Genomic DNA, 71,282 nt, shown 5'->3' with positions numbered 1-71,282 from the left:
CCCATAGCTCTGGCGACCATCTTCGGCGATGGTTCATGCCCCAATGAGCATGATGGCTTGAGACATTTCTCGTCCGATCAGAGCCGACTTTGCAAGAGTGTCGTTGTTGCGCAGCGCCGGTGCTTAGAGGTATTGATGGAGTAAAGCCACCAGGTTTTTGCAGCATTGGAGAGAAAGAACTCGTGAATTACTTAAAAAGACGTCACTGGTGAAAGATCCCACGCCCATATTGTGGGGATTGGAAAAGTGAATTTCTAGTCAGCCTTATCTTGTTTTTTTAGAAGCATCTGAGCTGATCTGGGACCTCAGGCCCTACCCTTCACGTCGAGTACTCCCTTATAATTTCTTCTCAAAACGTTGTGGAAATTTCTAACATTTCTTTCTTTACATTATTGCTGGAAAGTTCTTTTAGTGAGAAATGCTTTTTTTACCCTTGGTTCAGTTAAAAAAACACTGTACATGCAGGATGACGATGGGCTTTGGGAAGTTGGATGGAAGCCCAGAGATCACGTGCGTGCAGAGTTTGCTTATTCTAATTTCTTATCTTTCCCTAAAATAGATTCTATTTTCTATAAATGTTTTTATTTATTAATGTCACCAAAGTGTTATATGAAGAAGAGGCTCCTGCGCCTCATGAAATGGCGATAAAAGCCTGTCATCCTTTCATATGGAGATTTATGTAAAAGTCGTCCAACGAGAGGGTGATGAGCCTCTATCCCGATCCAACGAAATGTTGCCAAAGTATTTAGCATCTTTTATATTACTATGGCGTTATTGATTAATTAATTATTAATTAATGGGTTGCTGGACCTTTTTGTGACGAGAAATTGCTTACTTGCTTTACATGGATTCAGTTGAAATTGCTTACGTTTGCTTACTCTCCAGCTTGAACAATTTCGATTGGGTTCTCTCGAGTTTTTATATATATATTTTTAGTTAAAATTTAAATAAATAGATTCCCAGCGAAAATATTTGTAAAACTAGGCGCCTGCAACTCTCTCAGGGGGCGGTAAGGGCTCCTCCCCACCCGCCGCGCCGCACCGCCCGCCCGCGCCCTGCTGCTATAAAAAGGCCAAAAATTGGCCAAAAAACCATAAAAATCCGAAAAAAAGAAAAGTTGAGAAGAGAGAGGAGAAGAGAGGAGAGGAGAGGGGAGGAAGAGAGGTCGGTGAAGCCCTGCTGCATTTGGGCCGCGGATTTGAAGTAAAATTTTGGGTAAATTTTTTTTCCTTTTTACTGTTGTTAATTAATGCAGTAGTAGTATATGACATAGATTTTAGATATTTATGACCTACGGTTTAGAAAATTATCAAATTTAGTTAGAAAATGGTACGATAGCAGTTCAATATAGAATATTATTTTTAGTATATTATTTTCAGTATGTTATCTGTAGTATATTATTTTTAGTATATTATTTTCAGTATGTTATCTGTAGTATATTATTTTTAGTATATTATTTTCAGTATGTTATCTGTAGTATATTATTTTTAGTATATTATTTTCAGTATGTTATTTGTAGTATATTATTTTTAGTATATTATTTGTACCTGCGGACGTATGAGGTAACAGTAGATGATAATTTGCGAACCTAGGGTAGCATTTAAAAACTATTTTATCCGATAATCAGAAATATAGTTTGTTGTCTTAACATGGGTTATGTTTGCGGGTGTTTTCAGGGATGGCAGATAAATTAATTTTTCAGATATATTATGGTGAGGATGAAATTAGGTACGGTCCCAACGGTGTAGATCTGTCTGGATTTCGTCATATCATGAAGGGGCTTAGTAAAGCTAATGAGAGGACTATTGTGGGTGTGTGCAAATGGCTCATGCAGTTTTTCCAACTGGATCCGCAGCAATATGAGCTGAAGTTGAAAGCTATCCTGAGCCGTGCTAGTCATGGATACTTTGGTGAGCTTGTTCCCATCGAAGCCACATCAACTTGGAGGCAGTATGTAGATATATGCTGTGAACGTGGCCTGCCGCTTATTTTGTTAGCTGAGGCATACCTGAAAAATCAAAATGAGGTGAACTCTGCAGAAGCAGTAGCAGGACCAAGTGAGGCAGTGGAAGACGAGTCAGAGGCGGCTAATGTAGGGTCCAGGAAGGAGGTTGGTGATGTTCCAGAGCTGCAGCCGATGGGTGTAGTTGATGAAGGGGAGCACATCCCTAGCATCATTGAAGATATGGATTTGGAGGATGAAGAGTTGGAGGAAGGCCTTGCCGATGGGGATTCTTCTGATCAGGAGGGTAATGCTCCAATTCCTGCAGAGTGACGGGACCAAGAATTTTCGAAGTTGACCAGACACCGTGGCAGTACCATGAGAATGAGGTGTCACAGGGTGCTATGTACCCTACAAAAGAGGCAGTTATTGATGCAGTGAAATTCTGATCGTTGTCTCTTCGTAGGCAATTCAAGGTTGTTAAATCAAGTAAAAGAGAGTATGATGTGAAGTGCTTGGTATCTCAGTGCCCTTGGCGGGTGCACGCATTCAGATGGAAATGGGTAGACTACTGGCAATGCTCAATAGTTAAGGAACATAATTGTCACATTGAGGAAATAGAGTTCGCCCACCAGAACCTGTCTTCTGCTTTCATTGCAAATGTTATGTACGGAGAGATTGTGAACAACCTAAGGTATGAGCCACGATCAATAATCCGTGCTATTGAGCAAAGGTTCCATTATACAATAAACTATGCGAAGGCATAGAGGGCGAAACAAAAGGCTATTGAGATGAGGTTCGGTACATATGAAGATTCGTATCACAATCTACCTTGTCAATTAGCCACAATTTGTGCAAGAAATTCAGACAGCTACTATGATATCAAGCATTACCCCTCTACTGATGTGGAGTACAGCAGAAAAAGAGTGTTGCAGCGTGCTTTCTTTGCATTCGCTGCAATTATCAAAGCATTTAGATATTGCCGACCCATCATATGCCTAGATAGAATATTCCTGACTGGGAAGTACAAAGGGCAGATTTTGTCTGCAATAGGGGTCGACGGTAACAACCAAGTCCTGCCACTAGGGTTTGCGTTCGTGGAGAGTGAGAACGGGGACAGCTGGTATTGGTTCCTAGAGCGGGTTAAGCATGCAATTGTTCTTGGCCAACCAGATGTGTCTCATTCATGATAGACATGCAGGATTATTGCAGGCTTTGCTGGATATGCAACATGGTAGCGTGCGACGGGGTGTACCAGTACAGTGGCCAGATCTCAAAAGCAGGTGGTGCATGCGCCATATGGGTGCGAACTTCTACAGACAGTTTAAAAACAAAGAGGAACTTGCCTCAAGCGAGAGGAAGAAGAGCGCATGAGGAAGGCGGCGCACGACCGTACCGTGGCTCAGGCTCGAGAGGCTGAGAGGGAAAGGAAGCGGGAGAGAGCCTGCCGTGCTAAGGCGGCAGGTCCCGATGCCCTCCGAAAGGGAAAGTATCCTAGATGCACGCAGTAGAGAGTACCTAATGTAACCCGACATACTTTCCCTCCCTAAGGCATATTATGATTAGGATCGGCGCACTAATAAGTAGGTCTTAGTTTTCTCATCGTGTCATCACGGTTACAGTGTATTGTAATGTTTTCACCCTATGTTTAATACTATGTTTATCCTCGTTCACACCCCATACCCACGTAAAATGCTGCAACTACTATTAATGATTTTTTTTCTCCCGTTATTACATAACCTACTCCAAATTTAATTTCTTAATTTCCTTACACCCCTTCCTTTTTTATTTCTTTAATTACAAAAATAATACATTTTTAGAGGATAAAATGGAAAAAAAAAATATTTTTAGAGGAAAAAATGCCCCTAACCGCCCCCTCAGAGCCTAACCGCCCCATGAGAGGGCGGTTAGCCCTCTTGCCACCCTCTGAGAGGCGGTTAGGAACCGTAACCGCCCTCCCAGAGGGCTGTAGCCCCCTGAGAGGGCTGCAGGCGCCTAGTTTTGCAAATATCTTCATCGGGAATCTATTTATTTAAATTTTAACTCAGAAAAATATAAAAATAAAAAAACTCGGGTTCTCTCAAATGACTTGGGCCATGATTAGCTTGCTGGGGGCGTGGGCTTGCATCTTTTTTGTGTACGGGGGCGGGTAGGGGGCGTGTCACATGCGTAGGAGTGGCTCGAGGCTAACGGATGTGGTACGACATCAGCAAGAGCAAGCCAGACTTGTTGTACTAATATCTACGGTATAAAATATGAGTTATTCTTATATCATCTCTTTCTCTATTTTACTCTCATCTAATTTAAATTTTTTATTTTAAATAATTTATCTATTTTTATTATCTATCCTCGTTGTTCAACCTCTTTGCCTTGGTACCGTGTAGAGAAAATGATCCTATTAGATTATGATTGTGATTTTGGTAATTAATAACAACATAGTCATTGGAATTAATATTTTTGTCAAGAATATACGTTAGTAGGTCTCATAGATACAAAACATCAAAAAGCCACCATAGCTAAAACAAAATTTGATTGAATTAAAAAAGTTTCAGAAAGATTTGCATCACCAGATGGTCCGATATAAAGGAGTTTGTGTTCATTGGAGCATTGTATCCAGAGGCTGATAGCCTCATTGGATGGTCTGCTGAATAGGACATGAGACCACCTGAGTGTTTTTGATAAAGTTGGAGAAAGCTGAGGACCTCACCGGATAGTTCGGTGATCTACACTGTGTAACACCGTAGTATTTTCTGCAGAGAAAAATACAAATACATAAGACTGAAGGTCAACCCACCAGATGGTCTGGTGCTTCGTTTGTGCACATTGGATCACAGCACTGGAGCATTTTTTGCAGAGGTGGCTGTAAGTGGTGAAGAATGAAGAACAACCCATTGGAAAGTCTGGTGCTCTAAAGATGAATGTGTAGGATCAAGAGTGGCGATTATAGGGGGTGAATAAGCACCTTAATAAATTTACTACGAAATTGATGGCCTTATCCTATTTGATCACCCAACGTACCTCAAAAAGAGAATCACAACAGAACACAATACAAATACGCAGCGGAAAAACTGCACCTACCCAGAAAGTCCGAAGACTCTAGAGATGGGATCGGGGAGTCCGGAGTTTCCAGAGAGTCCGAAGATGGGATCGGAGAGTCCGGAGTTTCCGAGAAAAATCAAAACCAAACTTGAGGATTCAATAAAAGGTGGGTCTCATGGTTGGAATCGAACACTAGATTTCATAGTCTAAAGGTAAGGGAATTTAAGACCCTATCACATATGGGTGGCATAAGTGGCTCAAATGGCTAGTTTCAGCCTCTCTCTAGCCCTAACCCTTTATTTATAGGCCTAAAAAACTTAACCCCTAAGTTTCTTACTTTTTTCAAAAATACCTCTCTCATGTAGTACACTTCTACCTACCACCGAGGATATTTTAGTCAATTTTCTTCTTCATTCATCGGACGGCCGGGGCACCTTCACGACTTAGCTTCACCTTGACACAAGCTTCACGATGGTGCCACGTGCTCTTCTAGTCCTCCCATGATTTTGACACCAAATCGCGAAACCCTTCTGCACGCTTCTCAAAGCATGATACGTCACTTGCTTACACATTAAGCAAGTGCTCTGCCGTCGACGTGTGCACTTCGTCTTGCGATCCTGACCGCCTGCAAGTCTCTCTCTCCCGATCCCTCATGCCATCTTGTCACTTCCACGGTATCCATTTCGCTTTACTTTGTCAACACATCGTCTTCATCTATCTTTCATGCTTTGCTTGACCTCCACATGTACCACTAAGATCACCCTTGACTCCGCCCGGCCTCCTTGATCGTCCAGCACCAAGCACCCCACTTGGCCCTGATCACCAGCCGTCGACTGTTAAGTTACATCCATCATCTGCACACCATGATATAAGCAAACACATATCTCCAACTCCATCTACAGTTAGTCCATAATCAAAATTCTCAATCAAAAACTCAAATCAACTCAGAGCACATTCCAACTGAAATTCAAATTCTGCTCAACTGCAGACTCTTTGAAGAAAAGAGCGGACACTCTGCAAAAATGCGAACTCTCTGACTAAATGTGTGGACTCTCTATACATCCCAGTTCACTTCAAAACTGCAGACTATCTGAAGAATTTTGCGGACTCTCCATAAAAGTGCGGACTCTCTGCACAATCCAGGCAATCTGAAACTCAGCAAACCAAATCGATAACCTTGTCAATCATCCATTACATATAAATCAAGATACAATTTAACTTGGTTTCTCAATCTCCCCATTAATGAGTGCATTGACAACACCTCGAAGCACAAAGATTTGGGTTTGAAGAGATGACGCACATCCAAGTGACCAAAACTCGAAAAAGAGCAAAACATGTCACTTGGCATAAGAATGACTGCAAAAGACCGAAGAGAGGCAAAGACAAGCCAAAACCTCAAAAGAGCAAGAAAAACTCAAAAACAAATGCTCCCTCTTGGTGAATGCATATTTTTCATTTTTCTTTAAGGTTTGTTGTAAATATTGTCATTTCTCTTCCTTTGAAGCATATTTATTCATATTCTCATCTTTATGCATATGCTCTCCCCTTTGGCAATACAAATATCAAGGATAAAATATTATAAATATGCAATCATAAATGAGCTTTTACAAGTATACCACAAAGCATTTACTAGAGCTAGAAATGTCAAAGGGCTCCAGAAAGTAGAGCGTAGAGCTCACAATCCCATAGAGGCTAAAAAGAGACAGTGACACAAGAACATAAAGCTTGACAAGCTAAACCTAATGAATTTGTTGGCGCATTTAATTTTACATAGCCGAATCATTTTCAAAGTGACCACCACATAAGCATCCACTCATGTTGAGGGAATCCAAGCATTAGGAACTAGCTAATTTCAACCTCAAACTAGGCAAACAAGTATTTATGATAGTAGGCTTTGCAAATACTCACACATGAAACCAAGACTTAGATTGATCAAGTGATTAAAAAGAATTAAACAATTAGGCATATTTGTTTGAATTTTATTTTATCCTCAAGTTTCCTATTATCCAAGCAAAATTTCGCACGACTGGCTACGTAAACACCTTGAGGCTTCAAGACAACCGTATTGGACCCTATTTTAGCACAAGAGACTTGATTTTTCATGATTATTCAATTCGCACAAATTATAAAGATAGTCACAAGATCAAGTGAAGTAGTACCTTTATGATACAAGAAACACATGTTCCTCTAAGGTTCTATCATGAGCTAAATATTTAACAAAGACAAAAAATATAGCGCAATGTTCCTCAATCCACTGTCTTGAACCAAGATGGCATAGAGCAAGATATTCATAAAACTAGCCTTAACACAAACATTGAGTAAGCCTAAACAATTATGAACATGGTAATCAAGAATGTAGCATTTCATAGCCTACATGATTCATAAAATTATCAAATTTTATCTTAAAGAAAGCAAGCTTGCTTGAAATATATTATGTCAAAACATCAAAAAGAGCCTAAGATTAAAGTATTGCTCCACACGACTACTCAACTTAGTCCAAATTCAAGTCTAGCAATCGAAAATGCTAAAGATATACAAATCAAAATTCAACTAGTATGATTATCTTATATAATGAAATGTAATGCAAATACAACAAAAGTAAGATATAATATGTACAAAGGACAACTCTTCCTCACATAATGCCATAGGGATGGCACATACCAAGCACTCTCTCTCAAATAGACAAATATTGTAGCATCAGAGGCTTGGTGAATATATCAGTTAGCTGGCATTGGGTATCTATATAGCTCAACTCAATGTTTCCCTTCTCATTGTAGTCTCTTAGAAAGTGGAATCTTACATCTATGTGTTTGGTTCTGAAGTGTTAAACTTGGTAATTGGTTAAGCTTATGGCACTGGTGTTGTCACACAAAAGTAGCACACTCCTAAGATTCAACTCAAAATCCCTCAAAGTAGCAATCATCCACAAAATCTGTGAGCAACAGCTAGCAGCAGCTACATATTTAGCTTCAGCATTAGACTGTGCAATGCTAGAATACTTGCGAGAAGACCAATACAAGAAAAGTACCCAAGAAATGCCAAGTACTAGCGGTACTTTTCCTATCAATTCTACAACTAGCAAAATCCGCATCCGAAAACCCTCAAAAAGAAAGTGAAGAGGAAGTAAAAAACCAAAGCCCATGCTTGAGAGTGTTCTTGAGATACCTCAGAATGTGTTTCACCTCTTGGCGGAGAGACGTCCTCAGTGAAGCCTGCAAGCGAGCACACAAGCAAACAGCAAAATGGATGTCAGGTCTTATCGCTGTCAAGTATAAAAGAGAGCCAATCATACTCCTGTACTCCCGCTGGTCCACCTCCTCGCTATTTTCATTTGGATCAAGCACGATTGAGATAGCCATCGGTGTCACCAAGGGCTTCGCATCACTCATGTCGAATTTCTTCAGCAAATCCTTGGTGTACTTCGTCTGGTGGACGAATGTACCTTGCTTGCATTGCTTGATTTGCGGCCCAAGGAAGAAGTTGAGCTTGCCCATCATCAACATCTCGAACTCACTGCTCATAGTTTCTGCAAACTTGGCCATAAGTGTATGAGAAGAGTCACCAAAAATGATATCATCCACATATATATGAACAAGTAAGAAATCAATGTCATGCCTAAGAGTGAACAAAATTTTATCAGCTGACCCCATCATATACCTATGCTCTAGCAAGAAAGACCTAAGCATATCATACCAAGCTCCACATACCTGCTTAAGCCTATACAAAGTCTTTCTAAGCTTGTAAACTCTATATGGGTATTTAGGGTGCTCAAAGCCTAGGGGTTGCCTAACATATATCGCTTCCTGAATAAAACTATTTAGGAAAGCACTCTTGACATCCATTTGATATAACTTGAAATCTTTGGATGTCGCGAATGCAAGAAGAATCCTAATGGCTTCTTTCCTAGCTACGGATGCAAAGGTCTCTCCAAAGTCTATCCCCTCAACCTGAGTGAAACCCTGAGCCATTAGTCTAGCCTTGTTTCTCATTACAGATCCATCCTCCCACTGTTTGTTTTTGAAACCCATTTGGTTCCTATGGTGTGAACATTAGAGGTGGCTCTGCAAGGACCTAAACTTGGTTTCTCACAAAGTTTTCAAGCTCTTCATGCATGGTATTGACCCAACTCGAATCACTTAAAGCATGTCTAACATCATGTGGTTCAAAAGAAGCAACGAGTGCAGAATTAATAAAATGAGCATGAGAAATAGTCTTGGACCTCGTTACCCTCTCATCATGATCTTCGATCATCATATGTGGATGGTGTCGCCACTGAATGTATTGAGCGGCCTCGCTCCTAGAGGTCAACTCCCCCTCAACCTGTGCTGGTGCAGGCTCGAGAGCAACTAAAGTGGAAGTAGACGCTGCAGGACCCTCTGCTAGAGTAGAAGAAGTAGATACCAGCTCTAAAGTAGGTGTGGTCGAGCGAAGTAGTGGATCATCCTTGTCCTCACCGATAGCTAGAAGGTCGCCATCTACAAAGATGCTCTCGCTCATCTCCTGATCATCTGCACACTCAAAGACAGAACTAGCACAGGGGGATTGATTCATCAAAGGTCACATCACAGGACTCCATGATAGTGTTAGTATCAAGATTAAGGACCCTGTAAGAATGACCATGAAGATAATACCCCAATAAAATACCATCGAAAGAACGCGACTCAAACTTGTCAATATTGCCACGCTTTAGGATGCAACGATAACCGAAACTCTCAAATGTGAAACCTTCGGCTTCCTCCAAAAGCGCAATTTATAAGAAGTCAAATTTAAGATCGAGCGTAAGAAAATCCGATTGGAGATGTAGCATGCTGTGCTAATGGCCTCAGCCTAAAACCTCCTAGGAGTCCAATGCTCATCGAGCATCGTCCAAGCCATCTCCACCAAAGTGCGATTTTTCCTCTAAACAACTCCATTCTACTGAGGAACGTGTGGGGCAGAAAATTAATGCCCAATGCCATAATCAAGATAGAAAGCATTAAAGAGATAGTTCTTGAACTCGGTGTCATTATCATTGCGAATTGCTTTCATGCACTAGGGAGTTCCTTGAATAATCTTAAGCTAAGCTCCGAAAGTGTGAAAATATTTCATCCTTGCTCACAAGAAAGAAGACCCAAAAGTGGCGAGAGAAATCATCAATAATAACAATAACATACCACTTCCCACCCGCCGAACGAACCCGAGAAAGACCAACAGTATCCATATATAGAAGTTCTTCCAGCCGTTCAGTCATCACCAGATTGATTGGTGGGTGGGAGGCAACAACCATCTTTCCATACCGACAATGAGAACAAATAAGATTCTTTTTAAACTTGATCTTGGGCAATCCTCGGATCAAGCCTAGGGAACTCAAACGAGTAAGCAAATCAAAGCTTATGTACCCTGGTCTCCTATGCCACATCCAAAGCTCAGAAGAAGGTTGAGCAATCAAAAAAATGAAAAACCAAGAGACTTAGAAAAATCAGCTTCAAAAACTCTCCCAACTCTAGAAATCTTGCAAATCAAGGCACCAAAAGAATCAAGAACTCGAGAAATATCACGTTTGAAACGCACTTCCAAGTCCTCATCTAGCAACTGATATACGGAGAAAAGATTGTATCCTAAATGCTCTACCAAATCCATATCCTTGAGAGTGAAACTCTCATTCACCCTTATCATACATTTGGCTTTTACCCTTCCTTTCCGATCATCCTCGAAAGTGATGTATCAGGGTGAGGCTGGAGAACCATGATGCATCTCCGGTCATATGGCACGAACAACCGGAGTTGAGAAGCCACTTATTCTCCAGGCCTCGACCTACCACACATATATGAGAATAGTAGTAGGTGGATGGCTTAGTACTAGGATTAGATATAAATCTCTTGGGAATCCAATACTGGGTCATCCGTCCTGAAGTAGTGAAAGTAGTTGAATACAGATCAATACTAGCACACTGGGGGTGAGAACCACGACGAGGAAAATGTGGTTTGCCAAAGCGTTGTGACTCAAAGCCTCTCACATGTGAACCAAAACCATATGAGTCATGGTAAAATCCACGCCGGGCAACACCTCAAGGAAGAGACTGAAAAGCGCAAGGGACTCATGAGTGGAAGCAAAGAAAAAGCACATGTACACTAATAGAGGGGCAGTACATGTCCCAGGTGCTCCATTCCCATTCACGTCGCTCATCTCTCCTATAGCGAAAGCAAAACCCAACCAAGTGACCCTCTCTCTGGTAGTAGGTGCAGTAGTAACATCTCTCAGGAACTCGACTGTTGGTCAGTCGGAACTCTCTCACAGGCTCTCTCATCTTAGGTTGTGGTGTGGGTTTCTTCTTGCGAAATTGATGGCCTTCTCATATTCGATCACCCAATGCAACTCTAAAAGAGAAGCACAACATAACGCAATACAAATATGCAGCAAAAAAACTGTACCTACCTAGAAAGTCCGGAGACTTCGGAGATGGGACCGGAGAGTCTGGAGTTTCCGAGAAAAATCAAAAACCACTTGAAGATTCAACATAAGATGGGTCTCATGGTTGGAATCGAACACTAGGTTTCACAGCAAACCAATTCATAACTCATCCCCACACAAAGGTTGAATCTTGAGAAAAGATCATTCAAGGATCAAGAGATGAACACCAGGTGAAGAAGATCTTCAAGATGATGGTCTAAATGTAAGGAAATTTAAGATTCTATCACATATGTATGTGTAGGTGAATTTTATGCCTTTAGTATCATGAAGAACAACCTCCCAAGGTGTTAAAATTTTAGCTCAAAAAGAAAAATGAAAATCAACACCGAAAAGGAAAAACTTGCACACAAGGCAAGGGAACCAAGAGAGGGAAACTAGAAGGAGGAGAATTTAAACATATGTAACAAAATAAACTTTATTACTCATAAAGTTCAGTCCTATTTTAGGTGGATTATAAAGATTTTCCTCTCAAAACTCTCATCTGTCACATAGGCTAAGCATTCATCTTCCTATCCTCTAAAACCCTAGCACAATACTCTCATATGGGTAGCATAAGGGACTCAAATGACTGGTTCCAGGCTCTCTCTAGCCCTAACCCTCTATTTATAGGCCTAGAAAACTCGACCCCTAAGTTTTCTAGCTTTTTTCCAAAAGACCCCTCTCATGTAGTACACTCTTACCTACCAACGAGGATATTTTGATCGATTTTTTTCATCATTCATCAGACGACCACAGTGTCTTCACGACTTAGCTTCGCCTTGATGCAAGCTTCGTGATGGTGCTACGTACTCCTCCAGTCCTCCCACTATTTTGAGGCCAAACCGAGAAACCCTCTGCATGTTTCTCAAAACGTGATACGCCACTTGCTTACACATTAAGCAAGTGCTCTGATATCGATGCATGTACTCTGTCTTGTGATCCTGACCGCCAGCAAGTCTCTCCCGCTCCTGATCCCTCAGGCCACCTTGTCACTTGGAACGGCATCCCTTTCGCTTGACTTTGTCAACATGCTATCTTCATTCATCTTACATGCTTTGGTTGACCTCTACATGTACCGCTAGGATCACCCTTGACTCCATCTCACCCTGATCATCCGGCACCAAGCACCCCATTTGGCCCTGATCACCTGCTGTCGACCGCCAAGTTGCATCTATCACATGCACACCATGAGACAAGCAAACCCATATCTCCAACTCCATATGCGGACTCTTTGAAGAAAAGAGCGGATACTTCGTAAAAATACGGACTCTCCGAGAAAATGTGCGAACTCTCCGCACATCCCAGTTCACTTCAAAACTTCATATTATCCGATGAATTTTGTGGACTCTCCACAAAATTGCGGACTCTCCGCACAACCCTCGCAATCCGAAACTCGACAAACCAAACCGACAACTTTGTCAATCACTCATTACATATAAACTAAGGCACATTTCAATTTGATTTCTCAGAATGCACTGGAGCATTTTACATATAGAGGTTGCTAAGGCTTGAATGACTTAAGATAACTCACCGAAAGGTCCGGTGACAGATTTGAAAGTACAACAGAGTGTCCGATGTTTACAGAGGCATTGAGTGGAGTTCCAACGACTAGTTTATGAGGTTATACTCACCGAACGATCTGTGTTAGTACTACTGTTCTCACCGGATCATCCGGTGTTAACAGCTTTTTTGAGTCAGTGGGAAAATAGCTAGTTGACGGGTTTGAGGCTATAAATACCCCTCTACTCAGTCAATTGAAGGTGTGGCATGCTTCTAGAGTCTAGAGGAAGCTTATACACACTTGAGAAGACATCCAAGCCACTAAAGTGCTTAAAGTGATCATTCAAGACAATTAAGTATAAGATTAATGTGTGATTAGTGCATATAGGCCTAGAGAGAGTGTTGCTAGGTGATGGCTGCCTAGAGAGTGGATCAAGGAGTGATCATAGCTTGTACCGAGATGTACATCGACACCTTAGAGTCTTGGTGACTCGTCGACATCTTGAGCCATGGTGCCTCAAGTTTGTTGACCCTCCGATTTGGAGTGGAGCGATGGTAAGATATGTGTACGGGGACGTGGAGACTCATACTTTGGTGGCTCAAGCTCCGAAGTGATCATAGCGGCAAGTGACAGGAAGAGAGGCTAGTGGCGAGATCTTGCTTCGGTGGCTCGGTCGCTCATCCGGCTCAAGAGTATTGATCGGCCGACTAGGAGCATATCCTTAGTAGAGCTCCAATGTGAAATAAGGGTGGTATTCATACCATCGATACCACAGGATAAAAATTTATTGTGTCGAGTTTGTCTCTCTACCTTATTTACGTTTCTGAATTTACTTTCTTACAATTTACCTTGCTAGAGTAGGTTGCAATCCTCTTAAATGGTAGAGTAGGCACACTAGATAAATCTAGAGCACATTTAGATAGAAATTGAGATTGATTTATTTTGTGAAGTTTTTGGAGCTCTTAGTTTCTAAGTGTCATAATCCACCCCTCTCTTATGATATCACCGTTCCTCACAATTGGTATCAGAATCTCGTGCTCTTGATAGGCTTAACATCCTAGAGTTATGATGTCTGGGGTTGGGATGGATACCCATAGCACTCCTCATTTCGACGACACTAATTTCCCCCATTGAAAAATTCTAATGACTTGTTATTTGCAAGCTAAAAGTTTAGATGTTTGGAGGGTCACCGAGGAAGGGATGTGATCTCACATCACCAACAAGGAGAGGCAATTAGATGCATTGGCAAAGATTATTCTTTTATCATTTTTAAATGTTGATGTATTTAATCGTGTTTATTATCTTACCAATGCACTTTATATTTGGAATAGTCTAGTTGAAATACATGAAGTCACAAAGGATATGCATAATAAGAAATATCATATGCTTATTACTAAGCTCAATAGCATCAAACAATTTGCCCATTAAATTGCTAATAATATGTACTCATGTTTGAATATTCTTATCAATAAGATCAATGGATTAGGTTTGATGCAAATTGATGATGATTAAGTGGTGAGAAGAATACTTCAAGCTCTTTTCCGAAGTATAAGTTGATAGTCTCCATCATCTACGACAACAACGACATCAAGAAGACTCCAAGTAAAGTGTTCGGAAAGATCACCGCCCATGAGATGACCATGAACATGGGGTGAAAGCCTCTTCCTCATCCGACACTAAGAATCTTACTCTCACAAACAAGCAAGCACCATGCCCACACATAAAGGCAAAGATGAGGAGGCAAGAGCAAGAGTTAAGCTCAAACGAAAATGATGGAGATGAAGATGAAGAAGAAGAGAGTAATGAAGATGATGAGCAAAGCATATCAAGTGATGAAGAAATAGACCCTGAAGTCACCAAGCTCATCTCTCAAGTGGAGAAAAACATCAAGAAGATCAATGCAAAGATTGATCATCAAATCTCCGTGAAAGATTTGGTCAAAACTATTGATCACATCAAAGACAAGAAAACCAAGAGCAAGAGGGAGACAAGAGGAAGCATTTGCAAGCATGGGAAGATAGGTGAGTGAAGATGAAGATTCAATCTCAAGTGATTAGAGCTTTGCCACCCACTCCTTCAAGAGAAGCTCTTCCTCAAGGTCATCATCACACAAGTTGTCATCATCACATAAGTGTTTTATAGCCAAAGGTATGGATAGCGATGTAAGTGATAATGAATCCGATGGGGATTCTCACTCCTATGATGAACTCCGTCATTTGATCAATGAGCAACAAAGGGCTCTTAAGAAATAATCTAAGTAACTTAAGAAAGTCAATACCCTCGATGTCATTCATGCTACCTTTGTTTCTAATTATGAATAATTATTGAGCAAATTCAATTTGCTAGACAAAGAGCATGAAGAGTTTAAAGCAAAATTTGAGTGTATTAAATCTCAATCTAAGACCCATTTGGAGTAATCTACCTCTATATTTAATTTCAATTCTAAGGTAGATGCTTGCACTTCTTGTGATGATTAAATTGATCTATCTAGCTCACATCTTTGTAATGAGATATGCGTTAACAATATTGTTGTAGAAACATGTGATGATCTCATTGCATAAGAAAATGATGAGCTTAAGCAAGAAGTGGCAAAAACTCAAAAAGGACTTGACAAGATTAAAGAGCAAGAACCATATCCAACCTTCTCAATATAACCATGCTATCATGGTGAAGAAGCTTGCGGAGGGATCCACCGTGATATGCTTCAAATATCATCAAGAAGGTTACAAGTTTTTCCAATTCAAGCAAGTCAAGAAGGAGATCAAAAAGAAGAAAAAGATCATGAACCTCTCCAACAAGACCTCTAATATCTACACAAAGCCCAACTACAAGATCAAGATCAAAAGTAACCATGAAAAGCGTAAGAAGAAGAACAATGATAAGATAGTTGCACATATGATTGGGAGAAAAAATTGGAGGTGGAACCAACTCATTTGGGTATCTAAGGAAGTCATCATCAATATGAAGAGGTCCCAATCAGTTTGGGTTTTAAAGAAGACCTAAAGCCCCAATGCGGCTATAGAGATTTGGAGACTTGGCTCACAAGATGAAGTGAAGATTCAATAAAAGAAGCCAAGTACACAAGATTGAGCGCATTAATGAAGATCATAATCATCATATACCTAAATCTCCATCCAAAGGTAAATAAGGTAAATGTACTTAGATGCTAAATCCTCGAAATTGATGAATTCATTTGCCTTGTTTAGGATTGCATCTGCTTATTTCAATTTATTGCAATACCTAGTGTAGTTTTTCATATGGAATGTTTCTTATATTTTTCTCTTTCTTATGAGCAACCTACATGTTTTATTTGTTGTAAATTTCTTTCATGACACTAGTTTCACAATTGGTATATTTTATATATCATGAACCAATCTATAGGGTATCCTTCCTATTGTTATTAATAACAAGTGTATATATTTCGCAAGTATTCAACACTTGTATATACACATTTAGGATGAGTATATCATATGGGTTGTGATTTTAAGACTAACATATTTTTCTATATATATCTTTTGTAGTCTTATGGAGAAATCAACACGTCCCCGAAGGCATGCAATGCTTAAAGACTTCATTTCGTATCATTGTCAATTCATTTCTACATTTAAGCTACCTTCATGCATGATATAACTTAAACTTCATACATCTACTTATTGTCTAGATGTGCATATAACTTAAACTTCATCCAGCACTTGCAGAAGAAACGCCGAGAACGGCGGCACCAGGCCGGCGATGACGAAGGAGACGAAGATCACGATCCGCCTGGGCCTGCACGTGGAGGGCGGATAGCTGGCCGGTGTCACCACAGATGCTCCCCGCTGGCCAGTGGGGACCATCAACTTTCGAACCTTCTCTGTCCCCTCCTCGTTCATGAGGCGGGACCTCGACAAGACGCTGTTGGCGCTCGACGCATCCCGACGGCCGCTTCCTGCCCTTGGCATTTTTGGGGGTGGGGAGTGCGCTGGAGGAGACTAGAAGCAAGGCGCGCCGCGGGCTGGAGAGAAGCTCCCGGTGCGCAAGGAAGACGAAGGCAAAAGACGGCAACTGCAGGAATGGCGTGGGGGGTAACGGTTCGTTGCCCCTCTCCTTTTTCTATCATGGGGAATTCAAATGCCTCATTCCTCGACGCAATTCGCGAGGCGCATCTCCCTCAATCTGCGGGGTTGCCAGGCGCGTCTCCCTCGATCCGAGCAGTTGCCAAGCGCGCCTCCCACCTTATCATCACTCCCCTCGAAAGTCAGAAGGGCACGCGCCCTTTCAGTTTCCCATTTGGGCTGTACCAGGAGCCTGGGCCAAAAAGCTGCAAGGCCCGTAAGATTTTGGCACCTGACGACAAGCCACGTGGCAACAAAGCTGTGATTGGCCTAGAAAGAAATAGGGCCCCATCCGCAGTCTCTGGGTCATTGCTTGCCGATGGCCCTAGGGGCTGCTGTCGGTGACATAGGAACCAGGGGTCCCCGAGTCCCGAGGCCAGGACAGCAGAATGCCACGTGGCGTCTTCCCTCGGGGACTATCTCCCCGAGGGCCGAGAAGAGCCAATTCCGGGAGGGATGCTCGGGGCCATGAACAGTGGTCCCTGAGTACCCAGAGTTCCCCGAGGACCCGAAAAGAGGTAGTTCCGGGAGGGGTGCTCGGGGCCATGAATAGTGGTCCCCGAGTACCCTGAGTTCCCCGAGGACCCGAGAAGAGCTAGTTCCGGGAGGGGTGCTTGGGGCCATGAACAGTTGTCCCCGAGTACCCAGAGTTCCCCGAGGACCTGAGAAGCTCCTTGCCGGTGGACCCCACAAAGGCTCCACGGTGAGGTGTCAATCGGTAGGAGGCCCGATACTGCATTTAAGAGGGAGCGTGGTCGGTCACATCCAACCACTCCCCCCCCCCAAACGCCTGTTGTACTGAGTACGTCAGTCTCTACCATCGCTTGGCAGGAAGGCGTGGGGACATTTAATGCAATGGGTCACATCACACGTCATCCTGCGGGACCCATAAGGGAAACGGCTTGGAAATATCGTCACTGGGCTCGAGGCGTATCGCCTGCCCCCCTGCTGTGTCAGATCTGCTCTGACCAAGCGAGCATGCGGGGCAGTTCGGTGGCTGCCCGGTGGGCCCCCCTGCACCTGCTAAAAGTTGGGCGTAATGGGCGACGGGACTGGCCAAAGGCGCATTTTCAACCCCTGTAACATCAAATTGTAGCCCCATGACGGTTGCTTTCCATTTATGGCTCATGGGAACTCGTGCCCCCGTTCTGGGCACGCCGAGCCTCCCCCGACAGGATAAAAGGGGGGGGTGCACTTCGTAGAAAGGCAGGCTTTGAAGAGCAAGACGACTGATAGAGATCAAGTTTGAGACAGGGCAACTCGAAGCAAGACCGAAGCTCAAGACTTAGACAAAAACCTTGTAACAGAGAAATCCAGAGAAAGGCATTCCAAGAGTATTAATAGCACATCATACACATAGGAGTAGGGTATTACGCTCCGTGCGGCTCGAACCTGTCTAAAATCTCTTGAGCATTTACTCTCACTAGCCGACGATCACCCGTCCCGTCTAGATCTCATATATTCGCATTAAATCCACGTACGAGGTAGATCCAGAATCAGCCCCCTGGCCGAATCTCAAAGGGGATTCCTCGGGATCCCCGCTTGCGGTGTTCATCCACCGACATGGGGGCCACAACAATAGGGGGACTAAATGGTAAGAACATGCATCCAAGCAATATGGTAAGGCTTTGTGCTCTTTACAATCGATATCACTTATTATTTTCCACTTGTTTTAGTTGTGTTATCATCAATCACTAAAAAGTGGGAGATTGTAGCGAAAATGACCCTATTAGATCATGGTTATGATTTTGATGATTAATGACAATATAGTCATTGGGACTAACATGTTTGTCAAGAATTATGTCAGTAGGTCTCATGGATGCAATACATCAAGAAGCCACCGCAGTCGGGACAAAGTTTGATTGAATTAAAAAAGTCCCAGGAAGATTGGTCTCACCAGATGGTCCGGTGCAAAGAAGTTTTCACTCATTAGAGCATTGTGTCTAGATGCTGATAGCCTCACCAGATAGTCCAGTGAATATGATATGAGAACATCAGAGTGTTTCTGACAAAAGGGGAGAATGTTGAGGACCTCACCGGATAGTCTGGTGATCTGCACTGGGTAATACCAGAGTATTTCTTGCAAAAAAGAATACAAGTGCATAAGACTGAAGATCAACTCACCGGATAGTCCGATGGTTGGTTTGTGCACACCGGATTATAGCACCGGAGTATTTCTTGCAGATACGACTGCAAATGTTGAAGAATAAAGAACAACCCACTGGAAGGTCCGGTGCTCTGAAGATGAATGCACCGGAGCATTTTACACAAAGAGGCTGCAAAGGCTCAAATGACTTAAGATAACTCACCAAAAGGTCCGGTGATATATTTGAAGGTACGTCGGAGTGTTCGGTATTCACAGAGGTATTGAGTGGAGTTCCAATGGTTAGTTTTTGAGGTTGTACTCATTGGATGATCCGATGTTAGTACTACTGTTCTCACTAGATCATCCGATGTTAACAGCTTTTCTAAGCCGTTGGGAAAACAGCTAGTTGGTGGGTTTAAAGCTATAAATACTCCTCCACTCAGTCATTTGAAGGTGTGGCATGCTGGTAGACTCTAGAGGAATCTCATACACACTTGAGAAGACATCCAAGTCACCAAAGTGCTTAAAGTGATCATCCAAGGCAATTAAGCATAAGATTAGTGTGTGATTAGTGCTTATAGGCCTCGAGAGAGTGTTGCTAGGTGATGACTGCCTAGAGAGTGAATCAAGGAGTGATCTTAGCTTATACCAAGAGGTACGCCAACACTTTGGAGTCTTGATGACTCGCTGATATCTTGGGACTTGGTGGCTCAAACTTGTTGACTCTCCGATTTGGTGTGGAGCAGCGGTAATACACGTGTACAAGGATGCAGAGACCCTTATCTTGGTGTCTCAAGCTCCGAAGTGATCACAGCAACAAGTGATTGGAATAGAGGTTAGTGATGAGACTTTGCCTTGGTGGTTTGGTAGCTCATCCGTCTTGAGGCATTACCTTGATGGCTTAGTGGCTCAAGAGTCATGACCGGTGCCAACCGGGAGCATATCATTGGTGGAGCTCCAATGTGGACTAGGAGTGGCATTCATGCCATTAATATCACGGGATAAAAATCTCTTATGCCGAGTTTGTCTATCTACCTTATTTACTTTCTTGCGATTTTCCTTGTTAGAGTAGGTTGCAATCTTCTTGAGTGATAGAGTAGACATACTAGATAAATCTAGAACACATTTAGATATAAATTGAGATATATTTGTCTTGTGAAGTTTTTGGAGCTATTAGTTTCTAAATGTCGTAATTTAACTCCTTTTAAGACGCCACCGTTTCTCACAACCGGCTACAAATACGAGACCCCTTTTTTACCAATAAAAATAAATTAAGAAATTAAGAGAAAAATTAGCGGATAGTCTTTTTTTTTATCACATCTAAAATCAAACTACGGTATCGCTCTTAACGTATTCGTTCGGTGGTGCTCCTATGATGCATTCATATTTCCATACTACCACATCCAATATTTATATTTTTTTGCAACACACGGACACTTAGTTAATCTATTCAATTACTTTGAAGATCATGTCTCTCACATCCAATGTCCATTTTCAATTTTGTTTGCAAATATACCTGAAAATACAATGCCATTTCAACAGTTTCTTAGTTATAGATGTAGATGCCATCATATATAGTGTTCTAAGACGACGTTAATATGGCAGTAAGAATAACTTGACTATTGGACGGCTCAATAGTAGTCGTGGCAGTCACGTCAATGGTCACCTAACAAATCTTCAGACCTATTGTTTTCTATGCATGGTTTAAATTCATAATAACGCTGTGTCGGTATTGTTGTTTCAAAGGTTTTACTGGAACATTTAAGTTCACATGCATCGTTCTTGATACATCGTACGTTTTAGAAGGAGATTGTTGACTATAACATTGTCTTATCATCGCCATTAGTGATATTTCAATCATGATTAAGGCCACACAGTACAGCTTTGTTCCGGTTAAGCTGCTCAAGTAAGACAGCTGTGTTATTAGCAAATTTCTCCACTCAGTTGTGCCAACCATTGTAGACCCTATCCGTTCGTTTCTACTTCCAAGTTGTATGATCCTTCAAAAAATAGTACTATCTTGTTAACAATTAGTTCAAGGTATATATTTAGAGTTTGTTTTTTAGCTCTAATAATTTTTAGAGTTAAATATTTTTAACTTTAGAAATTTTTAGAGTCGGAGTTAATGATAAACTGAGAATATTTAAGTTTATCATATTATTTTAACTTACAAATTTAAGATCGAGTATGAATCCAGATCTAAACAGGTATTCACCTATTGAGACTCCCGATGTTTTGTTTTTAGAGGGAAAGGTCAAATATTAGGCCAAGTCATCACATGCTAAATAGGCCGGACAAAGGAGTCGCATGTTTATAAAATGACTCCTCCAAATCTGGTAAATTCATCCAGGAAGTCTTTAAACTAGTCTTAGTTTCTTAATTAGCATAATTATTTTTTTAAGTATAAATCAAACACACATAACGCATAATGTCACACACAACTACATAAGTGCATCTTAGCACATGGCTAAAGTAGATCAAAAGTCTAATTTCACCAAGTGCACATCTCTCTCTATATATATATATGGAGAAGATGAGTATGCATAGTGAGTCTGAGACTTACCCAAGCAGGTAGAATCCACCACACATGATTCAAAGAACAATTTATATGCTGCATTACAGTAGCATGTGAGTAATGAATCCTTGCAATCGTCTTATACATAAAAAAAGTGTCGTTACAAAGACAACCATAGAAGCTTGAGGAGCTACCAAAGGAACTTGCAATACCATGGCACTGCATGAAGCATCATATTGCCTCCTCCAATGATGGAGGTGCCTTTGTGACTCACTCGAGAGTTGCGCACATCTTAAAGCATACTCTAACTGTCGATTAAACAGTTTACAATATGCTTTGTTTGGAACACGATTATTTCCCTGTTCCTATATAAACCGAACTGTTTCCTCTAAATACCTGTGCGGAGTTATCCTTGATGTATATATTCATGTCTGCAATTCGATTCCAATGGTGATGCCAATGTAGCATGTCGGCTCAGATGTCTCCACCCCATCTCACCAAACACCATGACCAGGGACGCGGTGGCTCCAATAGTCTATCTCTGCACCTCCTAATCCTCGCCATTATCATTGGCATCATCGCGTGCGATTAACCAACTCCCTCCAACCAATTCCCGTCGAAATTGCAAGAAAGCACCTCCCACCCGCCCCCCCCCCCCCCTCCCCTCCCTCGCCGTTCATGGTGGTCCAGCGCAAGCGCGAGTACCTCCGCCGCCTCTAATGGCGCAGTATAGGCAGTCCGGCGGCTTCTTCGACTCCCGCGGCGGGACCCACCACCCGCTCCCGGACTACCACCGGGCCCACCCCTCCTCCCGGATCCGCCGACCCGGGAAGCCCGCGCGCAGGCGCTCGCCGGTCGCGGCGGCCGCCCTCGCCGCCGCGCTACTACTCCTTGCCGGCGTGTTCCTCCTCTCGCGCCGCATCTCCCGCAACCCCGCAGGTTCGTGCCTTCCTCCGGCCTGCGACCCCGTTGAGGTTCTTGGCGATGGATTGACGCGTTCCTGTACTTGCCGCATCTTTTTAAAAAAATGGCATCTTTGATCCGCGGCGCGATTCGATGCGGGCCGAGAGTTCTTGATCCAATTTCGTGTTTGCTTGAAGCTACCATTGCGTGCTTGATTCGAATATCTCTTCATTTGGTTGTCTTGTCGTGTGTGTTTTCGCAGAGATCAGCCAAGATTTGGAGAGCGGGGAGGGGTTGACGGAGTGGAACCAGAGTAAAAGCTGGAAGAAGCTCAAGTTCGGGCACGGCGGAGGTGGCCGGAGCGCGCGGGACTCCAGATACTGGGATCGGGACGATCGGCGCCGCGACGAGGACTACTCGGAGGACGAGAAGGACAAGATCTCGGGTTCAGGTGGAAGCGCCGCCGATGCTGGTAGCAGCGCCGAGAAAGGTGTTACCTCCGAGGCTGGTGTTGAGAAAGGATTGACCTTGGAGACCGGTGTTGGTGACAAGGAGGTTCCAGAGGTGGCTGAGGGTGAGAGAGGTGGGACCTTGTACAATGAGGGGGGCAGGAAAGAGCTGGAGCAGTATGAGGCGGTGGCCATGGGGGCGGCTGGCACAGGGGTGAGGGAGGTTGATCCAGATGATGAGTATGATGATGGCATCGACACGCAGGATGATCTAGAAGATGCTCAGTTGCGTTCGTCTGATGGTGGGAGGAAGCTTGGTGATGGCAGTCATGAGAGCCCTGTGAAGAAGGATGAGGTCACCTCGGAGAGACACACAGAAGTGGGTGAAGCGACCCTTGATGGCCATGATACCAGTAGTGGAGACCAAAAGAAGGTTTCAGGGACTGGCGATAAGAAGCATGGTTCCAAGAAAAAATCAAAGCGTAAGAAGGCTGGTAAGTCGGTATCCCTCTTCAAAATTTAAATGCTAGAGTCTGCATATCTGAATTTCTGATCTTCTAGTTTAACTTGTTGCACATTTTGATTCCCACTAGGCACTAGCTTTTGATAACATAAACTTTCTGCAATTTTGTTTGGCTCCAATAGCGTGCTCTGGGCTTTACATAATAAATGAGAACAGAACGTTGTTTGTGTTTGCTTTCTGCAGTAGGACTAGTAAGATCATCATTCTTATTTAGAAACATGAAATTCTTGTAAAGTTTCCTCTGACAATGTACTGTTGGACCTAGTGACTACCAACATCTTTCAACACGAATAACACGCCTATTGCACTGAGTGGCTAAATACCCCTTGCAACATGAGCAACATGACCTGAATATGAGATGTCTCTATTAGACTTCCAACTAATATTCTAGTGTCACAACATATTCAAGACTTGCTGTTGGATTTGGAAACCTAAAAACTAGATAAAGGTAACCCGCTGCAGGTCACCATCTCCAGTTATTATTTACATGCTAGTATTTGGGGCCGGTGTTACGGGAGCATATTTACTGTGTATTTCATGCAAGTTTGAATCAATAGCTGTGAGCTTGATGACGAGTTTTATCAATATTGCTAAATTTGATGAGGGAAATGTTGAGATAACCTTCTAAAAAGATGTCATTTATGTTGTTCCAAATATATGAGAAAATCATTGATGTATGTACCAAATTTCAAGTTGAAACTAATCCTTATTGGCAAGAACCCCCCCAAAAAAAAGACAAGTGAATGCTGTGAATAGTCTATGTAATACACATGTGCCCCTCTTATCCTTTTGTTTCTCTAAACTCTAGATGAATTTGAGAATGAAATTTGGTTCTCTGAACTTCCAGTAGTCTGTGAATATTATTTTTGCAAAATTTCTGAGCCACTTCTTTTAGTAAATTATATATGCTATGGGGGAGGTGGCCAACTGCTCGTATGTTTGGGGGAAAAAAAAATCTGGATTTGATTTGATGATTTGGTTAATGTGACAGTTTTTAATCACCATCTCTCTATTAAAAGCTAGCACTGTGTTATTCTTAGATATTTATCTAATCAATTTGGATCAACATAACCAGGTTTAACCTGTGAAATGAAGTTCCTGAACTCCACTGCGCAACTTGTAGAGCCAGCGAAAAATGAGAAATTCGCTAGTTTTAATTTGGAGTATGTAGAAGTTGAGGAAAGACCTGTTGGGTCAGAATATTGGGAGCCAAGATTTGCTGGCCACCAGAGTCTACAGGAAAGAGAGGAGTCATACATTGCCCATGACCAACAGTTAAATTGTGCTTTTGTTAAGGGTCCTAATGGTACAAGCACTGGTTTTGATATATCGGAGGATGATCAAAAGTACATGAGCAAATGCCACATTGCTGTTTCTTCTTGCATCTTTGGAAACTCTGATCGTCTGAGGTCTCCATTCGGCAAAACAGTATGATTCTTTTATGTTACATGACTGATTAATTTATTACGCTTACTATATCCTGCATAAAGCTGCACTCAGCACCTATCAATTTGCTTCTAGTTTCTTTTATACCTTATGGTACATCAAAAGATTATCATTTTATGTATGTGATGTATCAGAATGTTTAGAAACTAGTTTAGCTTCAATTGACAGTATACATGGTTCAAGCATTACATGAACTTATCAAATTAGAGCAGTACTTTTACTGCTGTTTATATTCAAATGCTGACATATGAAAAGCACAACAGAGATAATAGGCCTATGAAATACAACTGCTCCTGTAATATTACAATAATCGTATCAGTCATCAACCCCTTGTATTTTCCTTATATTTGGATATACAATACAAGATCAAAAGCATTCTTTTGCATTTTTTTTCACCATAACCACATTCTATAAACTGTAAGTTAAACTGCTCTTAATCTTTCTGTTGCACCATTCCAAAGGTCCTACATTTTTTAAGATGCTTCAGAAGTTGCTATTTAAGGGTTTCTTTCACAACTTGAAAATCCATGTAACATCTCTGAGAAAAGTTTATTTATGATATCGTTTCAGATCACTAGTCTCTCAAAGAAGACAGTTTGCTTTGCTATGTTTTTGGATGAAGTGACATTGCAAACTATAGAATCTGAAGGCCAAAAAATGGACAACATGGGTTTCATTGGTATATGGAAGATCATATTGATCAAGAATATGCCTTATAATGACATGCGGAGAGTGGGGAAAATACCAAAATTTTTGGCGCATCGACTTTTCCCATCGTCAAGGTAAGAGTGACTGTCTTTATAATTACTTCTGTCCTGATTAGCCACGCGTTTCAATGGAGGACTCAATTTTTATTTGAAATGTTACATTCTCCACTGTCAGATTTTAACCTTTTGGTCTCCAAAAAATACCTTTTGGTCACATACCTTTCAAGTGTCGTTATTCATTTATGTGCATGCATGTTTTTTTGAAGGAAAAAAGTGTTTTGCAGCCCTGCTTGTTTCTGGGGTCAAACCCGCTTCAAACAGTATACACTACCCCAGAACCAAGAACTCATCCTGGTCTCATATGTGAGCCTGATTGTCTGCCTAACTAGTTTCTCAAATAGTAATTCATTCTGGTTTCTTTAATTGAATTGTGTTAAACTATCAACATTGCTGTTCAAAGATCTGCCGGCCTCACTTGGATGTATACAATTTGTTATAATATTTGTTTTGTTTCTGGTGTGTTCTCCTGTGTAATTACACTGCAATCACAGGCACAAAATGACCCTTCTATCCCCCCCCCCCCCCACACACACTTTTATGTACTGTATAGAAAATGAGTAATTTTGAATCTGAAAACATTGTGTGCTTGTTCAGACAAATAATGCATAAGCTGTTGTGTGGGGCTTGTTCTCTGTTCTCAGTTTTGTATCCAAAAAGTATTACTTACACAGTTACACCCTGTCCTTATTTTTAATTTGCTTATTTACGATCCTCTTTTGCGACATCATCATCTAAATACACTGTTAACTTGTATCAGGTTCTCAATCTGGTTAGACAGCAAATTGCGACTGCAAACTGATCCTATCCTTATCCTAGAGTATTTTCTTTGGCGGCATGGTTATGAGTATGCTATTTCCAATCACTATGATCGGCACTGTGTTTGGGAGGAAGTGGCACAAAACAAAAAGCTGAACAAGTTCAACCATAGAATAATTGATCAGCAATTTGAGTTTTACCAAGCAGATGGACTCACAAGGTTCAATCCATCGGATCCCAACAAGCTGCTACCAAGCTGTATGCTCTGTTTCCTACTAGTATTTTTTATCAGAATATTACCTGGCGGTATTAATGCACTGTATGAGTTATATTGAATTAAGAAAGTTTACTTGCTAACAGATGTCCCTGAAGGTTCTTTCATCGTGAGGGAACACACACCAATGTCCAACTTATTCTCTTGCCTGTGGTTCAATGAGGTTGATCGCTTCACACCTCGTGACCAGCTCAGCTTTGCATATACATACTTGAAACTTCGAAGAATGAATCCCGACAAGCCCTTTCGCCTCAATATGTTTAAGGTGGGTGCGCCATCATAACTAGTTGATTAACCACAACCATGTTGAATTCGATTTACTCATTATCCACAATTGTTCAGGATTGTGAGAGGCGATCAATAGCAAAGCTGTTCCATCATAGATCAGAAGAGAGACGCAGCAGTCCACAGCTAACAAGATGACATATATTCTTTCCATGTGACCGGGCAGAAGAAAGAGTGTGTACTTTGATACAGCTCAGCAAGCCGCATGACATATATGCCCCTGTCGAGGAGTTTATACTTAATATATGATGCAAGTGATTTTACCCTTGTTACTTTCCGATCCTGCAGGCCGGTTCCCGCCTTACATTTTTGCACTTGACAAAGGCGGATTAGGAGGTGCTAGCTGTTTGATTTTCTTACGTTCTCGTTGTTCTCCGTAGAGTTCTGTTTATTTTTTAGGAAATATAGTCCATCGATGATCTGGGGAAGTCGTGGCCGGGCATGGACTTCTCATGCGCGGTGTATTATCATGCAACTGTAGAACTATGTGGTGAGACTACGATATTCCTGTAATTCTCAGTGGTCTCACTGAAATGTACTATACAACAGCAAACTGCATTCTGTAATTTCCTCCAAGATAGCAAATTAGTGATTTTTGGCCTGATTTTATGAAATTTTCAGGCTTCCTCTATGTTTCGGTTATTAAATTTGAATATGAAGCGTTCATCAGTGTGTATGTTTGATCTCTGAACCTCTTTTCAATGAACATCTATTGATGTATGTATATATGTGAAAAAGGTAAATGTATCACCTAGAGCTTTATCCACACAGGTATAGGGTGTGATTGGTAGTTCGTATATTCTGTTGTCCGCATGGAGTGTATACACAGATTGAGAAGATACAAGAATGTTAAAAAGAAGAGTGTTTGGTTAGTTATATCTTTCTGGACAGATTAAACTTAGTTTCTGTTTGGTTGACTGAATCTGAGGTCGTATGAGCGGATGCAAGAGCTGATATTTTGATTGATTGTTCGTATGAAGATGATTTTATGACACTGACAAGTATACTTGTTTGTATAAGTGGATGCAGGAGCCTGTATCTGTTAAGCTAGCTGCGGAGAGAAACTCGAATGTCGGATCTGACTATGGACGTATATTTATATCCATCGGGTTAGACTAGAACAATCACTACCGGAAACAGCCCCTTTGCCGAGTGCCTCAGGCACTCGGCAAAGTACGATATACACTCGGCAAATCCTTTGCCGAGTGCTACACTCGGCAAAGGGCGCTCGGTAAACAGTTTGTCGGCAAAGACCTCTTTGCCGAGTGCACTTTATCGGGCACTCGGCAAAGGATTTGCCGAGCGCTAATCTGACACTCGGCAAAGGTCTCCTCTTTGCCGAGTGCCAGTGAAAGCGGCACTCGGCAAAGTACGTTTTGTTTGCCGAGTGTCTGGACCGTGGCACTCGGCAAAGAATTGTCACTTTGCCGAGTGTCCGAAGCCATTGCACTCGGCAAAGAATTGTCACTTTGCCGAGTGCAATGGCCATTGCACTCGGCAAAGTGACTGATAACAGCCTTCTTTTTTTTGTTTTTTACATTCCATCCAAACAAACAGAAGATATATATAACAAACATCACCAACATCACATATATATCATCAACAGCACATTTATGTCACCAACACCACATATATATCACAAACGTCACATGTCTCATAATATATCACAAATAAGTTTATAATTAATCCAAGAGGTCCATCATCTACAACCATAATTGCAAATAGATGTACCATTAACAACCACAAGTATCATAAGCAAGATGGTCAACGAAACTGATTTGGTGAAGGATTCGCTGAAGCATTAGGATCGTTCGATGCCGCCGATTGATTCTGCACAAAGGAGAAGAGATTGCATGTGTGAGACAAGATAAATATATAACATACATGAATAAAACTTTCATACTCCACTAGATTTGACCGTAAGCATGAACATACAAACTAAAACATTTATACTCACAGGAGTAGAATAGGGAGGATGTGGAGGTGGAGCGAATAGCGAAGGTGGCGGAGCTACACCCGTAGCAGCGCCAATACTTTGCATGTACTGAAGAATCTCCACCATCCTCCGCTGCTCGGCCTCCCGCTCGGCCTCCACCCTCTCCATCGTCGCTTGCATTTGCTCCCGTATCCTCCTCTCTTGTTCCAGCTGGGCCTACAATATATTCACCCTAATGTTACAATAATGCAAAGGAAAGGTATGAAAAAACCAATGAACGATGAATAAACTAGGAATAACCTCGAGTGCCTCCACCCGGTGCTGTGAAGTGTCCTTCCGAGGTCGTATGGCCGGGCTCGTGCTCGTGTTGCTTGCTCGAATCTGGGAGAGACTGGGAGTAGCGGCCGAGTCGATTGCGCCGTCGCCAATCCAGTATCGCCCATGCTTCTTTCCTCCTCCCGCCCTCATGACGACTTCTCCATCAAGGTCCTCGGTGCTCGGATCGTACTCTGGCCCATGGACCTCCCTTGCCATCGATGTGTACTCACTAAGACGGTTGTGGACGGTCGCATTGCTGTACGCCTCGGGCCCGTCCTCCGGGTTGTAGTCGACGTCGGAAGTCGCCTTGCCCTTATGGGCCATAGCAAATGCCTTGAAGATGGAGCAAGGCTGGCCACCATGTGATGCCGACTGCGAGAAAAATAGCAAGATGATTAGAAATCATGCAGAATTGAGCGTTAGAATAAATAAATGAATTCGCGTACCCATGTTTGTGCGTATCCGCTGAGATTGCGGCTGCCTTGATGGTGTGCGACACCTGGCATCATCAAACGCCGCTCCCGGCACAAGTTGTGCGTCTCCTCCCACTCGCGTGAGCACCACTTGTCCACCATCTGTTCCCAGCACTGGGGATGCGCGGCGCACCAATAAGGAATCATCTACATGCCATTAAGTACATGACATATCAGAAGATGAAATTAAGCCTTCTTAATCTCAAGAGGAATCAGTATTAATGTTCTGTATTTACCTGCAGGTACTGGTCCCGGGTCAGCGTCATGGTTCTTGCGTCCCTTTTGGTGACCTTCGTTCCAACGACGGTCCCGTGGTAAGTTACGACGGCCTGGATGCGCGCCTCGTAATGCATGTCCACGACGAGTTTTTTGCAGCATTTGGTAGCCACCGCATCCGCCCTAGCCTCATGTCCGTCCTGGCATCTAAAGAAATCCTGCATACAAACACGATGTATCCATTCATTATTTCAAGAATGTCCAATAAATACGATGTATTGAGCAATGTAGTGCGGGGAAGACTTACCCACAGCTCTTGCTTCACCCGCTCCGCCTTGTTGTTGAATACCCTGCGGGCCCGATCTGCAGCATCGGGGGCGGCGGCGTAGTGGTCAAACGAGTAGGCCGGCCCCGTCACTCCGGCGTACTCAACCAGGCCAGGGAAGTGCTCCTTGCACAGAAGACCGAGGATGCCATTGACTTGGCGTGTGTGAGCACCTCCACTCACCACAATCGTCCAGTTCCTGCCCAAGTGATTAAGAAAAATTATTAATTTCTATTTTGATTTTCAACATATCATATAAAGTAGTGATAACATATAAAGTTACTTACTTTTCCCCCTCGGGTCGAATCAGCGGGCGTCTCTCACGAGGTATCGGTCGCTGAGGGAGGCTTGCGGGACCTCGCAAGTAGACGCTCGACGAACTAGAGGAAGCGGAACCCCCTGCTGTCGCCTCCTCCTCCTCGTCCTCCTGCGCCTCCTCGTCCTCCTCCTGTGCCTCCTCGGACTCCTCCTGGGGCACCTGCTCCTCCTCCTCCTCACGCGACGGGGCGGCAGGCGACGTCTCCTTCCTGCGGCTGCTCGTCCTCCTACTCTCCCCCGATGCAGCGGTCATTGTCCTTCGGTACAAGGACGTTAGCTTCCTCATCCCACCGCCCACCATCTTTGTTCAATCACCTGCAATTAAGAAGAGTAAACCAATAAGCACATATAAACAAGAAGTCCTTAGAAAGAGATGTAAAATAAACAAAACGTAATTACAAAATAACATAGTATTACATGTATTAGAAATATTCTTCATGATCGGGATTAGCTGGATCATAAGTCTCATCATCACTATCAATCATGTCGAAATAATCAACACTATCCGAATGAGCAATGTTGCCATTGTCATTGTCCAAATGTAATCGCTCAAGCATTTGTAAGTCCTTCACATTTTGCACCTCATCTCCAACGTCCTCTTCAATAACCGTTTCATTGTCTACTTCCATTCCGATCGCTTCGGTTAAGTCTATCTCAAACCTCCCTTCTAGTCCCTCTTCTTGAAAGAACTCTCCGTCATATGTGTTTGGGTCTAAGTTGTAATCTTCATCGTTTGGGACAGGCACTTTACCGTGTGGCGATACCCTGTGCACAATATCCCAACCCTTAAGATGCCTTCTGGTTTGACACGCATAGGGGAGATAATAAACTTGCGTGGCCTGTTGGGCCACAATATAGACATCGTCTCCTGGTAAGACGGAATCCTGTCGAATTTCGACTAAGCCAAGATTACAATATGTCCGTCTCGTTACTTCAGGATCAAACCAATGGCATTTTAATATGACGGGATTAAAAGGTTCGGAACCATGAAACTTGAGTTCGTATATTTCTTCAATTCTTCCATAATACTCGACCTCATCAACGCCGCGCGTAAAAACTCCGGAACTTGTGGTTCTTCGATTGGGCCGACTCTGCTCGTAGCTTGTTGTGCGAAAGCGATATCCATTCACGTCATAACTAGAAAATGACCTGACCCTATAGGCAAAGCCATCAGCAACCTGTCTCAACTCGGCACACATAGACGCATCCCTCTGGCCCTACAAGCTCAAGCAGGATACATTGTTATATTATTCGCACGTACGAGTAACTAGGAATGTCAAACTAAGTACGAGCTAAATTGGACGGTACCTTCCGTTTGAACCAAGAAATGAAATCGGGCATTCCATTACCCGCACCCTGTCTAAGAAGGGTATCTACCTGCTGCGGGGTAGGATCCCTTGATTTACGCCAGAATTCATGAAGAAATTCCCTGGACCAACGAGAAACAAGGGGGTTAGATGCAGAATAGTGACGACGTATTTAACAAGTTCGTTGAGAACTTACTGCATGTACGGCGCCACTTCGTCAAGGTTGGTCAACACGTATAGCATGATATGGCGCCACTCTTCATGATTCAAGGTCTTGGGGGTTGATGCACTTGCGCTTCCGAGTTGCCCTCGGAAAAGGCTGAGGTTCGATTCATTTTCGCCAGCATTGTAACGAGGGGGTGGATTATGCACGCTAGGGAGGTTGTCACCATAGTATGTTGTTGTGAAGTTCGCCACCTCCTCCAGAATGTATGCCTCTGCAATGGAAGCCTCGATTTTGCATTTATTTCTACATTTCTTTCGAAGAACCTTTAGACATCTCTCGATTGGATAGCACCAACGGCCCTGCACGGGCCCCCCCATTCGTGCCTCGTACGGGAGGTGCAAAATCAAATGCTGCATCGGATTGAAGAAGCCGGGTGGAAAGATCTTCTCCAACTTACAGAGCAACACAGGTGCCATTTTTTCCAAGTCAGCAATCACGGTCCGAGATAACTCCTTGGCACAAAGCTGGCGAAAGAAATAGCTCAACTCTGCTAGCACTAGCCAGACATGCTCAGGGACATAGCCCCGAACCATCGCCGGAAGAAGCCGCTCAATCCATATGTGGTAGTCATGACTCTTCATCCCTAAGACTCGCATAGTAGATAAGTTCACTCCCCTCCTCAGATTAGCTGCATACCCATCAGGGAACATTAACGTCTGGATCCATTCTAGTACTTCCCTCCTTTGAGGCTTGCTCAAGACAAAATCGGCCTTAGGCCTTCTCCATGTCTTGCCGCGACTAGGAGGCTTCATATGTTGGTTTGGTCTATCGCATATCGTTGCCAGATCCACTCTAGCCTTAACGTTGTCCTTTGACTTGTCAGGAATGTCCATGATTGTTGCCCAAAGTGCCTCGGCAACATTCTTTTCAGTGTGCATTACATCAATGTTGTGTGGAAGGAGAAGGTCATCAAAATAGGGGAGCCGAGTCAAGCCCGACTTATGAGTCCACATATGTTGCTCACCATATCCCACAAAACCACCTTCTGGATTGACCACGAGACCATCTATCTGTTCACGAACCGTGGCACCAGTCATTATCGGTGGTGCAGGGTCTGTCACTACGACACCTTTCGTAAAGTTCTTGATGTCTCGTCTGAATGCATGGTCAAGAGGGAGGAATTGCCGATGTTTGTCGAACGATGAATACTTGCCACCCTTCTGCAACCAAATGAACCTCAGACCTTCCTTGCATACTGGGCATGGGAACTTCCCGTGAACACACCAGGCGCAGAATATCCCATACGCCAGGAAGTCATGCAGGGAGTAGTGGTACCAAACATGCATTTTGAAGTTTTTCTTTGTAGCTCGGTCGTATGTCCATACCCCTTCCTCCCAAGCACGGACCAATTCATCAATCACAGGCTCCATGAACACACCCATATTATTCCCCGGGTGTCCAGGAATTATCAACGACAAGAATACGTTCTGTCGTTGAAAGCATATGCCGGGGGGGAGATTGAGGGGGATAACGAACACGGGCCAACATGTGTATGGGGCAGCCATCATTCCATAAGGATTGAACCCATCTGTTGCCAGCGCAACACGTACATTACGAGCCTCTTTAGCTTTCTCATGATGAATGCCATCGAAGTGGGTCCATGCTTCACCATCGGATGCATGTACCATCCTGTCAGGATTGTATCGTTTGCCATTTTTGTGCCATGTCATCTGTTTCGCGGATTCCTCGGTCATGTATAGCCGTTGGATCCTCGGTATGAACGGAAGGTGCCGTAGGATTGTCACGGGAATGTCAAGCTGCCTCTTCTGGCCATCACCAGAATCTACCTCCAGGAACCTAGATGATTTACACTTTGGACAGTACTTTGCTTCCACGTATTCTTTCCTAAATAGGACGCACCCCTTCGGGCAAGCATGTATCTGCTCATACGGCATCTTAAGTGCACGAAGGAGTTTCTGTGACTCGTGCATGCTCTTTGGCAGAAGGTGACCCTCCGGAAGCAGGCTGCCAATAACTGTCAACATACCATCGAAGGCGTCTCGACTCAGGCTATACTGGGACTTCAACGCCATTATGCGTCCAATGGCATCCAGTTGAGAAACCTTTGTCTGGCCGTGAAGGGGTTTCTGTGCCGCGGCAAACATGTCATAAAACGCCTTTGCGGTTGCCTCTGGCTCCTCCTCCGTACGTCCTTCAGCGAACTGTGCCTCGTGATAGTCATTTAACATGTTTGCTACCCCGGCCTCAGCATCATAATCCTCGACGCGTGGCCTCACCACCTCCGCTCTCGTACGATCGGCTTCACCATGGTAGACCCACCGGGTATAGTCTGCCGTAAATCCATTCTTCCAAAGATGTTCCCCCATTACCTTCTTCGTTTGTCTTTTCCTGTTTGCACATTTGCTGCAGGGACAGCAAATTTTACTCGCTCCTTTAGCAGCCACGCCAAATGCCCGTTCCAAGAAAGCATCGGTCTTGTCGATCCATTCATTGGTGACCTGACCCTGACTTGCGCGGCCCGTGTACATCCACTCACGGTCCTCCATCCTCTAACATATATAGCGGCGAGTAATATAAACATCAATTGCATCTACACGACGTTCCTACTATCTTATAGGTGAGGTTAGGTCCTAATCCCACACGAGGATCCGTAGATGAGGTTAGTTTCCATTCTCTACTCCTATTCGAGACAGAATTTCGGCAGCACCTCCCCGCTGTTCTCCAAATACACGTCCTGCTAGGGAGAGTGTGTATCCGGAGAACAACAGGGAGATGATGCCGAAACTCTGTCTCCGATCGGAGCAGATCATGAAAACTAACCCCACCTACGCATCCGCGTGCTGTCCAAAAAACGTGGACAATTCGAAACAGATACGGTTTTAGATATGCAAATATCTGCATATTTCTAACCGTATCTCTTTCGAACGGGAGACGCCTAACTGGGTTACGTGATCTACAACATGATACGGAAAGAGGGGTTATACCTAGGGGGCGGTGGAGTCAGGCGACGTGGTGCAGGCAGTCTCGCAGCGCCAAGGAAGGCGATCGGGGTCGCCGAGGTACTCCGGCGCCGCTCCGACTGGCTCTTCTCTGCCAAAAAAGAAATATAAAACTGTTAATACAAAATTTCGGCAGCACCTCCCCTGCACGGTGAGGTTTCCAAAACCTGCAACAAAACCAACGGCACGATAGCCGACATGCACATATATATGAACGGCACGATGGCCGACATCCACAAGATTATATCCAACCGCATACATATAACAATATCACAATCACTCCTACGACTACTTTGACTACCACCACAACTACTTTACCACTACTACTACCGCAACCATTAGTAATACTACGACGATGACGGTATGGCATACCTAGTGATACGGAAACGTCGGGAACGTGACAACGACGACCGGAGCGCCTCCTCCTCCTCCTTCTTCTTCCTCCTTCCTCCTTCTTCCTCCTCCTTCTTCTCTTCCTCCTTCTTCCTCCTCCTCCTTCTCTCCCTCCTTCTTCCTCCTCTCCTTCCCTTCCTCCTTCTTCCTCCTCTCCTCCTCCTCCTCTCTTTCCTCCTTCTTCTTCCTCCTTCTTCCTCCTCTCCTTCCCTTCCTCCTTCTTCCTCCTCTCCTCCTCCTCCTGTCTTTCTCCTCCTCCTCCGGCGGCGCGCGGCGGCAAGCGCGGCAGCGCTGGCGCGGGCGCAGGGGCCGGCGGCGGCGGGCGGCGCGGGGGCCGGCGGCGGCGGGCGCGGGCGGCGCGGGGGCCGGCGGCGCGGGGGCCAGCGGCGGCGGCGCAGGGGCCGGCGGCGGCGGGCGCGGGCGGCGCTGGCGCGCTGGCGGGCGCGGCGTTAGGGGCCGGCGGCGGCGGGCGCGCTGGCGGGCGCGGCGGCAGGGGCCGGCAGCGGCGGGCGCGGGAGCGGGCGCGGGCGGCGGCGGCGGCGGGTGCGCGTGCGTGCGTGCGTGCGTGCGGGCCGGCTGGGCCGGTTACTTAAATCCCTGCTTTGCCGAGTGCCCCCGATCTGGCACTCGGCAAAGAGGGGTTTTTTTAAAAAACAGGTGCAAATTCTTTGCCGAGTGCCCCCGATCTGGCACTCGGCAAAGAAAACCGGGATTTTTTAAAAAAAATTCATGGGCTTTGCCGAGTGCCAGACTTCTGGCACTCGGCAAATATGGTATTTGCCGAGTGCCAGACTTCTGGCACTCGGCAAAGAGGGTCTTTGCCGAGTGTAATTTTTTAACACTCGGCAAACCCTAATTTTTCCCCCCTTTTGGCCTCCAAATTTTTTCTACAGCCCTCATACAGTACCTGGTACTCCATGTTCCAATGTGGCATATTTCTCGGACTTTTTCTATATTTCTTTAATTCATTTCAATTAATTGAATTTTCTTGGATAATTCAAATTATAACTGCTAGTCATTCGAATAATGGAAAAAAATGAATGGAAAAAAGATATTCATGTTATTTAGTATATTGTGAGACCGTATCCAGGAACAGACCACCAATTTCGAATATCAAGGTCACGAAACATGACCACGAACTTGCGATCGAGTTGTTTTAAAATTGTATAAAAAGCAAACAAAGTCCAAAAATCTTGAAACTTGTCAAGATATCATGATATCATATGTGGAGGCTGTCATAAAAATTTGAGAAGGTTTTAAGCAAGTTATCACGTACGATGCTTGCAAACCGAAGAATCTCCGAAGAAGTTGCTTACAACCTTGCTGAGATTCTTCGGTTTGCAAGCATCGTACGTGATAACTTGCTTAAAACCTTCTCAAATTTTTATGACAGCCTCCACATATGAAATCATGATATCTTGACAAGTTTCAAGATTTTCGGACTTTGTTTGCTTTTTATACAATTTAAAAACAACTCGATCGCAAGTTCGTGGTCATGTTTCGTGACCTTGATATTCGAAATTGGTGGTCTGTTCCTGGATACGGTCTCACAATATACTAAATAACATGAATATCTTTTTTCCATTCATTTTTTTCCATTATTCGAATGACTAGCAGTTATAATTTGAATTATCCAAGAAAATTCAATTAATTGAAATGAATTAAAGAAATATAGAAAAAGTCCGAGAAATATGCCACATTGGAACATGGAGTACCAGGTACTGTATGAGGGCTGTAGAAAAAATTTGGAGGCCAAAAGGGGGGAAAAAATTAGGGTTTACCGAGTGCTAGCTCTCTGACACTCGGCAAAGATACTCCTTTGCCGAGTGTCCTATTTCTGGCACTCGGCAAAGAGGTTCTTTGCCGAGTGCCAAATATTTGCCGAGTGCTTTACCTCTGGAACTCGGCAAAGATACTCCTTTGCCGAGTGTCCTATTTCTGGCACTCGGCAAAGAGGGTCTTTGCCGAGTGCCAGATGTTTGCCGAGTGCTTTACCTCTGGAACTCGGCAAAGACCCTCTTTGCCGAGTGTCCGATAAAAAGCACTCGGCAAAGCATGGGACACTCGGCAAAGACGCCGTCTCCGGTAGTGAATACATATAGATAACTAAATATGCTTCTTTGAAATTATAAGTATCCGCTAAGTCGGAATAACTAGATACAGATAGCCAATCACTCCCATAGCATCCCTCAATACTATTGATTGACTCACTGATATGGAGATCCGGACCCACCTTGTCGACCCGACATCAGGAGGGATTTCACAATTACTTGATGGTCCATACAAAGAATTTTCTCTTGTCACACACTGTCAATACAAGTTACAAACCAAAAGAAAATGTAAATAGAATCACCTTCACATCTACATACACATGACAACACTCTTCACATATCTACACCCTTTTGCAAAACAAATGCAACTGACCAACAAATCAGGATCCATCAAACACACTGAAAACCTCCAAGCTGCAGAAGGTTAATCAATAATTAATAAATTCCAGAGGCTTAGCTAAAAACTCACCCCATTATTTGTTATGTCAGAGCCTTGTCCCTGAGGATCCCCAGCATCTCATTCCTGCCCCTGATCACCTCATCAAACACTTCATCAAGAACACAGTCGAACATGTCCACCCCTTCCCTGAGCTCACCTGACCTTGCTCTCAGCAGCTCCACAGGCTGGTCACCCTGTCCTCTACCGTCCTTCTTGCCATTGATCAGGTCCTGGACTGCCATGGCCACCTGCTCGTGCTCCGCGACGGTCGCCCGGCTGGGGAACCGGGCGTGGATCAGTGACAGTGACTCGCACCACGGCTCGAGCTCAGGGACGGCGGCGCAGCCGAGAGTTGGCCGGATGCCACCGGCGTCGAGGGGGGAGGGGGAGGCAAGCGCCTGGAGCACGAACATGGACAGGATGGACGTTGTGATCTTGGCGACGAGCGTGATGACGACCATGCCGCTGGCGTCCCCGCCGGCGCCGGAGCTGATCGTCCTCCCTAGCCGCTCCGCCTCGGCCACCGCCGCCTTCACGCTCGTCAGTTTGTCGCGGAAGGCGGCCGACGACGCCTGGGCGGCCTGGCCCGGCTCCGGCGCCCACCCGGCGCACGGCGCGGCGCTCTCCGCGACGAGCGAGACGGCGCCCGCTGCGTCGCCCTCGGCGGCGCGGCCCACCTGCGCGGCGAAGTCGACGACCATGCAGTAGCGGTGCAGCCGGGACACGGCGGCCTTGAACGCGTTGCAGAAGTCCAGTAGCGCCGCGGTCTCCTGCATGTAGTGCTCGAACCACTCCCCCCCGCCGGCGGCGCCTTCACCGCCGCCGCAGGCGGAAGAGACGACAGCCACCGGCACGCCAGCCTTCCTGAAGATGGCCAGCATCTCGCGCTGCATCCGCTTGACCAGCCTCATGGCATCCGTGCACCACCTCATGGACACCGATCCCTGGCCACCGCCTCCGCCCGTATCCATCGTGCTCTCCAGGTGCTCCAGCCCCTCGACGAGCGAGGCGCAGAAGGCAGCCATATCGCCGCCGAGGAGGAGGCGGCACCCCCGGCGACCGCTAGGCCTGAGGCACCCCATCCTCATGCTCAACTGCTCGTGCACATGCATGGGAAGAACCAGACAACTAACCAAGTGCTTGCAAGCTTAATCCATAATTACATATATCTATATATATCCATGTCCACCTTGTTTGTGTGAAGCTCAAGGGCAATTGCATGTTTGCATGCCTGCAAATGGTAGCTAGGTTACTTGGAGGAGTAGGAAGTTGATTTCAAAGGGGGGAAGGGAGGAAGGAAGGAGAGGAGTGAAGCAAGAGGATTGGCATACTATTCTATGCTCCTAGCTTGCTTTACTTGCCCTTTCTCTTTTGCTCTTCTGATCTGATTGGTATAGATGTCAAGAGGAGGTTGGGTGTTTGGACAAAACTCACCAACCAAACCAGCCTTTGAGATGTGGATGTGACAACTATTGAGATATGGATTGACTTGTAAGGATGGAAGGAGGCCTCATGCATGGGATCCTTGGGATGGCTTGAGAAGGGGAGGAGTGTAGTGCTGTCACTGAAAGGGGCCCATGGATGCACTTTGTTGTGGCATTTGTGCATAGGATTTTAGTACGGTTCGAAACTTCAGAATCAATCGTGACATTTGCAGCGCCTTTTGTCGTACAGTGATCGTACCTTTTTTTCCTAGTAAGTGATACATAACTAAAACCTTTATATCTTTTTTTAATGCTAAACACAATTAAAAGTATATCTAAAATGTTGACTAGACTCATCCTCTGTAGACTGGATCTGGATCCTCTGACTTCAAAAGTCATCCGGATGAACAATGATTTGTGAGAGGTGCTACAGTAACATGAAATCAAACACGGTATCGATTTTACTGTTCACATAAGTATTTTAAAGTCATGTCTTGTCCATCAATTTAAGGTCAAATGCTTCATAATATTTTGAAGTCGCCGTGACTTCAAATTCTCTCTAACAGGATCCGGTTCCCATACGCCCTACTCTCTTCTAGCTTCGAGAGGGAAATAGTTGAGATCAACGTGCTACTTACTTGCATAAACAGATTAAATTTATTATGCTGCAAAGGCCAAGAAATACAATACTAGTATATATACCTTTTTAGTGCAATACAACACTATATGCTAACTTGGAGTAAGAAGTCCTAAAAAGGAAAAAAGAAAAACGCTGATAAGAGAGGTACAGAAGGGCAATCGGAAATTCGGAATTCAGAAGTCAGAGGCCTCCAATAGCGTTGCTGAGGTTTGCCCATCTCGGCAAGCTAAAAGGACTGAAACTTACTGTTGTGCACGCGTGCACCTAAACCACGCAGTAAAAAAAAAAACTATTATCGAATTCTCTGCATCTAGAACTACAGATTTTTTGGGGTCAATTGTATAGTATCTGAATGCCCTTTTCTGCAACTTTTGCCGAACTTATATCTTAAGACTGCCAACTAAAGCAAACTTTTTGCTACAGAGCAGGAGGATCGCCGTAGGGTGCAGAAGCGTACAATTGACCTTTGACGACCTGCAGTAATTTCCCAAATCAACATTGGGGGCGTTTAGACTAGGCGTTTTGGGTTCATAACTCAATCCGATGACGCTCAAAAGCTAGCGACAGTGGCAAATCAGCTGGGAGAACAAACATTATGATGCAAACGAGGCAGAAGCGCCATTTATTCATCCAACATAAACACAATTCCCTTCTCTCTACTGTCTGTCACTTGAGAACATTAACTAGGTATTACTGGCTGATTGTACAGGATTTCTCAATGGGTTACACAGACATGCCGGAGCCAACACATCAGGTCCCCGTTCTCTCTCTCTTTGCCCTCTCCCTCGCAAAATCTGGCGTTGGAGCTGTCAACATGTTAGCGCCAGGTTTCCCTCTCCCATGTTTCCAGCCACAAGCACCCGCACCTGGCTGCGTATCAAACAAGCACTGACGATCAGTACAGAGAATCAGAGGAGAGCCTCGATCAACATTCTCTTGTTTCACAAACCTTGATCTATACAGAGAATGCATGGAATTTTATTTGTGGCAAAAGACAAGTTGTACCGAATCGATGCAGGAAACTTGATCAGAGCTCGTCCTTAACAGACTCGGTTGCAGCCGGGTCTGCCTTCTCCATCGTCGTCGCTGCCTGGGCAGCGGTCTCCTTGTTCTTCTTGATGAAATCGACAATCTCGTCGGCGGTCCTGCCACTGTCGTAGGAGGTTATCTTCCCGCTGGGAGTGACAAAGTACAAGGTGGGGTAACCTTGAACATCAAACTCGCTGGGCACATCATTTGCGGTGGCGTCCTGCAAACAAGATTGCAAAATAGTGTTAAGCCAAATTGATTGTGACAGGAACTTAGGAAGAACAGATCAAATCTATGGTTCAAGACAGATTGGAAGAAAGGTACCATCTTAGCGATGACAACATCCTCATCGCTCTGAAGTGTGGTGGCTGCCTCATCCAAGATGGATGCTAGCTTCTTGCAGTGTCCACACCAGGGAGCATAGAACTCAAGGAGAACTGCAACCGAAATTGGCAAATACAGGGGATGTCAATATGTGATATAGAGACTTTGTCAGAGGGATAAAAGGCAATAGAAACGACTACATGCTAGGCATATTTTCATTGAAGGATTGATGCTAGAACTAAGGCTGAATCACACACAAAAAGAAAGAAAGAGACAATTGCAAATAAACCACTACTCCTGGTGTTATTGCAAGCTTGCTACTAGAAAATTACAAAAATACCATTAAAACTGTTATTCAAGTGGCATCCTTGCAAAAAATAAAAAACCAGAGAGATATTTACAAATGCCCCAAAAAGAAAAGATAATCAGGACGCATACCATTTTTGCCAGACTTGAAAACCAGATCATTGAGGTTGTCAGCCACAACAACTTTAACAGGCTCATTGTTGACCTCAGGAATAGGCTCAGACTTCTTGAATGGTGACAATTTACCATCCTACAATTATAAAGGATTTATGAGATGTTGTCTAGGTTAAACAGATTATCTACATTCATATGAAAAGAAACAATAAAAAATGTTTGAAAGCATATAAAAGCACTTACAAGGTACTCCCCCAACCAAGAGACAATCTGGTCAGGCTCAATCTGCTCCTTTAAAAATTTCTTGGAATCACCATCCTGAATGAGCATAAGGGGTGCCTGATCCTCTTTCAGGCCAAAGTACTACCATTTCAACAAATTGATTGTTAGCATAAAGGGTTAAACTGTAAATTAACAGCATCAATATAAGAGAAGGGGAATTGAGAACCAAACCTGGAAAGCACCTTGGCTGGCTTCAATGTCACCAATAAGGAACTTGATTTCCTTGTCCTTTAACTTGTCTGCCGCGCCATAATAAGCAGACTTGAACGACTCAAATGGTCCAGTGGAGAAGTTAAAAAATAGCATAGCCTGCCAATTATTTGGAGTCACATAAGTAGTGAAATTAGTCAGTAGTCAACAACTAAAATCCACCAACATGATGTACAATTTAACAGCCTTTTTTTCAAGTAACTAGGTTTAGTAGTCACAGGTCATAAGAAGATATTTTAAAAGAAATAAGAAAAAAAAATACATCGGATATTCCAGTCTAAGCAGTTTGATATTTCATAGCAATGCAAACTTCAAAGATGCTACGGGGCATGGCATTTTAATACATTAACAACACAGGATAAAAGCTCGTTGGTTGCAAACGCAGTGGCTTGGACTCAGAATTGAATAGATATTCAGTAGTAATCAATCATTACCAAAACTTGGTTAATTAAACCAACCATTGGCTGATAGTAGTAATCAAGCTATTTTGAGAACAGTGTCATGTTTTTACCTTGGGAGCTGAGCTTTGGAAGTATTTCAAGAGGTACGGGTGGTTATCAGGATTCTTGTCAAAAGTGACAACTCTCGGGGTGCTGCTAGCATCAATAAACTTCTCAAGAGCAGAGATATCAAAATCCTGCACAATGTAGCAGCAATGTGTAATTAGCAACAATAAACCATAGATATTATGTTTAATCATCTATATGGAACATATGCAGTAGCCAGGAAAACTAGTGACAAATGTAACACAGAATGAGAGTAAAACCTTGCTGTCAACAACGAGCTCATCAAATGGCTTCAACAGCCTAACCAAAGGCCTCTCTGCTGCTGCATCACCACGTGGGAGGTGGTTGGCATGCAAAGTGTGGCCAAAGTCGTAATCAGACCGCAGCTTCTCAGCAACCTCCATGAAATTTGTAAACTCGGTGCCACTGAATTCTGTGAAGATACCAACCTATACAATAGTGGTCGTTACTTATAGTCAGCAGTCAGCTACGGACCATCAATTGAGCAATCGATCATAACAGAGATCATTCTATCAACAGAAGATATGAAAAAATTGAATTGGGAGCTTACAATGTAGATCTTCTTGTCATCGATAAGGGTAGTCGCATCTTCTGGTGACTTGATCTCCTTGGAAGCAGGGCCAACCTGCTTCTTCAAGTATTCAACAATGCCCTCGGCCTCCCTAGGACCCTTGTATTCCTGAATATTCTTTCCCTGGTTCCTGAAGATCTTAAGGGTCGGGAACCCTTGGATCTCGTACTTGGTAGCAAGCGGCCTGTTCTTGTCCTCGTTGGCATCAACCTTAGCAAGAACAATCGGTGGGTCGTGCTTGCTAAGCAACTGGGCGGCCTTCTCATACTGAAACATCGCAGATGCAGAAGTTTAACATGTCAGATTAAATCGCTCAGCACAGAACCTTGCTGTAAGTGGGTAGCACCAGGATATAGAAGCATTACCTCTGGAGCGAGTTTCTTGCAGTGCCCACACCTGCAAAATTGATTTCACCAAATTAGGTGCAACTAGAACAAACCAATAGAAATCATCTAGGCGTAGCACAGTAATCAGTAAGCTCGCAGAAGGTCACATCAGTAAAAATTATTACAAGTGAAAACCGAATGTTAAACCACAGATAAAAGCCTCCCAAACGTCAAATCAACACCACCAACCGCAGAAAATAGAACCCCACCAAAACCCGCGATCCATCAACCTTAAAACCCTCCACAACACAAATCAAATTCCCCGTCAAAACCACTAGAATTTCTACTCCATCTGACTCCGAACCTGGGACTCCGCGCTAAGGGGCCACGGGCGGATAGAAAACAAATCCACCCGAAGACCAGCGACCAAATCGGCGGGCCTGCGATCCTAAACTCATCCTATCACCAAAATCCGAAGCCAAAACGAACCAGAAACCTCCCCGACTCCCGCATCTGATTCCCCCCCCCCCACACCCGTCGGGGGAATTCCCGATGGCCCGATCCAAGCCCCCCCCCCCCCACTAAACCCTCTGAAACGCCCACGCGAGATCCACCCGTAACCTCGCACGAACCCAGCACTCTAGACGGGGCACGGGGCACTCACCACGGAGCGTAGAACTCGACGACCATGAACGGGTGCTTGGCGACCGCCTCGTCGAAGCTCTCCGCGTCAAGGGTGAGCACAGCCTCCTCTTCCGCCGCGGCCTCCTCCGCCCTCGCGGACAGCGCGACGGCGAGCGCGAGCAGCAGCGAGATCCATGCCTTGGAGCGGATCGCCATGGCTGAGCAGCGGCGGAGTGGCTCGGGTTTTCAGAGGGAGGAGACGCGGCGCAGGCAGTCCACGGGTTTTAATATGACCGAGCCGAGCACGCGAGCCGCCCACAGGATTACGTGGACCGGGTCCACCGGTCAACAGACCCTGCCATGCGGGTCCCACCGCGGGCGGACTCCTAGAGATGGGCGCGGTGCACAGGGGTCACGGGATAATTGCAGATCAACTTTGCAGTTAGGCCCCTACACTTATCCCAAACTACCTATAATCCCACAAGATTAAGAGATGCTAAAGAATTTTAGATAAGACCCATGTTAGCATGTAATTAATGATAAATTAAGGGGTGTCTAGAATTGTGCGTTCGTAATTGGAAATTCTTTCCTCGCTGCCTTGAAACGCCATGGAATTTTGCGACCGCCGCCACGTCAGCTGAGGCGCCGTCGGTACACGGTGGCAGGCGGCCACGTCCCAGCGATGGCCCTTGTCCAATGGGAGCGCGCCACCTCACCCCGGGTGACAAGTCCGCAGGCTCCTGATTAGCCGCGCCACGTAAATACATTACCCTTTGGACTAGATCCAGCCATGACTTTTTTAATCATTAATAATTTGTAAAATAGTTAGTTTTATTATATCAAAATTATATACATAGATTTATCTTTAAAAATACTTTTATATCATAAACTTATTAAATTTAATCATAATGAACCTGCATGTTTTGCTAGTGCTAACTGTGGTGATGACATGGTGAGAGTATTTTACTTCCTCTCGTCATAAATAAGTGACATCAAGTTACGTATGGTAAATATTTTTAACTTTTAGTTTCAAATTACTCTTTGCATATTGAGCTTAAATATTTAAAAATAACATAGATAGGTTTATCATAGAAGTAATATTGTAATAATATAATTTTACTATATTTTATAAATATATTATAAAAAAGTAGAAGTCAAATACGAGATGAGATGGATGAGAGGTCTCATGCCGGCACGCAAGTAGATTTAGGTTGCTGTGAGCCGCGGCGGATTTCTGTCATGCCGTGGGGATGCCATGAGGTGACTCGTGCCGGCACGCAGATCGTGTTTCAACAGCATGCAAGTACAAGGCGCGGCGTAGGCATGACTTAAAAAAGGAGACAATGCAAGAGTGCAGCTTTTGCTCCAACGAGGAGTTCAATCCGCAACCGAAGTCAGACAGTACTCCGTACATGTGAACGGAAGTACGGGACCAGGACTACCGGAATCCGGTTCCTCTAACCTCAAAGAGAAACAGTGTTTTATAAGAGAATAAACAATATCTCTTTAGATAAATACTGTAGTATCGGTACGGTAACAAATCCACTAGTTACTGTAGCGACTTTTTTACTATTCATAATACTGTACTATCAAATCTGATATGACTTCACCGGAGTGTGAAGTTAAACATCTCATTCCGGGCTACCGTACCGTACAGACCGACTGTTCGAATGGGGAGAAAAAAGAACCCCTCATGGAAGCAAGAACAAACGAGATGAGATGCTCTTCACAGTTCGAACACAAGCCACAGCATATCTGTCATGTACTTCCATCAATTTACTGGAATTTACGTGCAGAGCTTGAAGAATTATCGACAGATTCACCAGATTTATCAACACTGAAAGATGAAAAGTCAACTTTAGTCCTCAAATTGCAAACTGAACTATGAATATTGCTGTCGAATGGAGTAAAGTAATATATACAGCTAAGTAAAATGTACGCAAAGCAAACAATGCACAAGCTTAAAATCAACTAACTACACATCACTCCACACCCAGGGTTATGACCGGGTATTGTATCTGACATCTGTGATTCTAACTGTGGAATGCGACCGAAATAATCTGCAATGTAATGAAAACCAGTCTCACACACTTATTTGACGGTATCTAAAGCCGCCAACCTGTGGAACCAACTAGGCAACTCAAAGCACATATATCGCAAAGCCGAGTATCAATCGATCAGCGAGTCCTGCGGCTGTTTGCTGGTTTCGACGGAGATGACGGCTTGTTCTTCGCAAAATCGACGAGGTCCTTGAAAAGGGAGTCCTCAGGTTTAGTCTGGCGGGATGCTGTCGGCTGTGATGCGCCCTTACCATTCCCAGTGTTCCGTTGGTTAAGAGAGAGGTTTTCTGTCTGCGTTACCAGTCCATCGTAGCCACCTCCGTTGCTCCCACCAGAATACACATTTTGCTCAAAGTATTGCTGCCTCTGGCCATACCTTGCTGGAGGTGGCGGTAGGGAACCAGCAGCTTGTGCTTCCCACGGAGCTTTTGGAAGATCTTCCCTGGAATCTTCATAACTTTTAGTAGTTGAAGATGACGAAAAACCAGGAAGAGCAGTTGGGTTTATAAAGTCATCCTCAGGTAGACTCTCCTGCTGCTTCACAGATGAAGGGTTTGACTCGTTCATAGGACGTGGAGGCACAGAGAAGTTGGGTAGTGCGGTTGGGTTTACAAAGTCATCAGACACACCGTCTGACCGGTTATCGTAAGTTGGTGGAGGATTCGCTTCTGCTTTTGAATGGGATGATGTCGATCTATTGGCAGGGGCAGTTGGGTTGATGAAATCATCTGATACTTTCTCTGATTTGTAGGAGTCCCCACTAAGATAGTCGATATTGCTTGCCTCTGTGTAAACTGGCCTCTTAGATGATGGTGGAGGAGGAAGAAGTGGGCTTGGGTATGGCCTTTCATTTCTTGGAGCAGAAGGCAGGTTGCTCTGTGCTACTGTGCCATCTCTTGCAGACCTACAAAGCATTTATTGTACATCAGTTGATGAATTAAGAAAAACACATATTATTTTCTTAAGAGCAGTCAACAACCCATAAGAAAAATGACAATATGAGTTGTTATTGCAACAATCGTCCAAAACTTGGAACAACATTAGCATATTTGCATATAACTTGTATTAAGTTAGTTGAGAAACTAATATGGCTTGCCTGCGGGAAAGCATGGAGAACTCATCTTCCGGCACATCTTCCTCATGGTGTACATTAAGAAGTGGGGAAAACGAAGCCCCAGCAGACCTGGGAGGGGCAGTCCCATGGTTTATGTTCGCAGCAGCAGGTACTGTTGCTCCTGTACTGGGAGGGACTCCCTTTGCTATGTCGTCGTGACGCTGAAGAACACGCTGCAGTTCATCATTAAGTCCAAGAGCCTGGAATAGAAGGCTCTCATCACTGCAGAGAGAACACAAGACGTTCTGTTATATGGAAATTCTAAAATACATGGAACAAATAATTAGAGGAAAAAGTACACACCCAGTATTGCTAACAAGATCCATCACACGAGTTTGATAAGATCGGCACTGGCCAACAAGGTCAACAATGAGTTCCTCTCTCACACCCTACAGCGTAAGCAGAGTCAGATCAACATCCACAACAAAGAGCATCAGCACATGAATAGTATTAGTTAAACAAAGCAAAGAAACAGGAGTACTTTGCCTAAACAAAACAATCAATTGGACTAAGAAAATGAACTAGGCCACAATTTTAAGGGCAAGTGACCCAGGTCAGCACAAATGTGAATGAAAAATGAGCCATAGATGCTTCAACTATCTTGTGGGACAAAAGCTCAACTACACAAATATTACCGTGCTTATAAGATTCTCCTATTTATTGTCAAAGATTGAAAATTGTTCAGAACACTAGAATGTTCACTCAAAAGCCAGGCCAAGTTCTAGAAAAGACTACACCCCGAGTCCTTGTGATGTTAAGTAAGCAATTGAAGTAGATATCATACAACCCAAGGGCGTTAATTTCACAATCTGCTATAATTTGAACAACGTGAATAATTTCAAAGTAAATAATAAGACTCGAACATGCCATCTAAGCTAGGAAACGAGTAAAAGTAATTGTCATCCGATATAAACCTGACTGATAATGGAACGGTCGTAGCAAACTCCTCTATGAAATGCAATAACACAAGCCATAAAATAACTAAAGCATAGTTGTTACAGCGATGTGGCGAGGCGCGGCGACCCACCACCTTCACACTTTACAGCGCTTATGGCGCGCGGCGCGGCGACGCCATACACACAACAGCGTGGCAAATACACACATCATAGTGTAGGATAATAGAAAATTATATAGGCAAATGGCAATATAAATGTAGCTCAAAAGAGATAGTCTAGGATTTTAGGAAATCAAAATAGCAATGTAAATGTAGCACAGAAGACATATAACTCTCATCTCTCAAAGCTTCAAATCTCTCCTCTCAAAAGTCATCCATTGCAAACTCATCGAGATCGATCATCTTTGTTGTCATGGCATCACCATATCGTCGCCATACAACGATATGGCGACGTGGCGATGGTTTGGGCCTTGCCATGGCACCGGCATCTATGGCATCCGTTTTCGTGTGGCGGGCATCATACTGGTTCAGCCGAGGGGATTAGAAGGGGGAGGAGAGATCGAGTGGGTCACAAACCGAGAGAGGAGTGCCTCACCTTTTCCATGACCTAGCGACTGGTCCTCGTCGATCCCCGCCGCCACCATCGAGACCACTCCCCGTCGCGGCGCCACCCTCAGATCCGTCGACCTGCCCGTCTCCGGCCGCCACCCCCGCAGAAGGTATGCTCTGTGCCTCTCTCTTTTCTCTGCCCTCTTCTCTCTATTCTCTCTGCGCTGTGATGTTAGGCCATTAGGCAATAGGCACATATGTGATGTTAGGCAATAGGCATATGTTAGCACTTAGCACAATATGATTCTACACATTGCGCACAACACATATGTGATGTTAGGCTTTCACATTTTCTTTTCTTTTCTTTTTGGGCGTTCTATCACGTTTTCTTTCTGGTTTCTTTCTTTTCAATTTTTCTACTTCTAAGTCAACATGAGATTTCACCTATATCTCAATCACATTTGTGACTGTAAAGATCCATATAAACATTTTTCTAAAAGAACCTGTATGTAATTTCCTAAAGGTAATTTCTAACATATTTTTCTAATAATAATGTAAGTATGGGACCAAGTTGACGAAGGTAGTTTCTAATAATAATGTCCTAACATCCTAGACTATAATGTGTGTATTCACCACACCAATGTGTGTATGGCATCGCCACGCCACGCGCCATAGGCGATGTAAAGTTGTGAAGGTGGTGGGTCGCCGCGCTTCACCACGCAGCCGTAACAACTATGGAGATCGTTAATTAATGGCATTGATGAAAAAAATCGGCTAATTAGCCGATTAATCGCTAATCGGCAAGGCAACGAGTAGATTAGCCTGTTATTAGCTCTAAAATCAGCTAGCCGATTAATCCCTTGGCTCAGTCTCAAAACAACTCGCCTAGCTCCAGGTCGTAGCTCAGCTCCAGGTATTTGTATTTGAGACTTTTGAGTCTATTTTTTATGTGTTTGGTTGAATGAGAATGATTGCTGCTATTTTTTGGAATGTATAGTTTATATTTGAAGCACTACTCATAGATTGTTATTTATTTTGTAGATTTATTGCCTTCCAATCAAGCATTCATCATCAAAACTACAATATCAAGCCATCAAGGTAATACCTTGATGTCCTAGTTAGTTCTTAACATCTTATACATGTTTACATAAGTACTTTATACCAACCGATTAATTCAGTTAATCCCTGATTAACCAATTAATCCCTACTCCCCGATCGGTCGAGCAACTACTGATCACCGATTTTTTGAACAATGATTAATTGATTAGTGGGCCTAGTCTGATATGGGCTTAGATGGGCCTATTCTGATATGGGCTTAGAGGGGCCTATTCTGATATGGGCCTAGATAGGCATGGTCTTATATGAGGCTGGTCTGATATGGGTCGTAAATAGGCCGCTCTAATCATGCAATTAGTATTAAAGCAAAGGAAATCAGTGAAGTCGACAAGACAACAACACAAAATCCAATCCACCACGATGAGCGGCAGCCAGAAAACGGCGATCTCCAGTGGCGAGGAGGCGAAGGTGGATGCACTCCTGTGGGCAGCGCAGAACGCTATGCTGCTGAAGCTCCAAGCCAACTCCCACCTCATCTCCTTGACCTCCACCTCCACCTCGAGCCCTCTAGCACTCAACGTCGTGGGGCCCGATCTGCTGGAGGTCGACCTCACCCGCCGCTTCGACGCACTCAAGTCCCGCGTGCTGGCGTCGACGAAGCCAGCTAGAACTAGAGCTGGGAACAGTGGGATGGAGGAGCTGAAGGCGCGGTTTGCAGCGTAGAACGGGGCGGCAGGGCCGGAGAAGTAGACGAGGGTGAGGCTGGAAGATCTGGAAGTGGAGTCGTCAGAAGGGGAGGGGGATGATGAGGTGGACAAGTTGATGTGATGGGTGATGGACTCCGCGCGGCTCAACATGTTCTCTGATGACGGACAGCGAAGAGAACGGGCAGGCGGATGTCTCGCGGTCTCAACGGTGGCGAACGCCACAATACACCTTCCTGCCACCACAGGGACGCCATACACAGTCACACTGTGGCGTCGGCGTGGCAAGACCTAGATTTCCACCACACCGATATGGCGACGAGAAGGCGATGCAATGACAACTATGAACTAAGGTAATAGATGTCTCATTACAATTTCCAAGGATTACACTGCAATACTCTAAAAAATGCTTTAAGAAAGTCACCTCAGGATGTCTGTGATCCAGTGCATTTAACATCTCATCCAACACATCCACAATTCCTCGAGCACTCTGAATCTCACTTAGACTGTAATTAACAATGGAAACAAACAAATAAATAGTTATTGTGCAAAGAAACGCACCTTAGAGAATTCAAAATTCAAGTTTCTTTGGCACGATTATGCAAATATGACCCGCCGAACATTAATTTGACCAAAATAATTTTGGTATGTCGAGTAACATTGTTTTTCTTTCTATTGAAAGTAAAAATAATTATGCAATTACTATGCAACTATGAACATTAATCTAGAACCTCAGTGTTTGGTTAGTCCCAAATACAAATAATTATGCAATTACTCCCTCCAATTCCAAATATAAGTTGTTTCAGGATGTGTTGGTCAAATTTTTTTATTTGGACCATCAATACATAAATAATTATGCAGATTGAGAATATAAAATTGATACTACTAGATTCATCATTTAAAATACTTTCATAATATGGTGTTATTTGAAATAACATGTTTTGGTAGAAAATCACTAGTCAAAGAGTCACATTGGAGACCGTGTCAATGTCCTAAATGACTAGGATTGGAATCAAAAGAAGTATTGAAATTTTGATACACATGGACCTACTTCTATGAACACATGGCCCATAGAACCAGTAACAAAATTAATAATCAATGTAACGTATAATTGCTAGCTTTGAAGTTTATCGTCAAGACCAATAATGAGGGCCTCAGGAATCATCAAGAGAAGGTGCACGGGATCCAAACTTCAAATACAAAGTTACCAATGGCACTCTTCATCAGTTCATCTAAATGGAAGAGATTGTAAATAGGCTTTCAATGTCCAAAAATGTTGAGTCACAACATGTTGTGTAGCTATTGAGCTGAGGTATATTTTATAGATGCTTGTTTCAATAGAAGGGGTCCCTCTTGTTTTTTCTTTAATTGATAGAAATTTGTATCAATGGGAAGTATGATAAATGTGGGTAAGCAATCAGCAAACTATTTTTTAGAATTCAGACATTAAGAGGATGGACTTTAACAGAGATTAGAAAAGAACAAAATACTGTACAAACCTAAACACTAACATAAATAGCATTTAAAAAAATGAATGCAAACTAGTGCAGTAGTCAGTAGCACTCCTTGCAACATGCTGAAAAGAAACTAAACAGGAACTCAACAATTTGAAGGAACCAAATCAGAAATCAAATTGGCAAGCAAACAAAAGAATACCTCAAGGCAGGTGCAGGTGGGGCGGACTGAAGAGAAGCTTGTATAGCTGCATCTTCGTAGCTTTGACCTGGAGGTGGATATAGATGTGGATGCCTTAACGGTTGAGTTTGAGGTGGTGTAAACAACGGGACTGAATTTTCCTCACGTGGTGGAAAATCAACACCAGCAGCCTGCAAACAATGGCACCAAGGTATCCTAAACATGGTTTGGACAACCTGACTCGGCTAAACTCAGATAATTCTGCAATCTAAGTACCGTCGAAAAGATGGAATAGAGTAATAGTCAATATTTCAAAAATCGGAAACAGTAGTAAGCAGAAGATTGATAATTCCATGATGGCATGCAAATAATTAAGAATAGGAACGAAAGACTGAAACAGAAGCTGATGGTACCCTGAGTTCTTGGTAAGCAGCATGGTACTGTGGATATCTTCCAGTCGGACCTCCAAAAGCCACTTGCCATGCATCAATCAAACTCAATATTTTCTCCCGGACATTTAAGTCTGGCTGCAATGATGAAATAAAAATCAAATATAGAAGCATGAATGTAGAAAAACAGTACTTGACCCTTGAATGAGTATTATCATTACCTTTTTCTTTACTATCTTAACCATTTCATTTAGTATGTCGCGCTCAACTATCTGTTGGTGAACAACATCCCCACAATTTTTGCTTAGAGTCTCTAGCACCTAAAGCAAGAAAAGAGCCGGAATCATCACATCAGATCATGAAAAGAAACGTGAACATCAGCAAAACCATGTATGAAAGTTAAGTGACAACATGGAAACTGGATTCTAAAACTTTTTTATGTGACATTAGCAACTGAATGTTGCTAACGTTGTACTACCCAAGCATTTTAAAATAAATTTATAAGATGTCACGGTTCTGATTTACAATAATAAAATATATAAGAGGTCTTGCAAAACTCACATAAAGTGTCAGAATTTGCACTTTTGAATTCTTGTTTCCAAGACGTTTCTTTAGGAGCTTGAGTGTATCCTTTGCTTGTCTGCACTTCAACAGACTTTTATCAGCATGTTATGGAGTATATCCAATGATAGATTACAAAGAATATTGAAAACGTTGCACAATTTCCCTATCAGTCACAGTGTATAAGATCAAATAACAATATCAGCAATCAATTATACCAGACACGCTATGCAATACACATCACTAAAAAATGAACCAACATAAACCAAAAGTACAGAGCAAACTGTTCAGTAAGTTGCATTCCATGATTCCATACCTAGATTTCAGTAATACGAAAAGTTTGTAAGTTGCCAAAAAAAAAACACTCCTCAGAGGGACATGTTAACCATCTCAGGATCCTAGGTAATTCAAATTTCAAGGTATCCAAAAAGTTACAGAAGCTATTAAGCGCACCCCAGATTTGACTAACAGTAGCAACAGAGAATCAATTTTCTTTTTGTGCAATTTCAAATTCTTTCGTAGTCCATATTTCATGACCAAACGTGATGTCACATTAAAACCTGCACCTCAACAACAAATGCCACCAAAATAGGTGGCCCTCCATGAGACCATGACTCAACTAACCAACCACAAACTATTCATCATTAAATAAATATCTCAGCCTCCATGCTAACAGCCATAAAACCTAATATTCCTAATCAAGTGGATAGAAAACTGACTGGAAATCAAAACAAGAAAAGCATTCTGTCGCAGCAACAAGTAATGGGAACAAATTGCACGTGCAGCTGATTTAGATGACCATAGAAGAGAGCTTGGTCAGACCCGGGATCCATGTTGATGATATCGCAGAGCTCGATGTTCACAGCCCAATCCGGGCCGATCAGCATGTCGTTCGTCGCCCTCTCCGCGCACGCCACAGCTGCCATACCTCCCGGCGGCACAAACCCACCACCACTACCACCTCCAAAACCCTAAATCCTGCACCAAGAAAACCCCGAATCAGCACCAAGAGCCCACCTTTCCACCCAAAGAACATCGAACCCAACCAAAGAACCGATCTTTGACCACCAAAGGTCCCGAATCCCTTACCAAATCTGAGCGAATCGCCCCCAAGATTCGGCACCAAAGCAGCCTCTTTTCTGATCCGCAAGCGCGACGAAGGGGCTAATCGCGCCCGAACAGGGAGGAAGGGGCGAGATGGTGGGAGAACTCGGGGCGGATTTGAGCAGCTGCAGAATTGGTTGGAGGATTTCGAGGGGGAGAACGAAGAATGGTCGCTGCAGAGGCCGGAAGTGGACCTTTTCTCGGTGTGAACATGAGGGCCCACAACTCGATTTTTTTGTTGGTTTGGAATTTGGACAAAAAAATGCAGCGCCATCTAGATGGTGATGGCGAAGTCATAATGTGTTTGATTTTGCTATTTGGGTCAAATTTTGCTTTGGCAAATGTTGTTGGTGTTCAGCAGTTGACATAAAATGCTGCTGCATGTGGTCATTTTCATGTGAAACATAGGACCATGATGTGGATGCTTAGCCAGTAAGCAACCTCCTCGTTCTGTTTAGGTTGTTCTTCGCGTGATTTAGTACCAAAGATGATTCTCACACAATGACAGGCAATGAAATTTACCAAAAAAATCGATGGATTACAGTCGTCTTTGTTACAGTACTTGTCTTTCTATGGTCGAAAGTAGATCCATTTGCAAAAACCTTATGCTAAGGCTAGCTCTAGCAGACTCTTAAAATCACTGTGATACCATGTTTTTGCTCATTTTGCGAATTGGGACAGGCATCATCGTGGTCCAGCGGATGCCGCATCCGGCGCTACAGGGATGCAGCCGAGTTACTATAGTAGCAAAGCGACAACAAATATGTGCGAGGTATGGAGCGCTCGTATTACTGTTCACAGGAGATGATTGTAGGCTCGAGGAGAGATTGAAAATAATAGAAGGTAGAAAATAGGGTAGCTGCTGGAGATAAAAAATAGATGATGCTGTAATAGTATTATAAAGGACGAATTTTTAAAGTATCTGCTGGAGATGGACTAAGAGTTGTGGAACATACAATAGATGTGTTATCACTGTTACAGAAAGGGTCACCTCTGCTTCTATTTCACTGTCGGTTCGAAAATAATCAGTAGTGATAAGGTATCATTAACAGTTCATAAGTTGAACCGGAAAATCTAACCGTGAGCCCTTAAGAATCGGTAATGATAGTTGATATCACTGTCGATTCTAGTTACGAACCGGAAGTTGTCGGTGATATGGGATCCGGGGGTCCCCGAGTTTCGAGGCCAGGACAGCGCAGTGCCACATGGTGTCTTCCCTCGGGGACCACCTCCCCGAGGGTCTGAGAGAATCTAGGTCCGGGAGATGGTGCTCGGGGCCAAGAACAGTTGGCCCCCGAGTACCTAGAGTACCTTGAGGACCCGAGAGAAGCCAGATCCGGGAGGGGGTGCTCGGGGCCAAGAACAGTTGGTCCCTGAGGACACAGAGTGCCCCGAGGACCTGAGAAGAGCCAAGTCTGGGAGGGGGTGCTCGGGGCCAAGAACAGTTGGTCCCCGAGTATTCAGAGTTTCCCGAGGACCTGAGAAGAGCCAGGTCCGGGAGTAGGCGCTCGGGGCCAAGAGCAGTTGGTCCCCGAGCACCCAGGATGCCCCGAGCACCCGGCAAGTCCCATGCCGGTGAACCCCACAGGGACCCCACGATGAGCTGTCGATCGGTGGGAGGCCCAATGCCGCATTTAATGGGGAGCGTGGACTGTCACATCCAACCACTCTTCCCCACGCCTGTCGTACTGAATACGTCAGTCCCTGCTACCGCTAGGCAGGAAGGCGTGGGCACAATTAATGCGGCGGGTCCCATCGCATGTCCCCTCGTGGAGTCCATGAAGAAAGACGACTTGAAGATATCTTCGATGGGCTTGAGGCTTATCGCCTATCGCCCTGTTGCATCAGACCGTGTCAGACCTACTCTGACCAGACGGGCGTGAGAGAGTACTTAGAGGCTGGCCAGTGGGTGCCCCTGCGCCCGCTAAAGCAAGACCAATGGGATCGTCCGAGGGATGCATTTTCAACCATATGTAACATCAACTGTAGACCCATGATGGTTATTTCTATTTATTCTTTACGGAAACTTGTGCCCTTGTTCTGGGCACACCCTGGAGGGCCTCCCTCTCGATAGATAAAAGGGGGGGAGCACTTCGTAGAAGGGAAGGGGAGAAAGGAAGCCCAAGACTTCAGACACAACCGCTCCTTGTAACACAGAGAAAGATGAGAGTGCTAGAGATCCAGAGAAAGGCATTCGAAGAGCATTGATATTATACTAGACACACAGGAGTAGGGTATTACGCCTCCGTGCGGCTTGAACCTGTATAAATCCTTGGTGCATTCATTACTACCAGCCAACGACGATTCATCCCGCCTAAGTCCCACAAGCGTTAACCGTACGAGGTAGATCCAGGATCAGCCCCCCGGCCGAATCTCAAAGGGGGTCCCTCAGGATCCCCGCTTGCGGTGTTCATCCATCCACAGCTGGCGCGCTAGGTAGGGGGGTTGCATCCTTGAATCCACCTCGTTTTTTGAGAAAAATGGTGAGTGGACATCATCTTCAGCGCCCTGCTTCGAACTCAAACGAAGAAATGGAGAACGGGGCCCAGGGGGCCCCAGCTTCGGCTCATCCTCAACGATATCAACAGTCGGCTCATATGGCGCCTCCTGGCGTCGGGGACCACGATGCTGGGACCAGTAGGGCCGCGACCGCCGCGGGCGGGCCGCCGAACCAGCAGCAAGCAGCAATCGTCCCTGCCGCAAGATCGGCATTCGGACAACGCCGAGCGTCGATACAGCGCAAACTCAACTTTGGTGACGCCAGCCCTGGGAGTGCCTTGCTTGTGGCGCAAGCACTCCTCAGGCACCCGCCTGTTCAGGCAGCGGGAGAAACGCCAGAGGGTCATTGGCTGATACCAACCATGTAAGTTATCACTCGCTATTTAAATTCATCACATCAGTATAAATCGTTAATATACGCCTATATTGCTCTTGTTCCAATTTTTTCCTCTGGAACCCATATGTTAATCTGCTTGGTGAGATGCTTGACTCGTGCAAGAAAAACACGCTCTCTCTCATTTTCCCGTTGATAAAAAAGGATGCCGGTCAGTATGCGACATAGGCAGCGATCGCTAAGCTAAGTCTGTTGTGGTAGGCTGTGGTGCCCGTCGGGCATGGCAATACCCCGAGCACTACCGATCCTCTGGGGTTCTCGGGTAATCCTACCGCTCGAACATGAGTGGTCGGGACCGCCTAGTCCCCGAGGGCGGGCTGTCGGTGCTCAGCCTGGTTAGTCCTACCCCGGGCACCACCGAACCATGGGACCTCTTGGTCGTATGTCTGTGTGTACACTTCGCCGGTCCGGGCATTCGAGAGGTCGCGAGTCAAAAACGAGAGCAAGCTATAATGAGTACCGCACCGACAGAGTGCACTAAGCAAAGAAACCTTGCCTATTTGAGCTTGCAGGGAAATGTCGAGCCTCTGGGGTTCTCGGGTAGTCCTACCGCTCGGACATGAGTGGTCGGGACCACCTAGCCCACCGGAAGTGCTCGGGTGCTAAATGGACGACCTGGGGCCTAAAGCAGTTTGCGCAAGGGAGTCCATGTTCCCGGTGCCCCGAGCACTGGGGCATCCACCCTTTCCTAGCCTGGTCGGCCGGAAGGCTGACACCGACTCGGTAAGTCACTAGAGTCATGTGAATTTTCATTCATACATTCGTAATAAACTATTGTTCCTGAGTTAATCTCGGAACCCTCGTATGCTAATCTGTTCGGTGAGGCAATCCCCTCGCACACAAAACCCCGCCCTCGTGTTTGCTTTTTCGAAATGACAAAAACAAACGGTAGTCAGTGCACCGCGCAGGCGGCGATCGCTGACCTAAGTCCTTTATGGTGGGCTGTGGTGCCCGGCCGTCATGGCAGTACCCCGAGCACTACCGAGCCTCTGGGGTTCTCGGGCGGTTCTACTGCTCGAACATGAGTGGTCGGGACCGCCTAGACCCCGGGGTCGGGTTGTCGGTGCTCGGCCTGGTCAGTCCTACCCCGGACACCATCGAACCGTGGGGACTCTTGGTTGCATTTCCGCCTGCGCGTGTCTCCGGTCTATTTTGTTTGAGAGGTCGCAGGGCGAAAAGCGTTCACGAGTCGTGACGTGTACCGTGCCAGGTGGACTTGCTTCCCGAGCAAAGAAGTTTGTGTCTGTTTGTGTTTATTTGACTCAGCAGCAGCGTACCTACGAGCGCCCGGGGCTACGCGCCCCAAGCACAGGATCCTACGCGCGGACTCGGGGGCTCGATGCTCGGGAGCCGAGTACCCCGAGCGCTACCACAACCCGAGGGTCTCGGGTGGCCCTGCTGCTCGAACATGAGTGGCCGGGGCAAGATGCTGGGTCTGAGCTCCCGGCCACCCCCAAGCAGCCTCCAGAACGCAGGACCAATCCCGACCGGGAGCTTGAGCTCAGGACCTCGGCAGGTTCCAAACTCTGCGTTGAGCCCGGGGGCTGTGGCAAGGCCACAGGCGGGGCCGCATTCGGGGCCCACTGGATATAGCGACCGGCGTACTTTGTCGGTGAAGTCCTCCGAGATACCAAGACAAGATACCCTCAAAAAATTCCACCACTTTGGTGGTCACGCGTCGTCGCCACTATCATCGCCTAGGCCCGGCTCCCGCACAAAAAATTCTGCCACTTCGGTGGCAACGTCGAGGACGGCTACCCGGGCGGTGGCTTCCTCCGCTTCCACGAAGCCCCGCGCCTACCGAAAGACGTCCTGCATCACCGCCTTCCTCGAAAGTCGGAAGGGCACGTGCCTTTTCGGCTCTTCCTTGGGTTACACTTAGAGCTTGGGCCTAAAAATTATAAGGCCCGCAAAGTTTTCGGCACCACGCGACAGAAAGCCACGTGGCACCAATGCTGTGATCGGCCTCGAAGAAATAGGGCCCCACCCGCAGTCTCTGGACCATCGCCTGCCGATGGGCCAAGGGGCTACTGTCGGTGATATGGGATCCGGGGGTCCCCGAGTTCCGAGGCTAGGACAGCGCAGTGCCACATGGCGCCTTCCCTCGGGGACCACCTCCCCGAGGGCCAGAGAGAAGCCAGGTCTAGGAGGGGATGCTCGGGGCCAAGAACAGTAGTCCCCGAGTACCCAGAGTTCCCCGAGGACCCGAGAAGAGTCAGGTCCGGGAGGTGGTGCTCGGGGCCAAGAATAGTTGGCCCCCGAGTACCCAGAGTACCCCGAGGACCCGAGAGAAGCCAAATTCGGGAGGGGGTGCTCGGGACCAAGAACAGTTGGTCTCCGAGTACCCAGAGTGCCCCGAGGACCCGAGAAGAGCCAAGTCCGGGAGGGGGTGCTCGGGGCTAAGAACAGTTGGTCCCCAAGTACCCAGAGTTCCCCGAAAAGAGCCAGGTCCGGGAGTGGGCGCTCGGGGCCAAGAGCAGTTGGTCCCCGAGCACCCAGGGTGCCCCGAGCACCTAGGGTGCCCCGAGCACCCGGCAGGCCCCATGCTGGTGGACCCCGCGGGGACTCCACGATGAGGTGTCGATCGGTGGGAGGCCCGATGCCGCATTTAATGGGGAGCGTGGATGGTCACATCCAACCACTCTCCCTCACGCCTGTCGTACTGAATACGTCAGTCCCTGCCACCGCTTGGAAGGAAGGCGTGGGCACAATTAATGCGGTGGGTCCCATCGTATGTCCCCTCGCGGAGCCAATGAAAAGACGGCTTGAAGATATCTTCGATGGGCTTGAGGCTTATCGCCTATCGCCCTGTTGCATCAGACCGTGTCAGACCTACTCTGACCAGACGGGCGTGAGAGAGTACTCAGAGGCTGGCCGGTGGGCGCCCCTGCGCCTGCTAAAGCAAGACCGATGAGATTGTCCGAGGGATACATTTTCAACCCTCTGTAACATCAACTGTAGACCCATGATGGTTGTTTTCTATTTATTGTTTATGGAAACTTGTGCCCTCGTTCTGGGCACACCCTGGAGGGCCTCCCCCTCAATAGATAAAAGGGGGGGGGGGAGCACTTCATAGAAGGGAAGGGGAGAAAGGAAGCCCAAGACTTTAGACGCAGCCGCTAGAACAGTCGCTCCTTGTAACACAGAGAAAGACGAGAGTGCTAGAGATCCAGAGAAAGATATTCGAAGAGCATTGATATTATACTAGACACACAGGAGTAGGGTATTACGCCTCCATGTGGCCTGAACCTGTGTAAACCCTTGGTGCATTCATTACTACCAGCCAACGACGATTCATCCCGCCTAAGTCCCATAAGCGTTAACCCCACGTACGAGGTAGATCCAGGACCAGCCCCCCGGCCGAATCTCAAAGGGGGTCCCTCAGAATCCCCGCTTGCGGTGTTCATCCACCGACAGTAGTGATATCAACTATCACTGTCGGTTCAAAAGCTCACCGACAGAGCAATAATTAAGCCAATACGAACCGACAGTGATAATGCTTATCTCTGTCGGCTCGTATTCCAAACTGTCATATCCTCATCGATTGAGCAATAATTGAGCGAACAATGATAATGCTTCAATAAATCCAAAGCCTATCTCCATTAGTTCGTGCTCCATCTCACTTCACTCCCAATCTCCAGAAGCCGATGGTGGCGATCGTAGTGGTGCGATGATCACCGTCGTCACTATGGCCGTTGCTATCCCTTGGGCTCAACTTCCACGTCCTCCAAGCTCCTCACCATCTCCCAAGCTTAAGCCATCTCGTGACCGCCCTTGTTTTCTTGAGCCATCGTTGTCTACCAAGCCCGTTGCGCTCCTAAACTCCAAGAGCAGCTCCCAAGTGGTAGTGGCGGTCGAAGTGGTGCGATGGTCACCATCACCACTACAGCTGCCTTTACCCCTTGAGCTCGACTTTCACATCCTCCGAGCTCATCGCCTTCTCCCGAACCCAAGCGTGTAGTCCCATCTCTCCATCTCCTGAGACCATTGCCCTATCTCCTAAGCCTGTAGCCCCGTCTCCCCATCTCCCGAGCATGTCTCCCCATCTCCCTGTCTCCCCAACTAAATGAGTGGCAAGTTGAGTGTTCAAGCTAGATTGCGGCAATAGGTAGATATGAGTGGCAGAAAAAATATTTGCTTCAAGGTGATTGTATTTTTACCATTCATTTAGATGTACTATTATCACTTAGATAGTGCAAGATGTAAAACAGATGGCACAAGCATGGATGGCAATTGGACTCATGGGTCCAGGTACCCGTGGGTTCTGCACCTGACGGATCCAGGTTCGGGTCTAAATTTTCACCCACGGGTCTAGCGAGTTAGGCATCCAAAATGGGCCAGGTCGGGTTCGGGTTTTCAATTTCACCCGCAGGTGCCCACAGGTCACCTGAAATCAATTCTCAAAAACATAAATGAGTAACCCAGCCCATCATATATTGGAGCCCATCAATATCCCGGTCTCCCCTTCGCGGCTACGCTCAACCTCCCCACCACCATCCCTCTTGGGCCTCCTAGCCCGACCTGGCCCCTCCCCAGCCTCCCTGCCCAACCACCGCCTCCACAGCCTCCTCGGCCTCCCCGACCGACCATCGTCCCTCCTTAGCCTCCCCACCCGGCCGCCGCCCCTCCCCAGCCTCCCCATCGTCGCCCCGTCCCACCTCTCCCCAACCTCCCCGCCCAGCGGCCCTACCGCTACAGCAAGACGAGCTGTTGTCAGCGAGGCTCTCTGACCCGACAAGCACCCGAAACACAACAAGTGCGGGTGTGGGTCCAAAATTTCACCCGTTTGCCATTTCGGGCTCTGGTCAGGTTGGGACTGTCGGGTTTCGGGTCGGGCGTGATTTTGCTCCACCTGTGTTAGATCCCAAGTTTGTTAGGTAGATTTAGTAAGTTATTAAGTTTGCTAGTTGAAATTAAAGGGTAATTAAAACTTTTGCCGATAGGTTGGATACACTTGAATTGGATTCAACTTAAGTCAAGTTAACCACAATAGGAGTGTTCTCGAGAGGCCTGATTTTCCTATATAACTTGTGACAGTAAATGTACATATGCATCATCAACATCATCTCTGTTTAATTATGAGCAATTGTTTGCAAGCATTTGAATTGAATTGAATTTGTTTGGAAGTTGATCAAATCATGAGAAATGGCAACATGCTTAGGTATTTATTTTTGAAGTATTGAAGTTAAGTGGAAGTAACATTTTGTTAAGAAACTTTGATTCTTTCCATGCAACCTAAGGCTGAAACAAATTCCTTCGTCAAGTACACCAGATAAAATGAATTTAGGTGATTTTTCCATAATTTTTTGAAGTCATTTTGAATCTCTAATAATTCATTAAATTTTAAAAAGTATTCTATAATTATTTATATCTTCTGCATGTAGGTGAAGATAGTTAAAATGGGTTCTCTGTGACTCATAGTATCACCACAAAAATCGACAAAATTTTTAGAGCACGTCTAGTGTTTTTTGCTTATTTTTAACAAGTGGAGAGAATTTAATTAGCAGAAAAGAAAACATCAGTAGGACCCACCTGTCATCCACTCACCTCTCTTTCCATATGCCCTTCTATTACTTGGATCGATCCCCTCTCCCTCATTCTTCCCCTAACTTCCCCTAGCACCATAGATTTGGCGTACGGGTTTATAGTGTTGTGGATATAATAGGCTTGAAGATGTATCCAATTTGCTTGGAAGTAGTTTTGGATGACATCCACACCTATAGGCATATGTTCAAATGGTTAGGGCTTATCTGGGAAAAGTTATCACGTGAATCATCGCTTGCAACCGGCGGGTTATACGGAGGGTGGTCTCGTGTCATGTGGATAAAGATGTACCCCTGTAGAGTGTAAGATCAATTCGAATTATTGTGCTCTCGATCATGAACATGCTTCTGTTCATTTGCATCAATCGTAGAGTTTCTGATGATGGGATGTTATGGTATGTTGGGTTATGGTTGTGATGGTCGATGATGAGTTGAGATGGTTCAAGTTACAATTCTGTTATGTTGTTGATCTCGGGATAGGTGGGTACTATAACAGCCCAAATTCTCAAAACCAAGTATATTAAAAAAAATCCAAAGAAAATAAAAGAGTTTTTGCAAAATTAAATAAAACCCTAAGTGTGTATATGTGCTTTATACATACATATACATATATGCAAATATGTGTGTTATGTGTATAAATACATATATACTTTGAGGGCTATTTTTCCTTCTATAAAAATAATATTTTTAGATATATATGTGTATATATTTTGATTGCTTGATTGATTGTTGATTTTGTGAGATATATATGTGTAGTATATACCTTGTATGTATATATATATGGGTATCTACATGAGTAAAATAGTTTTGAAATAGAAAAACTTTTGTATTAAATAGGTCGAAGCTCACCTCTTCTTTTCTCTCCCTCTCTCTGTTTTGGCCGATCCAGCCCAACCCAACCGGCCCGTTTCCCCAGCCCGGCACCCCTTTCCTCCCTTTCCTCCCCCGCATGAGCCGCGCCCCGTCCTGGCCCAACCGCGCGCCTGCTTTCCCCAGCCTGTTCCCGCACCTCGTCCTGTGCTGCCGCCGTTGCCCGCTCCCGAAGATGCCCCAGCGCCTTGCCGTTTTCACCGAGCGCCACCGTCGTGTGGGGCCCGCCCGTCAGAGCTGTATTCTCCGACTCGGACACGTCCGGCCACCGCCGTATCTGAGTCCAACTCAAAGTTCCGCCGCCACTATAGAGTCTCTGGCCTCCCCGAGAGTCCCGAGCCACCTATATATGTGCTCGATCCTGCTCGTGCTTTGCAATCACCAAATCCACCGAGTTCCATCGTGAATCCGCTGAGATCCGTCTGCCGTTGCCACCATCAGCGCTGCCTCGGTCGAGCTCGCCGCCGCGCAGCTCCCATGCCTTCCAACCCCACCCGAAGCCGCCAACAGACCCGCCTGCCCTAGCTGAAGCCCAAGCCGTCGTCGCCTTCGTCGTTTGGTTGCCGGAGCACTGTCGCCGACGAGTTCCTGAGCTTCACACCACCTCCGTCATCAAGAACCACCTTCTCGTGTTGCCTCGCCGTCGCTGGTGATCCGGAACCCGATTCCAGTGACTTTTTCGGCTATGCGCCGCCGTTTTCCCTTGGCGCCACCGCGTTTCTTCCCTCCGGTCGCCCCTTTGCTCTGAGTCGTCAGATCTAGATCAAGCGGCCAAGATTAGATCAAATCATACCCCTTCGGTAGCCAACCAGAACCCGACACATGTCCCACCTTAAATACAGTCAGCAACCATACCATGTTACCCTGCCACTTGTGCGCCATGTCAGCATTTTGTCCTATGTGTCAAGCCACCTCAGCAAGGAGTGTCCAGTCAGCACTTTCTTTTCTTTTAATTGTTTTAATTATTTTGATGACATCATAATTGGTATATATTGCGCAATAAATAGTTTTCAGTATAAAAGTAATTCTAAAAAATAATAAGCAATAGGAAATTAATTTCTAAATTTTTTTATAATTTTTATAGATTTTTCTAATTCTATTTAATGGTTTTAAATAGTTTATAATTCAAATAAATGCCAGAAAATTTCATAAAAATCCTAGAAAAATCATAGATGACTTTGGAAAAATCCTAGAAAATTTCTAGAAACATAAATTCATTTATAGATAATCTTTTCAGTCCTGTTTTAACCTTTGAAAAATTATAACTTATAAACTGTAGCTCCGTTTTAACCTGTTCTTTCGCCGAATTGTCTAGAATAGTGTAATCTTGTGATGATGATGTTTGTTGTGTGATGTCTGGCTCTTTTTGGATCTTGATGTTTATGTGTTGTTGTTTTTTGCGTATGTTGCAAGTAGTCGCCAACGTTTTGGAGGAACTAGAAGGTCTGCAGGATCAAGATTTTGAAGACCCAACTGAGTTCAGTGAAGTCAAGTTGTGTTCTTGATCATTTTTATTCCAGTTTTAAAAATATTTTGTTTTATAAATATACATGCTAATAAATTGTTGGGAATCCCAAGAGTTAGGTTTTACCCTAGTTTTCCCTTATCATCCTTATTGTCTTAGTATGGTTTTGGGTTATGGATGGGTAGATGATGCTTAGCCTTGCTTTTTGGGATGGTAAACATGATTAATGCTCTACGAACTTGATAATGGTCCTAGGAAACAATGATAAAATATGATGGTATAAATTTTGTAGCAACATGGTATAGGATTTGAGCATGTGGTATGATGGGATGTATGATTTGGAAAGTGGTAGTCTTGCTCAAATCTAAGGACCGGTTCGTGGGGTGACCTTTCTGTGTTTATAGTACAACCACAAGCCTGGAATGGGATGGACCTAGCCAAGTAATTTGCTTACTCTCAGTATAGTGTAGACCAGGTAGAAGAGCGGTGAATGGACGATGTCTTGGGATCCAAAAGTCGCAAGAGTGGGCTTCCGTTGTTGAGGTGAAATCACACGGCAGTGAAACCTTAGCGGGTAGATATGTGCTGAGAGGGGGTATTGTAAATGCTTTGTAGTGGATTCCTAGTGCACACCTCGGTAGTGTGGAAGAGTTATCCATCGGCCAATGGATGCTCGACAAAACGGGATGATACATCTTGTGGGTAAAGTACAACCTCTGCAGAGTTAAAACTGAATATTCAGTCGTGCTCATGGTCATGAGCAGCACTGAAAACCTACCATGATTATAACTGGATGTTTTGGTTAGTTAGGTCAACTGTGATGGTGGGAATCATAGTTGAGGGTGTTCAATCATAGTGGTGGGAACTATGATTGAGTGTTCAACCTTAGTGGATGGAACTTTGGTTGAGGTGTTGGTTAGTGGGTTAAGTCAAGATGGATGGAGATCTTGCGGTGGTTGGTTATTCACTTAATTATATTTGCTTTTCAAATATTTTTACTTAAATCTTGATTTATGCAAGTGAGCCATATAACTTTATTCTTGTCAAGCCTTCATATGCATAATATTTCCTTCACAACTTGCTGAGTACGACAAGTGCTCACTCTTGCTATCCCCAAACATTCAGTTGGAGAAGGTATCGAGAAGTACGCTGAAGGTGGATCGTTCTAAGATGCTTTCTACGTCGATGATGCATATGGGAGAGTTGTAAAGGATTATAGTTTTTGTAGTTTGTTTAATTCCACTGCAATTTATTTGGTTCTTCGACTCTTGAATGTCACTTTTGTAAGATGTTTAATTCGATTAAGTGGATATTGTAATGATTATCATCAATAAAGTCACTATGTGTTGAGATTGATTCCTGGGCTCAGCACATAGATGAGATTGATTTGTTTCTTGAACCGGTCTCGACAGGTACAGATGGTTAGGTGTAGATGTTCACACATTGGGTCAAATCTTGCTTTTGCATATGAACTCATTTAACCTTATGGATGATTCCTTGCTAATTCATCAAGATGCATAATTCTTGGAGTCGGTTCATTATATGTACCCAATATGGATTAAGTTTTGTGAGTACATTCGTACTCACGTTGCTTATTTGCTTTTCAGGTGGAGTTAGGTGTCGGCTGCTTGAATCCCACTGAGAGCGGTCTGGTGGCGAGCAGTCGCTATACTACTTCTAATCCCAATCGGTTTCCTTGAGGGCAAATGGCACCACTGGTCTTTATTTTCTTTAGATATTTTCTGCTACGATTTATGCATATTTATGCTAGATAACACTTGTCTTTGTTTAGTTCATCAACTTGTAATCTTATTTAATCACGATGTTATGATATACATGTTGGTAGAGATATATGTGAATAATAACTCTCTTGAGAATTATCAAAATATACATATTGGAACTACCGAGATTGGATTCATTTTAATCTTTATTGGCTATGATTGTCGTGGTGAGATGTGGGTTAGCACATGGCGCGTCGAGAGATGGACGTGTGCTAGCTCCCATCTTATTAAATGATCATCCTAATGATGAATTCAAATCTAATTTGAACGGATCCTCACAGCGTGGTATCAGAGTATGGTTGACCGTAGTTTAGAGTAGTATGGTGGTTTTAAGCGAAATATGTCAACCTCACTAAGAAAACTCATTAATGCTTAATTTCATGCTCTAAGTACCTGATCTCTTATACTCTTTACCTTTTCTAAGAGTTATCTCTTGTCCTGTGCTTCTTAATATGATTGAAATTATTCTCTAACTCACCTTGTCTTTCATGGTTAAGGGCGAGTTGAAAATGTTTTTAGTTCCTATGTTTTATTAAGGACCTGTGTCTTGTCTAATTCTTGATCTATGTTCTATTGTACCTCACATTGGAATTGGTCCTCTCTATCTCAATTCACGATTTTCTCTTGGATGATGAAACGGTAAGAGCAACCGACAAAGAGAAGGCGCGATGAAGGTGTAACAAGGAACATGTCTTCCATTCTTAATAATTATGCTAAATAAGCTAAGTATGAACCATAATTAATTAAGTGAAGCTAGTCAAACTTAAGTAACATGAATAAGAAATAGCTAATTCTTCGTGAACTCGTAGAATGATTAGGTTGATATATTATGCCATACATGTAATGACTTGTGAATTGCTTGTTGTGAGTTGTTTGTTCATGCATGTATAATGTGTTAGGGCTGCACTTGTTTACTTTGGTCATGCGTGGTGTTGTTCCTTACTATTCTATCTTATGACTCATATTTTATCAAGGCAATTGACGAAAAAGGTAAGAAGGTAAGGGACACATCCCGATAGCGGTCAATATCGGGGTCTCAATCAATACGAGGTAGGAGCCTAGTGTGCCCCGTACGGCGATTGTACAGGGAGTGGATACGCTAGCAACAATGTATAAACATCTACCATGCGATGGTGGTCATGATCGTCTACCATACGATGGTGATTATGATCATCTACCCATGTGATAATTACATAGGGTGTCTCATAAAGCGATAATATGGGAAGTGAATAAGTTAGCAATAATGTATGAAACGTTGCTTGTATGGCGAGTTGCATGAGCACTGTTCGCACGAACGCTTTTATTTCCTCGCGCGAAGGGTGGTAATTGGTGGATCATTATATATTGAATGCATGTTATGTAAGTGATCTTGATGTTGGTTGGGGAGTGATGAACGCGATAAGAAATGTGTAGTTATAAATGTAGATACTTTAGACATGTCTTTGCATGCATTTGTTTTGCCTTGACCGAATTTTTGCATCTAATCTGTGATACCTAAAAATCTTGAAAAAAATTAACACTTATACATCACACCTGCTAGTAATTTTGTGAATTTTTGTAGAATTTTTTAGCTCTTTTTGATAGGGTTAAAAATTCAATAAACTGCTAGCTGTCCTAAAAACCAAAATCTGAAATCCCCGGTAAAAGCTGAAACTTGCAAGAATTTTGTGTGCTAGTAGGTAACTCCTAAATTCACGAAAAATTCTACAGTAGGTTGATGATAATGTGTAGTAGCTTTGTGAATATTTCTAGAAATGTTGGATACCGTGGGAAGCAGTAGAAAAATCTGGAAATCTGCTCAAAGATATCTAACACTTCATTGTTCACCCGGTTGCAACACCGTTCTTCCTAAGGTTCCTTAGGCTTGGTCTAGCTGATAAGTAAATGATAGAAACATCTGAATCTCTCAGTTTGGAACCTTTTTTGTGAATTGAATCTAATGATCTCCTTCGTTAATAGCCCTCCTCATGGTCGAACATCTCAATTCGCACCATTGTTGTAAATTGTGAGCTTGGAACTTTCTACTCGTCGCCTAGACTTTTTGAGGTTAGAATAAAACCTTGGGACCAACCCAAAATACTACGACTACCGGGGGAATAATACAAGCTAAACCTTCTTTGATAAACTCGCAAGCCTCATCCCGAGAATGTTAGATAGTTTGCAATAGAGCTTGAACGTACGAATACAAGATATTTGATATTGAGATTCCTTCCATCGGTGCCGTACTAAACTCTTAAACTTGTTAAATGACTCTTGTTAGATCTCCTCCCATAGCCCGAGTGCAACGCATGGTCTAGAACCAGGTTGTCCCATGCATGTCTAAGTTGAGGGGAATTAGGATGTCCTTTAGGAGCTTAGGCTCGTTAACACATTGGTGCAGGGTTAGTGTTTAGGGAAAAACCATAGTGAACCACCTAGGTACACAAATGTGTTCCATGACCCTTGCACTTGTACTTCCCCTTTCTTGCTCACTCAATAAAGTTTAATAAAAAGAACCATGTCTAGGGTAGTCTACACTCACCGAGGTGCATTATAGAAACCAATCGTGCATGAAATCATTCCCCTTATGCATCCACTATCACCTTGTAATGTGTCACGGCATGTGCATCGTGAAGTGCACACCATCTCATGTGCATAACCATAGTTGCACCATGCATGACTCATCATGTCATATGCACCATGAAATGTGCACCATGCCATATACATCACATATGTGCACCATGCCATATGCAATGTATGCGCTATTATGCACCACGCCATGTGCAACATGACATTATGCAATTGCACCTTCGCATATGCACCATCCCACATGTGCATTGCATCATCGCAAACGCGTAATGCACAATAATCACATCATGCCATCCATCCATTGCCTCATGGTGACCATGTCACACCATGGTCACGCTTGCATTATTCATCACTATGTCATGAAAGCACTCAATTGCACAAATAATTAACAACCTTAAGCATGGATGTGGGAATTGAATGCAATCTTAGGGCCAAGGTGCTAGAAAAATTTTGGTATTAACCCGATTGTATTGGGAAACCATGACTACACCTTGGACAAGAGGAAAATCCTACTTCGACCTAGCAAGTTAGATCCTACTTGTCTAGCTAGAGTAACCCCCATAAGATGTAATCACCTCTCTTTTTGCAAATTATGGTCACCGTCCAACCTAACGACGCTCATCCTACATAAATCAACATAGGGACCATATGTTTGACCTCTCCTTCCTTTGGAGATCCTTCTTTAGTTCATCTAATGCACTTTGTGTATTGTCATGAGGTTTCCAAAATCTAGCCTCCGACTTTTCCAAACATGAAGTTCTCAGATCCAAATTATTTATGGACTGGAAGTTCCAATCTAAGGTGTCGAAACATCTGACTGGACTTTTATCGTACCACCCTATCCTCTAATAGGAATTCCATGTTCCTAAGCTTCTTAGATATGCATGTAATCACCATCAAATAACTGAGAAGATTACTCCCATCCTTTTCTTCTCATGAATGTGAGTAGAAATATTATATTGTCATGTTAGTGAGCTGGAATGAGGAAGGATAACGACACTTTCAATACTCGATCAACACCCACCCTTTTATCCTATAGATTCCATGTGGAGTTATTAACTTGTCTAGGTGAATATGGCACTGAGAAGCCTAGGAGTCTTTCCCTTTTCCTTCACCAAGTTCCAAAGTCTTTGACACTCGGTGACGAATTATTCTTGCAGCCTCGTTTTTCCATCGTCTCGTTACGACAACTCTTAACTCCTAACTCATGAACTCATCATACTCTATCCTATGCTCACCCGAATCTCAGGACGAGATTCTTTTAAGGGGGGAGGTTTGTTACATCCCAAGTTTGTTAAGTAGATTTAGTAAGTTAATAAGTTTGCTAGTTGAAATTAAAGGGTAATTAAAACTTTTGCCAATAGGTTAGATGCGCTTGAATTGGATTCAACTTAAGTCACTATGCCAGAACAAAATATTAGTGACGAGTGATAACCGTCATTAGTGACGGTTACGACACTCGTCACTCTTATTGCGTCACTAATAATAAAACATTAGTGATGGATTGGGATCCGTCACTAATGACAATCACCAGTGACGTGTCATAATTGAGACCCGTCACTAAAATGCGTCTCCTATGACCTGAGCAGGCATGTTGCCCGTCACTGTGGTCGTCATTAGTGACGGGTGTATGTATTACACATCACTAATTATCGATCTCCAGTGACGGGTAGCTTTCAAACCAATCTCTGGGACTCGGTCATTAGTGATAGGTGTTAACTACAAACCGTCACTACTGACCGAGTCA

The 71,282-nt window shown here is 44.5% G+C and overlaps 5 protein-coding genes across 5 annotated transcripts; 1 reads left to right on the top strand and 4 right to left on the bottom strand.

Moving 5' to 3' along the window:
- Positions 1-22,053: 22,053 nt before the first annotated feature.
- Positions 22,054-27,640, top strand: LOC133900126 (uncharacterized). Its single transcript, XM_062341259.1, has 7 exons — positions 22,054-22,545; positions 22,772-23,452; positions 24,557-24,909; positions 25,498-25,709; positions 26,452-26,708; positions 26,811-26,989; positions 27,067-27,640. Exons 1-7 carry the CDS (start codon positions 22,326-22,328, stop codon positions 27,145-27,147), a joined length of 1,983 nt encoding a protein of 660 aa, XP_062197243.1. The 5' UTR covers positions 22,054-22,325; the 3' UTR covers positions 27,148-27,640.
- A 4,236-nt stretch (positions 27,641-31,876) lies between these two features.
- Positions 31,877-34,228, bottom strand: LOC133900125 (uncharacterized). The gene is made up of 2 exons (XM_062341257.1): positions 32,099-34,228; positions 31,877-32,024 (listed from the first exon to the last, which is right to left on the bottom strand). The coding sequence occupies exons 1-2, from the start codon at positions 34,159-34,161 to the stop codon at positions 31,877-31,879; spliced, it is 2,211 nt and encodes a 736-aa protein (XP_062197241.1). The 5' UTR covers positions 34,162-34,228.
- A 3,487-nt stretch (positions 34,229-37,715) lies between these two features.
- On the bottom strand, positions 37,716-39,645 carry LOC133900996 (uncharacterized). The gene has a single exon (XM_062342292.1). The coding sequence runs from the start codon at positions 39,081-39,083 to the stop codon at positions 38,013-38,015; it is 1,071 nt and encodes a 356-aa protein (XP_062198276.1). The 5' UTR covers positions 39,084-39,645; the 3' UTR covers positions 37,716-38,012.
- A 983-nt stretch (positions 39,646-40,628) lies between these two features.
- Positions 40,629-44,615, bottom strand: LOC133900143 (protein disulfide isomerase-like 1-1). Its single transcript, XM_062341282.1, has 11 exons — positions 44,389-44,615; positions 43,764-43,794; positions 43,378-43,665; positions 43,067-43,255; positions 42,812-42,937; positions 42,262-42,399; positions 42,052-42,171; positions 41,827-41,944; positions 41,389-41,501; positions 41,041-41,284; positions 40,629-40,905 (listed from the first exon to the last, which is right to left on the bottom strand). The coding sequence occupies exons 1-10, from the start codon at positions 44,562-44,564 to the stop codon at positions 41,063-41,065; spliced, it is 1,521 nt and encodes a 506-aa protein (XP_062197266.1). The 5' UTR covers positions 44,565-44,615; the 3' UTR covers positions 40,629-40,905; positions 41,041-41,062.
- A 1,580-nt stretch (positions 44,616-46,195) lies between these two features.
- LOC133900089 (TOM1-like protein 3) lies at positions 46,196-54,667 on the bottom strand. The gene is made up of 10 exons (XM_062341205.1): positions 54,401-54,667; positions 54,134-54,289; positions 53,312-53,390; positions 52,972-53,070; positions 52,775-52,888; positions 52,383-52,552; positions 51,151-51,232; positions 47,826-47,911; positions 47,505-47,744; positions 46,196-47,312 (listed from the first exon to the last, which is right to left on the bottom strand). Exons 2-10 carry the CDS (start codon positions 54,235-54,237, stop codon positions 46,526-46,528), a joined length of 1,761 nt encoding a protein of 586 aa, XP_062197189.1. The 5' UTR covers positions 54,238-54,289; positions 54,401-54,667; the 3' UTR covers positions 46,196-46,525.
- Positions 54,668-71,282: the final 16,615 nt, after the last annotated feature.

Source organism: Phragmites australis, chromosome 19 (assembly GCF_958298935.1).
Source record: "Phragmites australis chromosome 19, lpPhrAust1.1, whole genome shotgun sequence".
NCBI lineage: Eukaryota > Viridiplantae > Streptophyta > Magnoliopsida > Poales > Poaceae > Phragmites > Phragmites australis.
This window is presented reverse-complemented; position numbering and strand designations above follow the sequence as displayed.

Bases quoted from the DNA above. Each gene is read 5' to 3' on its own strand.
- LOC133900126 (XM_062341259.1), top strand. From the start codon at position 22,326: ATGGCGCAGTATAGGCAGTCCGGCGGCTTCTTCGACTCCCGCGGCGGG. The intron at 23,453-24,556 runs GTAAGTCGGTAT...CAACATAACCAG, and splicing joins ATCAAAGCGTAAGAAGGCTG to GTTTAACCTGTGAAATGAAG. The intron at 25,710-26,451 runs GTAAGAGTGACT...AACTTGTATCAG, and splicing joins CGACTTTTCCCATCGTCAAG to GTTCTCAATCTGGTTAGACA.
- LOC133900125 (XM_062341257.1), bottom strand. From the start codon at position 34,161: ATGGCGTTGAAGTCCCAGTATAGCCTGAGTCGAGACGCCTTCGATGGT. The intron at 32,025-32,098 runs GTAAGTTCTCAA...TCGTTGGTCCAG, and splicing joins GAAGTGGCGCCGTACATGCA to GGAATTTCTTCATGAATTCT.
- LOC133900996 (XM_062342292.1), bottom strand. From the start codon at position 39,083: ATGCATGTGCACGAGCAGTTGAGCATGAGGATGGGGTGCCTCAGGCCT.
- LOC133900143 (XM_062341282.1), bottom strand. From the start codon at position 44,564: ATGGCGATCCGCTCCAAGGCATGGATCTCGCTGCTGCTCGCGCTCGCC. The intron at 43,666-43,763 runs GTAATGCTTCTA...GCGATGTTTCAG, and splicing joins GCAAGAAACTCGCTCCAGAG to TATGAGAAGGCCGCCCAGTT. The intron at 41,285-41,388 runs GTACCTTTCTTC...TCTTGTTTGCAG, and splicing joins ATGTTGTCATCGCTAAGATG to GACGCCACCGCAAATGATGT.
- LOC133900089 (XM_062341205.1), bottom strand. From the start codon at position 54,237: ATGGCAGCTGTGGCGTGCGCGGAGAGGGCGACGAACGACATGCTGATC. The intron at 52,553-52,774 runs GTACCATCAGCT...CATTGTTTGCAG, and splicing joins CTGCTTACCAAGAACTCAGG to GCTGCTGGTGTTGATTTTCC. The intron at 47,912-51,150 runs GTGACTTTCTTA...CTTACGCTGTAG, and splicing joins TGGATCACAGACATCCTGAG to GGTGTGAGAGAGGAACTCAT.